The sequence below is a fragment of the Sebastes umbrosus genome, chromosome 1, assembly GCF_015220745.1.
Source record: "Sebastes umbrosus isolate fSebUmb1 chromosome 1, fSebUmb1.pri, whole genome shotgun sequence".
NCBI lineage: Eukaryota > Metazoa > Chordata > Actinopteri > Perciformes > Sebastidae > Sebastes > Sebastes umbrosus.
In genome coordinates this window covers 17,819,264-17,875,606 of record NC_051269.1, presented here as the reverse complement: position 1 = coordinate 17,875,606, position 56,343 = coordinate 17,819,264, and the positions used below count along the sequence as shown (strand labels likewise).

General features: G+C 38.3%; 2 protein-coding genes across 5 annotated transcripts; both read left to right on the top strand.

The window, feature by feature from the left end:
- Window positions 1-14,704: 14,704 nt before the first annotated feature.
- igfn1.1 (immunoglobulin like and fibronectin type III domain containing 1, tandem duplicate 1) lies at window positions 14,705-44,376 on the top strand. 4 transcript variants are annotated; one of them, XM_037787140.1, is made up of 26 exons: window positions 14,706-14,876; window positions 20,288-20,374; window positions 27,406-27,525; window positions 28,196-28,338; window positions 30,042-30,141; window positions 30,296-30,340; window positions 31,372-31,405; window positions 31,571-31,754; window positions 31,910-32,023; window positions 32,113-32,281; window positions 32,526-32,798; window positions 32,986-33,618; window positions 34,143-34,247; window positions 35,740-35,898; window positions 37,030-37,154; window positions 37,323-37,464; window positions 37,671-37,964; window positions 38,129-38,425; window positions 39,291-39,470; window positions 39,596-39,724; window positions 39,811-40,119; window positions 40,725-40,810; window positions 40,912-41,104; window positions 41,199-41,495; window positions 42,341-42,667; window positions 43,299-44,376. In XM_037787140.1, the coding sequence occupies exons 2-26, from the start codon at window positions 20,326-20,328 to the stop codon at window positions 43,304-43,306; spliced, it is 4,515 nt and encodes a 1,504-aa protein (XP_037643068.1). In that variant the 5' UTR covers window positions 14,706-14,876; window positions 20,288-20,325; the 3' UTR covers window positions 43,307-44,376. The 4 variants fall into 4 exon arrangements, with proteins under 4 accessions (XP_037643095.1, XP_037643068.1, XP_037643076.1 ...); XM_037787167.1 differs by lacking the exon at window positions 43,299-44,376 and having other exon boundaries at window positions 14,705-14,876; window positions 41,199-41,494; window positions 42,339-42,519; XM_037787148.1 differs by lacking the exon at window positions 35,740-35,898 and having other exon boundaries at window positions 14,707-14,876.
- A 187-nt stretch (window positions 44,377-44,563) lies between these two features.
- Window positions 44,564-55,789, top strand: LOC119498358 (immunoglobulin-like and fibronectin type III domain-containing protein 1). Its single transcript, XM_037787180.1, has 24 exons — window positions 44,564-44,979; window positions 47,080-47,153; window positions 47,342-47,464; window positions 47,560-47,696; window positions 47,816-47,915; window positions 48,013-48,054; window positions 48,138-48,180; window positions 48,279-48,462; window positions 48,601-48,714; window positions 48,866-49,028; window positions 49,165-49,437; window positions 49,558-50,121; window positions 50,217-50,341; window positions 50,435-50,576; window positions 50,719-51,012; window positions 51,135-51,431; window positions 52,098-52,277; window positions 52,396-52,524; window positions 52,612-52,920; window positions 53,014-53,099; window positions 53,256-53,448; window positions 53,684-53,980; window positions 54,899-55,225; window positions 55,312-55,789. Exons 2-24 carry the CDS (start codon window positions 47,102-47,104, stop codon window positions 55,314-55,316), a joined length of 4,179 nt encoding a protein of 1,392 aa, XP_037643108.1. The 5' UTR covers window positions 44,564-44,979; window positions 47,080-47,101; the 3' UTR covers window positions 55,317-55,789.
- Window positions 55,790-56,343: the final 554 nt, after the last annotated feature.

Sequence of the window (56,343 nt, the reverse complement as noted above, 5' to 3'; positions counted from 1 at the left end):
ATATACTAGGGCTGTCCCGAATACCATTTTTTGGCCTTAGAAGCGTTGATGAGAAATATTCGATGGTATTCAAAGCTTCGAGGTACAGCAGGCTGACACGTTCTTCTGTCTGTCTGTCTCCATCTCCTCCGTTTCAGTGCCGCTGCCGCACTACTGTGCACACACACACACACACACACACACACACACACACACACACACGCACACACACGCAAACAAACAGACACACACACACACACACACACACACACACACACCTCTATATGCAACAAACAAACAAACACATGTATGAAAATTACTAATAATTAATAATGGTGTGGGATTATTCCTTATTTCATGAGCTATTTTGGGATTTATACATTATTATTACATACTTATATATAAAAAAAAAAAATGAAGTATTCGAATACTGATTTGGAGGTCGATTACCATGGCAACGGTCAAAGCTTTGAAGCATTTGGGTCAGCCCTAGTAAACACTTTTTTGCAATACTTACAAATTGAAAATGCTCATAAAAATATGCGGATGGTAATTCACCTATTGGCACTGTATGTACTGTATATATACATAGATCTGATCTACTATCATACATGTAATGACATATTTGCAATGTAAAAAGTGGAGTACACCAATTATTATCCACTTTTAATGCATTACTATTCATTTGCCATATATTCACCGTATGTGAACATGACAGGTCATGATAACGTTGACTACTGGTAGGATATGAGATGTTTCAGGAGCTTTATTCCATCTTAAACAAGTGAAACACACACCATCAGTTGGATTGAGATCATGTGACTGACATGGCCAGTCAAGAAACTCAAGAACATGCCACCAAAACAAAATGGTGGAGCTGTTGCCTTGTAATGCCCTGTCATAATGTTATTAATATTGGCTTCTTCTTTTTTTTTTGGCTTTTTAATACCTTTATTGATAGTGAGAGACCCCTGCGGTAAGGACTCAGCCTTGGTAAATGGGGCGCCTGCTCTAGCAGGTGAGCTACAGCGGCGCCCTAATATTGTCACTTTTTCTAAAATGTACATTTGAACTTGTGGCAATGTTACAATGCACATAGATATACTTGACAAGATTCAACCGATTGCAGAGAAGGTTGGAGAAGTACTTTAGTAAGGAGGTTTAGTAAGGGTTTTATAATATACCACCAATCAGCAAACTGCTGTTTTAGATGAGGAGAAATACATCCCGGCTTTTTCAACATTCGCTTTTAGGAGGAGGCAATTTCGGAGTTCAGTGCTTAAAATCGTTTTCTTAGAAAAGAATAATATGCTAATCTTCTTAAAAGTCTGCTGTAGGGTAATTCATGATGCAGCTATGACTCACCCTATTGTCTGATCACACATTAGGGTGAATGTAGACTACTCTTGAGTAACTTAAAAAAGCATTTTTACTTGTCCCCGGCTGACGCCCTGCTTTGAAGCTTCATGTTTCAAAATGTTGCCTCAAGATTCAAGAAATAAAGGAATAAAATCCTTTCATCTAGCAGTTGTCTAAGCTTACCATGGTTGGAGAAAGTGTTCTTAATGCACAAATCATTAATATATCCGTTTACAAAAGTAAAAACAAAACAAAAACACCTTGCATCATTAATTTATACTTCAGCAATTAAAAGGTTTTGTCCTGTCCAGTCAAGTTTATCTTTTTTCCCGTTATAAAGAAAAATGCTTTGTGGGGGCTCATATTTTCATTTTATACAAACCTAATTCATAAATTGTCATTCAGTGCCTATTCCAGTATATTATCAACATGAGAAATGGTTAACGTGATATAAAAAAAACAAAGCAATTGTGTTGGTTTCTCCTCGATGACGGCTTGGAACAGTAGAAAAAAAATACTTTCCCCTTGGCAATGCAATCCAATTTTACCTCTGCCTTCATCACACTGCTGTATGCCTGCTAAGAAATGGATGGCCATTAAGAAAATGGAGGTCTTTCTGTTTATGAATACACATATTCCAAGACACCACTTATCATCTAAGTGAATTTCATAATGCAATCAATACTTCATGGTCACACCAACTGCATCAACACAATGGGAGCCCAGCCTCAAAACCGCATTGTGCTTCAGGGTCTATAAATTCTGACCGGATGACTCCACAACTTTTTTATTTTTTAATGTATTAAGCTCATCCCCTGCTTTGAGTGCTCCTCAGCGGGCGGTGCAACACAATAAAGTGTGACAATGCCATCTAGTGGCAACACCAGACACAATATAACACAGAGCAGTACATCTCGAAGAATCAAATCAAACCTGTCAGTCTGTACGTTGAGCATTGGAAGAAACAGAAACATATCATCTTGAAATGACTCGGTTTCAACAGCTAATCCACAATGTTGTTTCATTATGCTGACAAGGCCCTTTATGTCTTGTCCTCACTCTAATAGGGAGTAGATATTTGATCTGTGTGGTTTTCTGTGCTGCTCAGCACTGGCGATCAGTTTCCCAGGAACTATTTTAAACCCTGCTGGCCACACACAGGCTACAGACACCAGAGCCCCGCCATGCCTCTGGCCCTCGTCTGCTGCTGATAGATTGTAACTCTGCAGGTTCAAGTGACTGAGTTTGTTCATGGAAAAAAAGCAATAACAGCACGTCTAATGTCTGTTGCTTTGATGAAACATCTATAGATGGATGTAATCAGTGACATACCACACCGATGCTGACGAGTCAAAAGAGGTCATATTCAAATCGCCTGCTGAGCCACATCAACAGACAGATCAGTTCCACCGTCTCTGAGAGACTCTAGTTTGAAAACATGTTCCTAGTTTATCAGTGCTGTTATGTACAATGCAGGAACATCCAATGACAGTACTGTCTCCTTAATGAAGATATGGCTATACAATTGCAGTCAATTGTACACAGCAGAATAAAGAAGAGGATTGTTTACATACAGCATTGATTTTCCTTTTCTTTTCTTCGGGTTCTCTATCTGTATACCTCTCTGTCGACCTATCTATACATTTATCTGTATTTCTGCCTAATTGGGTCTCGAGAAAGAGAAAGGGGAACAAAGAGTGTGCTATGTCCAGTCATGGAGACTCAAGATAAGTAAAGAGAAGAATGTAATATCATGATAATAATAATAACAACAATAAAAATAAGTCACAAAAGCCAAAGTCACATTTTGTGATGAAAAATACAAATACATTAACTGTAAATTGAAGTGTGAAATTAAGGTAAATGTTTTTCATAATATTACTGATGTAAACAAATTAGACAATATTAAACAGCAGCAGAAACCATTAAAAGCCATTTTAGTTGCTACTGTATGTAGCATCAGTGCCTGTACTTAAAGTCCGGATGGAGAGATTCGGTCGGCTCCAATTATGTGATTTGGATGTTTTGTAGTTGGTATTTAAATCATAATCATTTTGTTTACATTTGGACCACAGACTGTGACTGGGGTTGGGAAAAATACGCAATTTTCATTTATAATCTAATAATGTCTAAATACTGTTTCATTTATTGTACAGAGAATTAGATTATGAGAAAAATAAACGCCATCAAAACACCTTTAAGTGGGTCAGGCTTTTGTTAAATTTAATGTTAAAGGGGCTAAATTTGATATCCAGAGCATTAATATAGCAGCAAACAACTATTTGCTATGTAAAGATATAAAAGAGTAATGTCTACCTGAGCAGAGAATGAAGTCCCTCATGTACAATAGTAAAATGTACATGTTGAGCACATGTTGAGGATTATCACTTTAACTCAGGCATTCTGGAAACTCTGTGGCAGCATCTTAAAGAAATACTAGAGCTACAGAAAAATGGAGGCCGTTCATGTGGGAATGTGCTGGCGGCTCAAATGTCGAAAGGCGCCTCTGTTTACTGTTGCAGAGGAGTCAGGTTGAAACGGGTCAGACGCTTTGGATCAGCTCATCATCCATCATCCTCTGGGCAGGGTAGGACAGGGGGAAACTGGTGACACTCGGGCCATTCCAGATGATGATAAAACATCATCATGATGCCAAAAGATTAATCACTCCATAACCGATTGTTAAAAAATTGCAGGTCAGTGGGGAAAAAGCTATTAAAAGCTCAATGATAATCAACAGATGGTGGCTAATTAGTTGCGGTAGAAGAACAACATTTTTTCTAAAGTTGTAGCGCATAACATTTTATTGTTGTTGATCAATACGACTGTTTTGTGCTTGTTGCCAGTATCCTATAAGGTATAGGCCTCAGGCAAAGGTACTCAATCTCCATGAATGAAACTATTAGAGATGGTTATGTTAACGTTAAGGTCCAAAAATGTTTGATAAGATTAAAATGCGTGAAGCGCGTCGGGGCTGATACACAGCATGGGAGTAAAAACTGCCTGAAAAGCAGATTTTTAAGGAAGGAATGTCTGTTACACATGACTGCATTCACAAAGACGCTGGGTTGTTAAAGCATCTATTTGATTATATATGATAACTGTGATTCAGAGCTGGTTCATTTAATGCGGAGAGTGCACTGAATGTTAAGATTTGCAGGCATTCTCAATTTGACCTTCTGGGCGGTAAGCCTTACAATAATTGGACAAAATGGCACTGTTATGCAAATAATGCACACGAAATTGTAGGATTTTAAGTTCCTAGAGGGGGCGATTAAGCTATAAATAAAGAAAGGGGAATGAAGGTCTAATAGCACTACAATGTAGTCTCTGGATATGATGTTGGAAGAAATGTTCCATATCATTTCATTATTGGCTGTGTTTTAGTTTTGTAACTGAAGGTCCACTAACTAGTTTTCTCTACTTCTCAATGTCTTCATGAGTGGATGGAATTTAGTCCCGTTCCCTATGTAGATATAAATGGCTCATTCTAAGATAACAAAACACAACAATTCTTATTTTCAGGTGAAGAAAACATACTTATTAATATTATATTCCAATTTCTGCCAAAAGATCCCCCTAAATGTTACACACTGTTCCGTTAAAGATGAAAATCTCTTTCCCAGCACCTTTAAGGAAGCCAAAACAGGTGTTAATTTAGCAGTTTTATGGGCAGGGTTTAACTGGATTCTCATGGATGTCTTATGAAAGTGGCCATGATTAATTATCAAAGAACGTTTGTGCATTAATAAGCAGTAGGATGTTAGCTTCTCACTGTAAAGGCTTGTGTGACTAACTTTTATGTGTCAGTGGATCCAAGATATATAATTACCACCAAATGTGCTGCAATTATCGTTTAGGCTGGGAGACAGAGCTTACAATTAAGGCCGTGTTGAAGATCTGAAGTTTCACGTGCAATTACACTTTAGTATTTCACATCAAGTGCACTTTGTAAACCTACCAAATGTGACAGAACAAGGGCACACATTGTGAGAGCCATTTCAGATCTCCTTTCATTTGTAAACATATTTTCTACTTAACAAATTACCTAAGATAATTCTAACGACTTCACAACAGCTGTGAAATACAAATCCAACTCACTCCCCCATTGTAAAAAGCTTTTACAAACTAATTTAGCAGAATCTAATCTTGAGTATCTACGTTAAGTTCACTGAGCCTGCTGAGCATTTAAACATTACGGCACTAAATCACAGCAACATCATCAACAGAGCCTCTAAGACAGAGCTGTTTAGATGTATTATGAAGACTGAGCTGACTGATTATTGAGGTCAGAAGCATCTGGGAAGAACTTACTGTGTTTTTTTTAAACAACTATATTTATTTAAGCTGTCAAACTGTTGATCTCCTCTCTGGCCCTCAAGATGTGAAGGTGATTATTTCTGGCACTGACTGATCTTCATTGTCCATTTAATTTGACCCCACTAGCACTAGCTGTTTTATAACAGGAAACATATTTCAGGTTTCTGCAAGAAAACATGACTTTTTCTTATCACTTTTATAATACTTACTCTAACAGTTTAAGACGTCTGGCAGTTTAGTTCAACAAGTACAAATCTTCCGAACTAAATGACAAAATACACCGTTTATCATCGCTTTCCAAAGTGGCACATATGAGTAATTTGGGATCTCACGCCCCTAGCAGCAGAACATCGTTTGTCATCACCTCCCAAAACCGTTACAAATGTTATTCATATAACTGTTTGCTGATCTGCTGCTGTTATGGTAAAGGTTTGGTTAGGTTTAGGCACAAGAACAACTTGGTTATGGTTAAGAAATAGTAGAAATCATAGTTAAAAGAACTACTTGGTTAAGGTTATGGAAGGACCAAGAAATCAACATTGATTGTTCAAACAGGTCTCCTACAAAATTACGTTCCCATTCAACAAAACTGTATTCTCGAGGCAGTTTCAAGGGAAACATATTTTCTCCTGTATCGCACGGTCGCAGTTTTAAACACGTGGTTAACGTAAATTGAAACAAAACAAAAAATGTAACAAAACTACTTCATTAGGTTTAGGCAACAAAAGTACTTGCTTAGGTTTAATTAAGAAAAACATTATGGTTTGGCTTATAATAACTGCATTTGTTACGTTATTGAGTTACGGACATAAATTAAAATAAGTGAATGTTGACTATTTTCACAAAGGACATGAACAACAGTCTACTGGGTGAAAGTCATGTGTTTGTTGATTACAAACATATTTATTATAAGTCAAAAACAAACGTAATCCCCAAAAAAAATATGTTTCTTTCAAAATGTAATTCAAAATGCAGTTTTGTTGTATGGGAACATCATTTTTAGGATATAGAGCTGGACCGTTGGTATCAAACAGGAAACAAACAGTGTTCTTCTATGTTCGAGTCACAGAGTTTGTTGCCCAATCCATCCACCCTGAGCACCTCCCTATGAGGTTTGCCGGTGCTAAAAACAAATATCACGCTGCTTCCGCCTTTGTTCATGCCAGTCAGTCAAGTCATAATTCACACAGCCGCTAGAGGTCCATGTGAGGATTAGGCATTTGAACAAACAACAAATACTGTTATTTATCAGGCAGACTTTAGTAGAAGTAGTAGTAATTTATAGTGGAAAAAAATATGGTGATAAACATTAAGAAAACTACATGTTTTCTATATTGTCTATTAAAATTGCAGAAGAATAGGCAGCCTATTTTAGTAGTGGAATAATGGTGTACAGCAGAGTAAGATGATGCAGTGTGAAAGCCGTGTATATATATTGTTGTTGTCAAGCTTTGAATATAATCTACAGTATAGCCCTAGACTCAACACTGTAGGAGATTCACAAGTAGGACATAAGCTGCGTTGATCCTAAACTTCCTTGCAGTGAGCCACCATCCTCCTGCTTTTCTGAATTATATCTACCTTCTGTTTGCAGTGGACTGAGCAGCATTAATTGGACACATGTCACCAGTAAAAAGATACCCGGTGGGGAGGGAGGGAGTAAATGACCCAGTAGTGCCAAGTTTGCAGTACTCCAAGTGTCCCGGCATGCACCGGCAACAGGTGGTGCCTTTATGAGTGCCCAGAGTGTTGCATGACAGCGACAGCTATGGGTTTATCACCATGGTCAAGGGGAGAGACAGCCGAGGGGAGGGGGAACAGGAGTTGAATGTCAGTGGATGAGACGGTAAAAGTGCGACTTAAAAAAGGTGTGAGAAATAAGGAGAGGGAAAAGGCATCTGGGGAAAAAAAAAAAATCTCCCCTTGATGATGATGAGTGGGAGTTTTAGACTCTACTTTCTCTTTTTCCATTATGGTGTAAAGAAATGAAGCACATCGTCTCTTAGCTGGAAATAGAGACATCTCAGTTATCCCAAAGGCTCTCTCAGCAGTCGAATCACATGATGAACAGAGAATTCCAGGGAGGCCACACTGACCTCGACCCCGCGGCTCTCGCGCAGCTAAAAGAGCCTCTGATCGTGACTCAAGCCAGTCGAGTTACCCTAAAGAATCTCAACCAATCACAACTCTTGTGACCTGCAATGAAATTACCTAATACTTAACATACGTAACTTCCACCAGCCGACACAATTTCAAAGAAGAAGAACATGACTGATGTATCATATCATTCAAACAGTTACTACCCCGTACACCCCTGACCCTGTAGGCCGAGTGGACCCACACTCATATCCATCTTCACTGCTGAATGATCAATGTAGTAATCTGTCAGTAACCAATGCCATCATGTATAATCCTCAAACATCCAAAGACTGGTTAAGTTTATAGCTCTGAAACAATCTCTAGAAGTGCAGCTTCAAGTTGAACATAGCCCCGGCTCTTTTAAGGAATATCTAATTACCATAACCTTGCTTACACGCAGCCACGCAATTAAGACCTAATTTTGTCTACGTTCAACTTCATTTTTCAGCTAATAGCGCCGTGAAAACCAATTTAGCTCAATGTGCTGTGTTGACAGGTTGACACCAGCTCCCACTCCTGTGATGGCGACGTGCCAAGATGTGACCATTTCACATTCCTGCTAAATTGTCAATTAACATGTATGAAGACCGTATCATCTCTCATATCGAGGTGCTACACACGTCTGTTCAGCCATCTGTTAAGTGCGCCATGCCAGAGCTGTGTATGGGCCATACAGCCAGAGAGAATTCAGTTTCTGCTGCACACACTTGTCTCCTCATTAGAGGAAAATGGAGTTGAGTGAATGATACAGAAGTTTACACTTTGACAACGTATAGACAGTTATTTCTTTTAATTGTGCAATATAGTTAGCACCATAGCATCAATGAGAATATACATGCTTTTTACTTGAGTACATTTTCTGCTACTTTATACTTCTACTCCATGATGGACACATTATATTTTTTACTCCACTAATTTGACAGCTGTAGTCACTAGTTATTTTGTAGAAAAAGGGTTTACATACACAACATATGAACGTATTTTATATAGAATATGATTATTCACATATTATATATTGTTGCCTCACAGCAAGAGGGTCGCAGGTTCAAACCCGGCTTGGGGCCCTTCTGTGTGGAGTTTGCATGTTATCCCCGTGTTAGCGTGGGTTTTCTCCGGGGTTCTCTAGCTTCCTCCCACAGTCCAAAGACATGCAGGTTAGGTTATTAATTAATTAATTGATGACTCTAAATTGTCCGTAGGTGTGAATGTGAGTGTGAATGGTTGTCTGTCTCTATGTTTCAGCCCTGTGATAGTCTGGTGACCTGTCCAGGGTGTACCACGCCTTCACCCAATGTCAGCTGGGATACTTTAAGCACATTTTACTGATAATACTTATAACGCACTTTTAATTAAATAAGACTTTTGAATGGAGGACTTTTGTATTACCACAAAAAGTGAAAGACAAAGAAGGACATCTTTAGTTTATTTTGCAATGTTCAGCATATATTTAGATTTAACAAGGCTGGGTCCACTCATGCTTCACATCTCTCTAGGACTGAACAGCATGTTCCTCACTGCTCTATTAATCAGAGTGATAACACACTTTAAGGCTGACTATTTTTAAGAGTTATGCTAAGGTGGCAACCGAAATCTGTCCCAAAACTTTCTGAAAGTGTGTGTCTCACAGACAGCCAGGTGAAGGTAATACCACTTGTATAGCACACTGCTTCCACTTGATTCACATCAGACCACAGGTTTTCTTGGTGTGATAAGCATTTTGCTACGAAGGCGACTCCAGTCAATGTCTCTCAGTACAATTTCAGTAAAGTATTCCTTTGAAAGTATAATTCTGCCAAAATTGAGTTTTCCACGCTGTTGAGTGCATGACGGGGACATGATGAACGCCACTTTAGAGTCAGAGAAGTATGAAAAGTAAGCATTCAATTACTCTGGAAGTAAAGTAAGAAGTTTAGCTGCCTCTTCTACATATGGTGCGTGTGCGCTTTAAGGAGTTGAAAAGGTTTTATTTACTTGAACATCCTGGTTCAGAGGTGAGATAGAGGCCACATCTCAATCTCATAAACAAACTGTAGCCAGAGATAAAACCATTTTTTCCCCGTGTGTGACTGTTCCCATTAAACTTGAAAATAACATATAAATATGTGCCACTTTTTTGACATTTGTGTGTGCCAAAAATAGAGGATACTAGTGAGCTTAGAAAACAGCGAATGCCCTGACAAGCCTGTGCAAAGCTATGAACTCTGAAACATTTTTACAACTACGTTTACAACCAAAGGTATCAAAAATATCTCCTGATTTATATATGCTGCTGTGGGCAGAGTTCTGACCAGGATATATCAGCATAGCAAAGCTAGCAGAGCAGTAAATCAGACACATGGTGTGACCTCATCAGCCACTCACGTCTTACAGGGATTGGGGGCATTACCTTTCCTGATCGCGGTGGTGCACTCCCTGAAGCTCCAAAACATTATCCACGGTTGATAAAAATGTCTCTCTGATTCTGACACTATTAAAATTACCCTGATGAAAGTTGAGCAGCCACAGACACCTGAGGAGGAGAGATGGTGGACTGCACTGTCGCCTGGGAAAATGTAACCTTTGCAGTCCAGCAAATACAAAAAATAAAAACACATGTTATACAGTAATTTCCAAAAAATATTTTTTCAAATTTTAAAGCAGCTTTCATGTCAAATGATGCAACTAAGAAACTCATGGATGCTTCACAGACAAATATCAAATACAGCTACCTACGTCTGGCAATAATGAAGCGGTAAAATGTTACATTGACCGAAACGGATCAAAATGAAAGCGAGCGAGATAAGACATTGCTTAAGGGAGCAGACTCAAAGGAAGGACTGGAATATCAAAGAATAGGTAGATATGGACGGTAAATGAAGTGGAAGTGAGGCAACAGGGAGCCACAGGAGGTGGAGTGTGAATTATGGCAAAGACCATTAGAAACAGATTCAGACACAGTTGTAAGGAGCCTGTAGGCATGTAGTTCAAGGAATTTGGAGAATACTAAGTCATAACTGTTCTTATATCCCTGAAAGCTTTAATCTGGAAAACAGTAAATAGCAGTAAGAGGAAGTGAGAAACGGCACATGAGGGAAGAACAAGCATGTTATCTAGCTGTCTTTTTAGTGCAAATTCCCTCTTTGTGTTACTACGCCTTCAACGCAGTTCAGGAAGGGAACACTGTCTGGGGAAACAAAAACAGGGATTTAGGAAATAAAAGGATTGTACCTTTTGAAGATACCCACTTAATATGTTGAACTCATATTGGCTTAAAGTTATTTCTCTCAGTTTTGCAACATGAATAAAAAAAATGCAGCTACTTTAGAACTGGTGAACCACTCCTTGGTAACATTATGTCATTATTATTGCATTAATACAAAATCTATTGTATATGAATTATCAAAAATGTAAAGGTAGTTAATTAAAACAAAAGTTGAATGGTATTTATTATTTTTTGTATATTTCAGAGGTGTTTATTATTTAGCCTATCCTCATTGACATAAATGGGGAAGACAAAAATAATAGAAACACCTGTCAGTATTATGCAATGACGTTAAACGGCACCACGAGCTGCATCCTCCAAAATGAGATGAATGAACACCTTGTTAATACAGTTTAACGCAAACTGAACATTAAATGTATAATAGGTAACCGTTGTCGGTTACTGTTTGTAAACACACAGCATTCAAAGTGGCCTGCCTTCCCAATGGCTCAACGAGCAAAAAGGAGAGCAGCGAAGAGAGCAGCGAAGAGAGCAGCGATGGTCGAGCGAGCTATGGGGTGAATGAAGAGAGGGAGCAGCATTAGAGAGAACAAAGCACTGAATAAGAAAAATTAAACATTTTTACTGAAGCCCAGTAATGTCTCGAACACCGCAAAATAAGAAGAAAAGAAAATATACGGGCAGAGGGCAGGGTCTCTGCACACCACCACACACTTTTAGTAGGTCTTAAGTGATGATTGAGAGGGATGGTTTTTATTAGAAAATTCCTGCATATTATACGTTTAACCATCATGAAGATAGGATTTGTTTGGAATTGTTGTCTAGCAGCCCGGTCGCACAAAATGGCGTATGAATGCCAAGATAATGTGCAAGGCATTTAGCATGAAATAAATACACCTTTCTTGATTTCCACGTGTCATTTGTACGCTATGTATCCTGCACTGACTGCAATGTAAATGCATCTGCGTATAAATGCTACGGTAAGAGTTAGAGACGTAGTTTAAAAGTGAGAAAGACCAATTATGGTGGGCGAGTTGGGAGGTGGATGGGTCCAGCAAACACACAACTTTAAACCAGGAGACCGATGTTTGAGACAGTTGTTGACTGGTGTTTTGTTTTGTAAGTTAAGTTAATGACGTTTTGTCACGTGTTTTCCGCAGTTGTGTTACGTTGTTTCTGTTTGTATTTTACATAGTTTACATACTTATTTTAAGCCGAACCTTGATGTTATTCCTTAACCTAAACCTGAACCTAAGTTAGTGCTTTTCTTGCCTAAACCGCGGACATTTGCGTGGCATATAGATGACACGCAAAAAGGCTAAAATGTGTACTCATGACACGTGGGATATCAGTGTAATGTCATAGTATTCATACGCCTATCTGTGAGACCTGGTTGTGTCTAGACTGCATTTGATTTAGCTCGGTGTCCCCAATAAACTGACAAATGAACGAATATGTCTTTACTTTTGTTATGTTTGTACATGTGTGTACTGCTAAGTATTGAAGTTTTTTTTAAATCATCAGAGTGTTCGGACAGAAATATTTTTTACAAAACGAATGAAAATTCTCAATTTAACTATATAATACAATGACACACTTGTCATAAGCCTTAATCGCAAAATTATTTTTCATATGCATCTTGGTGTCTTATCATATTAACACCATCATACATTATTTTTGTTTCACGATATCACAATAGCTTAAATATAGCGTGGTTTTTATGCTCTCCGTTAACCCTTGCCCTATCTCGATCTGACCAGATGACATGGCGAGACCTTTGGCGGCCTATGAACCAGAACATGCTTGTGGTGTCAGCTTTCCATGTAAGTGAACCAGTAAGCCAGTTAAGTAGCTTGTGAAAATGTATGTATGCTTAAGCATTAAGCCCTTATGAATGTATGACAATTAGAGACATGTAAGCTACTGATGTGTCACTGTATTAGATCCTGAAATCACATATGATATATTTCCGAGTAGCTAAACGTCATCAACATCAAAGCATAAGAAATAAAGGTTCCCCAGTAAAAAAATAATCTTTTTTAAAATTAGATTTCAAAATAAAATATGAGAGCAGATCAGCACTGATATTTGCAATGATTATTCATACTGTATGACTTAAGTTGTTACATAACCTGCTAGAAAATGATACCTGGAGGCATATTTCTGTAAGTGAGACAGATTTATGGTTGTTGTTTTTTGCTGAAGGCAAAGTTCACATGTTTTACCGTCGGGGCAAGAAAGTTATGCAGTAAAATAACAAACATTTCACCAGGTCTGTCGTGACCTGTCTCTTTAAGATATACATTTGTTTGGTATAAATTAACAATAAATCCATAAAATCTGTGTCCATAAATACACATGTAACATTTATAGGGAAAATGCAAGTGTTTTATCATATGTTGAGAAAAATAAAATCAACACATACTGTAAGCACACAGTACTACTTTATGCAAGGAACTAAGTTTGTCATTATATTTCATACATACATATATGTGGATCACTTTGTATGAGAAAGGGTGCTTTTATTCCCCAGCATCATTTACAGTATGTATATTATCGACGCTCTTGTTCATGTTTCAGATGTTCATCAGCACATAAAGTCGCAGCAGCTGCTCCGTGTTTGGCACGACGCCCGGTGGGAGGGAACAATGTGACACACCTACACATCACTTCTTTATTTAAGCCTCTAAGGACAGTGGCTGGAAACGTTTACGCCGTGTCTTAAAATAATACAACTCGCGACATGACATGCAACTGGAATACCAGAGTCTGTAATAAAAGACGAGAGAGAAAAGCATTCGAGTGCCGCAGCCTTGAGCCTTGATTTAGACGTAGCTGGGTTATCTTTAGGTTTTATTCAAAGTCACATGCAGAATAACATTTTCTGAGATGTTGTTGAGTTGTCATTGTTAAATATTATGTGATAAATAACTATTTCAATTTCTATGTGTCTGCTTTTCAAAAGAGGTCCTGGATATCAAACTTCATCCAGTGAAGATCATTATATATTTCCACTCCAGTTTGTCAAATCAATATTGGCCATTTAGACATTCCTTCTTTTGTTAATTGAAGTTGGCAGGATGGTAATTAATATGTCCCAGAATGTATCACTTCCTCTAAACATAATTACAGGAAATTGGCCTTGGACAGCATTCTGACATCATCCCTTAACACAAACACATGTGGATTTTAGTGAAAATATCCACCTGACTGTTTTGATGGGCTTGATGTTACTTTACTTTTTAGGTTTTATGCAGTGTGTGGTCTGTAATAAAAGTGTGCTGAATGGAGTGAGATCTGTTAACCATATGTTTACTATCTTATAGGCTGCATTTTATGTGCATTCAATATGAATATCATTGAAAAAGAAACAACAGTTTGGCTGCACTCAGTCTTACCTTCTTTATTTCCATAAATAATCATTTAATCAGGCTTTTAAGAGTTAAACAATCACATTAACATTCACTACACGCAGCTGACCTAATCAAGTCTTAAACTTGTGAACTCCGATATATCTTGATTTTCAGGCTCGTAAACAAAGAAACTTCATCTTCATTTGTGTCACGACATCTGGTTTATGGGAACAAATGATTCTTTAAGAGGTATTTAACCTGCTCTCTGACCCACCCTTCACTGTGCCCCCTCTGTGCTTCACCGCCCACCCAACCTCCAATGTCTTTGGAGTCACCACAAATACGAAAAAGCCTAAACAGCTTTTGGCAGTCACCGGGTCTAGTCAGTAGAGGAGCATCAAGCACAGACTCGCTCGCTGCTGGAAGCAGGATCTATTACATTGAAAAAATTAGGAGAAGGCACAGTGTGACCAGACTGCTGCCTGAAAGGGAACAGCGCTGAGAGCATTGAGGACTGTGAGCAGGTAGGTGGCCCTAAAAACAGAGGTTGGATGAGAAAATGTTGTGAGCAGAGAGGAGAAATGGATTACACCTCAACCTATTTCTTGCAAGTCAGCCCCTGCGAACATAATCAGGATAAATAAAATGTGTAGGTTTGCATTAGAAAGACGTCAGCGTTTTGAGAGCAGGTGCACAAATAGGTGCAGTAAAAAAACTAAATTATACGCGGAAGTGTGTCATGAATACATGCTACTATTTTCCTCCACAGAGAGCTGAACTTGATGTGCTGAAAGAGCAATAAAGTGACTTTGAGTACAATTTTATGTGCTATCTAATTCCAGTTGCTCAAATTACAGAGTATGTAACGATGTTCATAATTTTGAAATTCATTAAACACTGTACAGGATTTAGTTACACAGAGGACACACGGATTTGGTGTTGGTGCATGAAATCACTTTAGTAAGGCATGCAGGCTTCTCAGCTTGAATTTCACAGTTTTAAATCTGGGAAGCTGGATCATAGCAGTGAGGTCAGAGCTGGGAGGTTGTTGGTTGATGACTAACTTTAGATGGAGGTATCAAATCGATATGGAGCCTGAGATTCAGAGAGCTGCGTGAAGGGTGTGGGCTGTACTTTGGCGGAAAATAGGATTTCTCTTCACTTTAAAAGAAATACAGAGGACTGCTGTTGATGGTGTTCACACTGTAGTCATTATCTCTATGCTTGTGCCTCACATTGTGCACATGCAGAATGTTCTTTTTGTGAAAAGCAATTATCTTCAATGCAGTTACGCTCCATAGATCTAAAAAGAATGCGATCAATTTAAAAGATAAGACCAAAAAAGTTAATGAGGATAAACGCAGACTGATCAAAACATGTTGCCACACAGCATGCTACACCGTGTTTTGAACAACATATATGTGTCAACTTGTCAGCCCTCTCGAAGAGCAAATCCACTGGGAAGCTCAAATAGCTTCATTAGTGCTCATTTGACACCAAAAGGCCTTGTTGTCAGGCGCTGTTTTGTGTGAGCTACACAGCCGAAGGTACTTTCTGTCTCCTATACTTTGCTGCAGTCGGTGACGTGTGGTGAAATGCAGTGAGGGACATTTGAGACGATGCCAGATGCCATTTCAAGAGTATGTGGTCAGTGGTGCAGTCATCTGCAGTGGGTGACTGAATCCCTGAGACATGTCACGTACTACTGAGACATTAAACATTATGTGTTTGTGTGCTGTGCAGCTACTCAAGTGTCTTTTTTCAATTTTCTTTTTTTCAAACTTCAAAGAACTCCGCTTACATCTTCTGAAGCCTGTCACTGTATTTCATGTCGTTAATTCGAGAAGGTGTCAGCTTTAAGTAATGTCAAGGGATGTGGTGTTTTACACATGCAAATATGAAATTACAGGCAAACATCACAGGGTTTGACCATGCATGGACGGCTAAGGAAGCACGCACAAACTCAAGGATCATCCTGTTAATGTCAGCGACGAATCCAGCGGCATTAGTTACAAGACAAACCGTCAAAATACTATGAGAGCAAATAATTGCCACAAGGATCTTTTTAATTAGGATACTCACATCATATTTGGTAAACATCTATCATATTTATTCCAACAACACTCTCCTTTATGATTGTGTGTGTAGAACATAACAGAGTGAGGGGATGATAGATGTTTACCAAATATGATGTGAGTATCCTAACAACCGAACAATCCAAACCGTGACTAGCGAACCGAACGGTTCCGATTTTTTTCCTGAACGGTTCTATCCCTAATATATATACAGTGTATATATATATATATATACACACACAAAAAATCGTTCGGTTGTTCGGTTCATTTGAAATAAGTTATGAGGCCGATTGTGTATTTTTTTCATGTAGAGTTAGGCTCCCGTTTATTATCACACTAGAAGTCAAGGCCTATGGAAGGAGGCTGGGACACTGGCGGACATGGGTCTGTAGGTATGGGGTAAAACACATGCTCAGTGTAACTGAAGTTGCGGTCGTGCGTTTCTATTGGCTCAATTTTGGCGAGCGTAGACCAGATTTTACTGCGCATGTGTTTGTGTACCCCAAAGATATGACGCGTTGATGAAGCGTGACCCCAGCCGCCTTCTCAGTTGGCACGGATGAAGTGCTGAGTGCGGCTGTCAGTCAGTTTAGGAAATGGCGAGTGGACACGATAAAGCAGAGGATCCACCAACATCGTTTCGCTCTGCTGTACGGGAGCATTACGGATTTAGTGTTACCTATGAAAATGACGGAGAAAAAGTAGTGAATAAAATGGCGACTGTGTAACACTGTGCAACACGTGTGGCTTATGTGGCCGTCGATAGCGCAAGGAGTAGAGAGTCGGGTAGGAAAGATTTAAACAGCATCTAGATGCATATTCAGAAAAGGCAAAAACACAACTACAGCATTGGGGAGGTTTATAGTGAAAGATATTCATCCTTATGCAGTCGTGGAGGACGCAGCATGGGTTCCTTAGGTTCAGTTTCAGGTTCTAGATTCATATGATGCCAGTATCTTCACGGTAGCTTTCAAACTGAGCCTGCTACAAGCTAAAAATCGCAAGATGTGTTAATACGTTAAAGAAATTAGTGGCATTAAATTGAATTTGCGTTTACAGTTAAGATCACGTTAACTTTAACAGCTCTAATAATATATACATATATATATAATATATATATATATATATTATATATATATATATTATAAAATAAACAGTAAAGAGTGAAAGAGTGAAAGAAAAACAAAAACAAAAAGGAGAGTACAAACTCTGAGGGTGAAAAAGCTAGATGTATTTTCTTTCTGGTACAGTGGTCCAACATTTCAGATAGCCCGTCTCTAATTTTAAGCCCGGTGATTTGTTATGTTGCCTGCAGTGACAGCCAGCCTGCCTACATACTGGTGAGATGTAATGATGTTACAAAGCATGGCTCTTATTTTTTTATTTTACTTTTTCTTTTTTTTTTAAGCAACAGAAGTATTTACTGTCAAAATCTCAGGGACAGTGACTGGGAAAAAAGCTCCGGATCTATTGACAGTTATTTTGTGTACAACGTCCCCTCCCCCACAAGTCAGACTCCATTTAATTGGATGAGCGCCTCTGCCAAACATTAAACTATAAATGTAATGAGCTAAAACGGCAAAACTATTCAGTGGGAGGGAAGATGAGTGTCTTTCCTTTAATGCAAAGGGCCTCCTGCCAAACTGTCTCCTGTTGCAGGCTGTTTTGCTTTTACCATATGTGTTGTGTAGTTCATTTTCAAGATCCACCAACAGCCAAGATCGCTGCTGGAGCCCAGGCCCTTTCTGAACACATGCTGGAGCACGAGCACAACTAAAAATAAAACGATTACTCTCCAAGATACTGTAGCAGGTTTTATTTTCAGTGGGACCTCAGGACAGACTGTAAACATTTGACATTTGAGGTGAAATATTTGAGATTCAGTATTTAGTGAAATGATGGTGCAAGTCGAAAAGCGAAGTCCTTACTTTAACTAAGCCAGACTCACTTTTCAAACACTTCAACTTTTAGGCAATTTTCTATTTGTTTAAAGCCCCTGAACATTTCTCAAACAGCTTCTCATTATGAGCAGTTGGGTCTTACATGATCACAGATTATCTGAGTTTTTGAGTGTCACAAATACTTAATGTAAAATTTGAAACCAAGTTTTCAGTGGCTTTAAAGGTTTAGAGGATTTGGAGTAGGTTGAGTGCACATACTGTTGTTAAATGTAAAACCCTTTGATAAACCAGGCGACATACAACAGGAGGTTTGTATCTTTTACAGTAGACGCACATGCCTATGAGATTTAAAAAATCATGCAATCAATAGTTACCAGGCTATTTCCATGCACAGTCAGCAGTGCAAAATAGCAAGCATTCAACAAAATCCTAATGATAGATAGTTCAAGGTACCGGAGGTCAACCAAGTAAATACAAAAGCGAGCACTAAAACACTGAGCACTAAAAGCAGGATTCAAACAGGACTCACCTCTTCATGTCAACAACATTTTCTGAAAATCTTCGTTAAGCTGCAAAGTAGTAATGACAATAGTAATAATTGACCGTACATAACCACACCTACTTTACGTTCCTGTCCAATGAGAAGGTTAAGACCTCTTAACTTGAGAGTCCTTAAGTCAAATTTTACAAGAACAAAAAATAGTAATGGCATTAAGTGATGTGCATGTGACCTTTCATAACAGAGAGGACACATGACTCATGTAACAGTTCAACAAATGTCATGTGAGTCAGCTGTGATCCTCATAAATGTAATGATAAATTTACACCGGTTTTCTTTTTTTTAATATATATATATATAAAACCCTTCTGGTATCTTATATAACTCTTCTGGTATAAATATATCATGAAAAACTCACTTTTCCAGTGCTTGTGCACATACATTTGGGGATCTGGAGTGTCTACCAACCCACAAACTGGGAAATAACAACAACCCAGTCAGTTTTTTGTGCGCTGTCAAGATCAGAAAACATGTCATTCAGATTTGGCTCCCCTTCCTATGTCACATTCAGGCTCATTAGAATAAATCGCCCACAGCTTGAGAACTACCCGCACCATATATTTCTCACAAGCCAATCAGAGCAGACTGGGCTTTTTCAGGAGGGGGTCTTAAAGAGACAGGCACTAAAACGGAGCGTTTCACACAGAGGGTGAATACAGGTTTATTCAGTATGAGAAAAACAAAGTGTTTTTGGAACATTAAAGCATTTAAACATGTTTTAGTTGAAACCCAAAATACAAGTATGAACCTGAAAATGAGCATGATATGTCCCCTTTAATCTTGAGAAGGTAGAACTGCAAGTGTGAGGAAAACTGTGGTGGAACGTGGCATGCTGCATCTTTTAGCAGTTTTTTTCTAAAGCCTGTGAAGAGGCAATCTAAAACATGGTATTTCATATTAGTACTCACATTTTTTTTTAACAGAAAAATAAATCAACTAATATTAATCAGGAGTGGGAGGCTATAGCAGTGGCAGTGTGTGAGTATTTAGAAACTAAGCCAAACACTTCACCCTGCTTATTTAGGGCTTCAACAAGTTCCCTGCTTAATTAGCACACGGCTCCACATGGATACCTGAGATAGGCATTTATCCCATGTTAAGGCCAACAGTTACTGTAAATGACACTGGTTGCTGCCTCTTACTGACTGGTTAGAGTAACTGCAGTGAACTTTAGAAAATACCATTTGAGCAGTTCAGAGCAGCTGATTTCCCTCCAAAAGATTTTAAATAAATCCATGACATCCTTTCAAAAAGAGAAACTGAGAGCAAACCAAACCCAAAGTCTGACACCTCAAACTTTGAGGAGAATGTCAGTCAAATCAAAACTGATTTGTGTTCAAGCCATGCATTTATTCAGTGCTAAATATTTCCTCTTGTATCTTCTGTCTTTTTTGCTACAGGGCCTTTTGAATAAGCAGAGCTCAAGAGGAAAGCCAAGATGTGGAAGAAGTCAAAGGTGACTGATCAAACTGCCGCTGGGCAGGCGGGTAAGTACAATGTGATGGACGGCCTAACTGGTTGGGTCAGTCAAGGGTTTGTATAGCAGCTGTCTCCATCTGTATTTCCTCTTAACCGAGGAATGATGATGAACAGGATCTATTTGAGTCACACAAATAATCTTTATAGAAAATAAAGATTCTTGTGAAATTGCATTCAAGAAAAAAAAAACACAGCAAGACAAGAAAACACCTTGGAGGCTTAGCACGTCACATAAGGTCCGTGTCTACAAAATACATCCTTTTATGAAGACGTGGAATACCCAAGACATCTGAAAACTGCTGTATTATGTTGAGGGCTGACCATTTCCACCGAGAGAAAATGAAGACAAGCACCTCTGCCTTTTCTTTTATCAAGCGGAAGCAGTCCAAATATTATTCATGGTTTTTCAAGAAAACTCAACGGCAAAGAACATTATTTGTCAGCGGGGACACAGATGCTACGATTCAATGGAAGCTTTTTGCTACCCGGAAAAACAAGCAGCAACAAGTTTGAATGTGGCGCTGGCCATATCATTCATCAACATCTCTCATCCCAAGGATGTGTATCTGTATCTGTCAAATAAATGAATGCAGGCGTCACAAATGCCAGAAGCTGAGATGCAAATGGGCTGTGTAATCACTTAAAGAGAGTGAAAAAATTACAAAAAGTAGTTTGATAAAGAACCTTCACTCGGGGTTACTCTGAATCTATCTGAAGAACAATGCAACAGGCACTAACCGCTCCCAAAACTGGAGAGAAAATCAAAAATGAAATGGTGTCCTTGTTTGATGGAAGACAAAATGAAGGCGTCTTTTAAATGAATTTCCAAGTTGCTTTTCCACAAGGTATTTGCACATAATTTCTCTCAAGCACTGCGCAGGTTTCATCCTGAGATGCGTGAGAAAATGCCTGAGCGAGCTTGAAGTTAAGTCTTCAAGACTATTAACATGCTGCTTAAACAACATATTGCTAACACACTGTATTATACTTTGTCTCTGACTAACCATGGTTTGTTGTGTTATGTGTCTCTGAATATTATGTTCTGCCCAAGTTGTGTCTGTCTCTGTGCTTCCCACATCTGGGTTATACTGTATATTGTGGTGTTTCATGTTTACTGTCTCCATAATCCTGTCGAAGTTCCAACCTGCCATGGTGCTTTTGTCAGGATTAATATTTACCTGTGCTGTTCCTTCTCCTGCTGTCACGTTGCGTGTTTTAGTCGACGGTTCAGCCGGAGTTCAACCCGACGACAAAGGTATGCGAGCAAAAAAGAAATCAAATTACACAAACGACTCACCTTCTGTAAGTGCATGACGTTGGGTGAGTTGCATGTATGATGTGGTCTTCATCACGCCTTGAAAGGTGTCATCCGAAATGGATGATTCAACTTTCAGTGTCGCAACGGATTCATTTCATTGTGACATTTTAATCAGCCTCCATATGAATACTAAGGCTGTTGCTAGAGGGCACTGCGGTTGATTTCCATGTGTCTACTTCATCTTGTAATTTAAAGGAAAAATGCCACTTTGTATGTCCACATGCTCATTAGTCTTGAGCAGTGAGGTTGGCACAGTTCAGTCTCAATAAGTGAACTTGCTCTACAGGGACATCTCTGAAGGAGTAGCATGATCTCTCCTAAAAATCTAGCTAATCTCACTGGCCACCCAAATACCCCCTAGAAAAATAAATAAGCGTATAAATCGTCAAGCTTAAACTTAATTAACTTGTAACCTTAGATCAATATTGATCAACTGCAAACAGGATGAATTTGGGGTCAGTAAAAAGACTACGAGTAAAACATATTTCAGGCTATATTTCCATACGATGAGCACTGAGGCAAACGGAGTCACCCCTTTGAGTCACCCTTTCTGTATTCCCTTGAGAATTTCGGCCATTCATGCCTGACCCTCGTGCTCTCCTTGGCTTCACTGTGACGACCAGGACTGTCACAGATACAAAATTGCAATTTCTATGATCCTAGCAGTTCAAAGCTGGTCTAAGAGAACCATGTGCTGTCAAGTTAACACAGAACATTGAGGTCTCGAGGTAATCAGCTGGAACTTCACCCGTGACCTCCGGCAGCCCTTAGGCCTCATCCAACTCTCTATTCCTTTGACAACTACTCTGAGGGAATTTGAGGCAACACAAGTATACAATGCTCTTAGGTATCAAATCATGGATGGCACTTGTCTTTCTCATGGCCATGAATTAAAATATGTCAAGAATGCTGTGATTAATGTAGTCCACGACAATTTAGACCAGTGAACCTAATTGCATTGGGAAATAAACAAATAAGACAGTTGAACGGCAAAAACTGCAAAGTTACTGCAAAGTCCTAACAGCCAACAGTGGTTACGAATAAACACAGCATCAAACAACAACAGTGGGAACATGTTGGTGAGTCAGCAGCTTTTGAAAAGCTTATTATTCATTTATTTGATCATTTATTTATATGGCAAGACATGCTAGGTGTATTTATAAAGCACCTTTCGTACACAAAGGCATTTCAAAGTGGTTTATAAGCCATAAAAGACGTGGAATAAGAAAAACACATTTAAAAAGATGAAGAAAGCTAAGAAATTAAAAAGATGAAAGGGCACAGAGTCATAAATAGAGCAAAGTACAGCACTAAAGTGTAAGAAAACACCTCAGAAAACTGTAATATCACCTGTAAGTTTGTTCCAGCTCTGTGGGGCTTTGTGGTCGACATACAGTACATATGGTTCATTCAAGTATCAGTCAGTGACACGTGACCATAGCTGCATTTAGTGCAGAATAAAAATGACTGTACAGCACAAATAAAAAAATAAAAAAATGAATGAATGAATAACAAGGATTGGGTAACACTTTAAACAACTTTCTATATACTGCTTTCATTTCAGTGGTTGAAACTTCAAAGTTTGAACCATTCCTTTTTAAGGAGCTCCTATCCCAGTAACAATTCATCCTAATGAAGTCCAGCTACAAAAAAAGGAGTCCATTAAATACGATGCACAAGCAAAACAAACAAACAAAAGAAAACACATTTTGGAAAATTACTTAATACAAAAGTAAAGCAAGAACATGATAAGAGCAGTTATTTTCAATTAGGTTGTTTTCAGCCATAGGCATTTCAGATGAGGAACAAATGTATAAAACTTTCAGCTTTTTATTGAGTTCAGCTAAAGTACATGCTCGTCCACCTGACAGCCAGATCTCCTGAAATACAAGACATCAAGAGTTTGGTGATATTTGCGAATGTGGATCTAATATGACTCGTATAACATATACAAATGTTTAATGTTGAATCTGCTCAGGGATGACAGTATTCTTGTGAATCTTTCTGTACCAAAGTTAAGCCAATTACACTCCGTAATACTTTTTGACCATGAAATCAATGCCCGGCTTAAACATGCAGCTTTAATTACTGTTCTACATTAAGAGCCTGATCACATTCCATGCAAACAAATTGCTTTTAATGATGTCCACGTCATCCTGGCGATTCCACAGAGTGAACGTCCAGCTTGTTAACAGCAGCAGTAGTAATGTTACCAGCGCTCTGCCACATACAGTATACTGTTCTGAAGCTCCTGCCGCAAGCAATTTACCTCCAAAGCGCTTAAGACTGCAAAATGCTGGGGCACCCTGCTCATTTAATAATAATTTGCCTATTACAGGTATTTCATGCCAAGAGAAAATAATGAAAGATCCCTGGACCAGCTGAAACCCCGTGATCAGCATTCAGTGATGCCGCCCTCGAGATTGCTATGGGTTAGTCCATATTGGTACTCCCAGGTGTTCTGGGACTTCTGCAAAGCACTTAAACCTGCTTCAATGCCAAATCCTAGGGGTTTAAATAGTAATACAACTTGGACTCATACTTTGGACACAGTGGACCACTAGAGAGTGCAGAGGGCAGCGCTTTTTTTACTCCACATGGAAAACTTTTGGCCAACTTTCCCCGTTTTGAGTGCTCACAATTTAGACTGAACTGTGCTAGAAATAAGAATAATATGTAGTAGTAGTAGTACTGTAGTTGAAATATGGACACAGGGGGTTTAATTAATTATAGATGTCCACCTTCATGACTGTAAATTGCCTTGTTTTAATTACATCCTACAGTTGACATGAATGTGAAGTTCAAATGAAAATCTAAATGTCTCAATATCTAAACGTTACCGGGAAACTACATTTCTATCATAATCTATTCAACCTCCTGCCAAACAACTCTGGCATGACCATGATCTGATTCTTTAGGCTTATAAAAAGAGTAAAATCATTATTAAATGTATTTATTCAGCCTCATCCAAATGTTATAAAGTTAAACAACTGCACTTCCTACATTAACACTAACATTTAGCACAAGGCTTTTTTAAACTTGATCCATTTACAACATTTAAGGTGTGCACAGAATGTATGAAAATGTAGAAATAATACAACTTTTTTAATGTAGAGTAGACCATATACTTGTATATCATATACTAAATGAACAAGTAATTCAAATGAAAAGAGAATTAGTGGATAAACGTTTTATCTTTGGGAGACTTTTGTCTTATAATGCTTAAATTTGCAAGCTAAAAATGAGAGCTGAAAAACAACTTAATGGTTGAGCTACATGTAATCTAAACTAGAAAAACAAAGTTCGGAAACTTGTGTTTGGTGGATTATTTCTCTGTTGTTACAATGCTAATGGTCATTGTATTTTATATTTTTGGAAAGCCTGTTTATTTACCTTCGCAATGATGTCCAACTTGTAAGGATCATGCATTTGTGGGATGAGCAACACAGCTGATTATGTGGGTAGCGCCCAAGAAAAATTTGCCAAAATGCTCCGTCAATGGTAAACAGTGTATTCTCCTGCTGGTGTTGACTCTTGTTTTGAGTTGTTTGGTGGATTGGATGATTGAACTCTCTATCAGTAACAAGGAACAAACAAGACATATTGGCTATTTTACACTTTATTCATTTAATACACCGTCAGGAGCCTCAGTAGCGGTGGAAGATCCATACGCAGCTACAACAGCCTGGCACCTCCTCCTCATGCTGGTCACCAACCGGGTCACACGTTGCTGTGGGATGGCGTTCCATTCCTCAAACAGGATTCGTTGCAGGTCGGCCAACGAGGTTGTGTTGGTCACTGTAACACGTACAGCACGCCCAAGCTGATCCCACAAGTGTTGAATTGGGTTGAGGTGTGGACTCTTGGCAGGCCGTTCCATTCTCTCTACTCCCACATTGTGGAGGTAGTCTGTGATAACCCTGGCTCTGTGGGGGCGAGCGTTGTTTCTTGGAGGATGAAGTTAGGTCCCAGATTGTGGAGATATGGGATCGCCACTGGTTGCAGAATCTCATCCCGATATCTCCCTGCATTGAGATGGCCTTCAATGATGACAAGCCTTGTTTTGCCAGTGAGGGAGATGCCCCCCCACACCATGACACTGCCCCCACCAAAAGCTGTTACTCCATCGGTGCAACAATCAGCATAGCGTTCTCCACGTCGTCTCCATACTTTGACCCTGCCATCCAACTTTGGCAGACAGAACCTGGACTCATCACTGAACATGACATTCCCCCACATGTTCAGGTTCCATTGTCTGTGTTGTCGACACCAGCGCAAATGGGCCTGACGGTGAAGGGCAGTCATTGCAGGCTTCCTGGTAGCCTTATGAGAATACACTGTTTACCATTGGCAGAGCATTTTGGCAAATTTTTCTTGGGAGCTCCCCACATAATCAGCTGTGCTGCTCATCCCACAAATGCATGATCCTTACAAGTTGGACATCATTGCGAAGGTCAATAAACAGGCTTTCCAACAATGTAAAATACAATGACCATTAGCATTGTAACAACAGAGAAATAATCCACCAAACACAAGTTTCCGAACTTTGTTTTTCCAGTATATAAACAGAAAATCTATAAAGTAATCTATATAGAGCTGTGTGCACAGTCAGTTAATGAGAAACATTTTATCAACTGTCTTCAAGAACTTAAATATGAATTGTTCTATGTTCTAATTAACATCAGCTCGAAGTTTCCACTCACGTTTTCAACATGACATAAACATTCATGTTTATGGCAAGAGTCTTGAATTTATTACAACACCCACAATGAGTTTATCACGCCTGCTACTCATACAAATAAAGTCACTTGTGGGTGCATGTTTCTATGAAGAATAAACACTCTCTACTAATGTTAAGAGGCCCATGAGGTGGGAGTCTAAAGTACATTATTAAAGAAAACTTGGATACATTTTCTCTTACAACGTTGCTTAAAAATGTGGTTTTACACATTGATAAATTGCCTTGATGCATAAATTAGACAGTCACATTCCCTTTGGAAGTGTTTCTGACCTTTGATCATACTGTCGGGTTGTACAGTATGTACTGCTCCTTATGAGCACTCTCTGTTTTGAGGGTAAAGGGCTCAGAGCAAAGCCAACACACAAGAGTTAGAGTTAGAGTAGGAGGGGATATAAATTAACTCACTTGCATTATCTTCTTGCAAAAAGAGCAGAACAATAATTCGAGAACAAGTTGGCTATAACAAATGTTGACAGGGTCAGATTTAGGGTGGCAGAGAGGGTCATGCTAATTTAGTTGAGAACTTTTGTATTTGCTTAAGTCATCCCTAAATACTGGTCACTCGGCTTATTCGGAAAATGCTAGATAATCTTGAAATATTTTGAGAGAGATAAATAAAGACGATTAAGCTGATGTAAATTATCACACCAACTACTGGATTGAGTCATTTTTTTCTTTTTTTTAGCAATACAAGTCTTTAGAAATTTGAACCATTACTGTGGCATATTTTTTTTATCCCAAAATATGATGCTTTCTTCAGATATATACTTGTTTAAATGTGTGTGACGTTGACACAACTGGGTAATTTGTCTGGGTTTTAGATTTGTATTCAAGTTCCCTGATTTACAGAGGTGGCTCCTCAAAATAAGTCATTAACATCTTCATGCTTCGCAAATGTTTTGCATATACTGTATCTTATATAACTTGTCCCCTCTATATATTAGACTCAGTTGTTAATATATCTTTTTTCATTTGATCAGGCATCAAGATAAAGTCGAAGGTGCCCGGTGTCATGATAACGCAGTTCAAGGAGGAACTTCCAGAGGGAATGACAACTCCAGATTTCACCCGCAAACCCATTGCTCTGACTATTCAAGAGGGTAAGTCTTCATGTCTCTGAGAGATCGACTCAAAACCATCTTAAATAATAAAAAATATGTATATATTTTTTACTCTCACATTAAAAAACTTGAATAAACGTGTGCTGGACAGTAAAAAAGTACCTTGTCCAAAATCACAAATGGTAATAAGCAACATGTAGACTTCAGGAGTGATGGGCATCCTGACTAAATATATGTTGAGAATATTTGATTCATATTATTTGAGAAGAATTAACAGAATTCGCAGACTTTGACAAAGACAATGAGTAATGTGGTGTGTGGTGAAGCCTTAAAGGCTCATTTCACCTTCTCAACTTCTGCAATGTTGTGCACTTTCACATATCATTTGGGCAAAAAATCTTCCTAAACACATATCAGTTGCTTATTTGGCCATGTCAATTTTTTTGTGAGGAGACAACACTCCTTGATTAAAACTGAATCATATGCAGTTACATGTAAAAACAAACTACAAATTATGAAACATATTAAACAGCATCTTGCTCTAATGTACCAAACAGAACAATCCAAAAAGAAATGTTTGTTCAATTATTTGCATGTGAGTAAAGTTTAAAAAATGTGCCATGTATCTGCAACATACATATCTTTACTGAAAATATAGCAATGAATGATTTGTTACTAGTAAGGAAATCTTCATCTTATCCCATTCCAGGTAAATTTGCAGTCTTTAAGGCCAAAATAGTGGGCACCCCAACACCTACTGTAACATGGAGCAGAGCAAACGGAGAAATACATTTTCATCCCGACGTGTGCCAGCAAAAGTATGATGAAGTATCTGAAGAACATACCATTGAGGTAAGCTATACATGTAGCCATCGAGGTATAAATGATGACAATCTTCAAGAAACCCTAAAGGCACGGTCACATTATGTTTCCAATCAACGAGTAGTACCCGCACTCGCCCCGAAAAATGAAGTGATTTCGTGTTTCCGATTTTAGATAACGAATGAACATTGATCATCGATCACAGACTGTAAACAGTGTTTGAGAACGATACTACAATTTGTAGTCTGATAATGTGATAATGTACTAGTGAAAAAATGCAAGACGGCAGCGAAACAGGAATCACATGCTTGATATATCTAAACAATGTTACAAAGTGCTTCACAAAATACATGAGAAAAAAAGCAACCAATATAAAATATACAAAATATAGTTCTAATGGTAAAAACAATGAAAAGAATTAAAGAAATAATGTGCAGAAAGGCAAAACAGAACAAAAGAAAAACAAAGCAACAAAAGTTACAAATCAGGCATCTCAAAAAACGTCCCTATAAAAATATGCTTAAAGCAATGCTTTAACAACAGGTGTCGTGGGAAGCCATCTCCTCAGGCAGAGAATTCCAGAGCCAAATGGCCGTGACCTCAAATGTCTGACCACCTTTAGTCACCAGCCTTGACCTAGGGACAACTAGCAAGTGTAGGCCTGAGGATCGCAGGTTACAACTTGGAGCATAAGGAGTCAAAAGCTCAGGAATATAACTGGAGGCCAGATAGTGTTGAGCCGTAAAAAGAACCATAAAATCAATCCTGAATTCAACTGGCAACCAGTGAAGGGAGGCAAGAATCGGGGTAATATGGGGCCTACGAGTGGTCTTAGTTAAAATTCGAGCAGCAGCATTCTGAACTAGCTGAAGCCGAGCCACTGAGGATTGACTGAGGCAGGTATATAGTGCATTGCAATAGTCCAGACCCATAAGACAAAGGCATGAATAAGCCTTTCTAAGTCAGGAAAAGACAAAGCTGATTTAATTTTGGTAATATTTCTCAGCTGGAAGTAGCAGGATTTAATGAGATTGTTGACATGTGGTTCGAAGTTCAGCTGAGAATCAAATGTGATACCTAGATTTCTGGCTGTAGATTTTATATTGGTTACCAGTGGACCAATAAACGGTTGTAATTTTCTTGCTACTGTAGATGATCAGGGCCAAAGATTATTATCTGGTCTGAATTTAGCTGCAGAAAGTCATCCATTTCTCAATAGCAGTTAAAGGGATAGTTGGGGGTTTTTGAAGTGGGGTTTATATGAGGTACTTACCCATAGTGCATTCGATTTTCACCACTTCATCTTGCCGTCAGACGGCCTTTTCCGACGCATAACTGAACTGAAAGTGAAACTTATCTATGCTTTCTTCAAAGTCACCAGACTCCAAAAAACAGTACATAAGTTTCACTTTCAGTTCAGTTCCCCTTCAGAAAATATTCTGAATATTGCGTACACTTAAACGGATATTGATTTTCTTTAGGTGAGCCTTTCTTTTAGGTGGATAAAACACAGTTTGCTGCTGGCCCCGTCCACAGCATTATATTGCTTTGCACCCAAACTATCCCTTTAAGCATTGCATTAAACTGCTAACATTACACCATAGAAGTAAATGGGAGACATTTTTTGGGGCGAATTTCCGTGCACTCATATTATATACAGTATATATATATATATACATATATATATATATATATATAAAGATGTGCTTAACTCTGTGTTTGAATTTCATTAGTTTCCTAAGGTCACTCCAGAGGATGCTGACACCTACAAGTGTTTTGCAACAAATGAACATGGAAAGGCAGTTTGCACTGTCGTCTTGAATGTTATTGAGGGTAGGATCCTTATTATTATTATCTTTGAATCACTGTATATTTCCAGTATAATATATAATAATTGAATTATATATCCTCTTGATGAGTTTGCACATTTGTATTGAATTGTGACAAATGGAATGAAAATTAAATTAAATCAACTGTTTGTTCATAGTTGGATTCTCTAAGACCAAGGAACTTCAGAAGAAACAAGGAGAAGGTGAGGTTTCAAACACATGACCCTCAAAGTTTTATCTGAAGAGGTTTTCAAATCTTACTTCTTTTTTACTTTTTTGTAGCAAGGTAGTTTGTGTTTGTTGGCTGTCAGGTCAAGGCTGACCATTTTAAGGTCAAAGCCATCAAAAACAGAGAGTACACCGTCCTTGCCCCCGTCATACACAAATAGCAGTCAATATGAGACAAACTAGCACTGCAATTAAAAACACATTAATCATTTTTTTTTTTTAAGAGAATTGGGCAACCAGCTGAGTACAAAGATGAATAGAGGTTGATGGTTTTCATCTATGCTATCAATACTTGGAATGATGCAGCAGCTCAATTCCTCTGTGCTACAACTTAGCCCATATATTTTCATAGCAACATGACATTTTATTCACTAATTGGAATTATTTGGAAAAATCTTCCTGTCATGGTGCTTCTGTCGTATCAGCACAGTACCACTGTGCGCTGTCACTTGACACATTAATGGCTAAGAAATTGACTGAGAAAGTGAAGATCAGCAGCATCAGGGGGTGTGAGGCAGGAGTTGCTCACTACTTGGAGTTGCTTACTGATTAGAAGACGTTAAAATTATTTTTTTATATAAATTTCATGACGTAGATTAGACCTAAATGGTCAACTATCTCAGCATTAGCCTTGCAAGGTTTAGGGCTGATTTAAAAAGTACATCTACTGTTTTAAATCGTTGTTGATTGCGTATTGAGCCATTGTCAACTCATGAAATGCTCATGAAATATCAATATATCAATATATCAATATATCAACTCCAGCATTGATGTGTTTCATCAAAGTACAGTCAGGTTTTCTAAAAAAAAAAAAGATTTAAGATTTAAGTGTGCAGTACCCCTTTAAGCTAAAAATATAGTTTTATTTTATTAAAAGAAAAAAAATTGTATTGCACTTTAATCAAACTATTATATGTACACTGTCAATAAAGGTAAATGGGACCTGCTCTTTTAGAATACTATTGTATAAGACAAAGGACTGATGTTTTTCATTATGGCTCCCCAGATGTTGCGGACATCAAAAAAAAGCTTAAAAAACGGTGAGTGAAATATAGTAAATATAGCTGTTTGTCTCCTAAAATACACTGTAATAGTATTTTCTTTATGATGGTGAATAGTTTTCCATCTATGACAGTATGAGAGTAATTATTTCCATTAAAAACACGTTGGTGTGTTGGGCTTAATGAAAATTTCTCTCTCTACAGTAATCCTGATGGAACACGTGAGGAAAAGCCGATGGAGTCCGAGGAAAAGGTCTGGGAAATTCTCCTTAGTGCAGAAAAAAAAGATTACGAGCGCATCTGTGCTGATTACGGTATCACAGACTTCCGTCGCATGCTGAAGAAACTCACTGAAATGAAGAAAGAGAGAGAGGAGGAGATTGCAGAGGTATTTAGCCTTTTGATTCTCCTTTAATTCTATCATAATCATGTCAAACCAAACATCCGTTTATGCCACTTGTTGTTTAAGCAGCATTTTTCTTACACTGTATGAGCAGAGCCATTTAAAAATGTTGATAGTTTTGTTTTTTATTTCTGCTGTAGTTTGTTACACACATCAGTACACTGAAACATATTGAAGTCAATGATGACGACTGTGCAACATTTGAGCTGGACATGGACCTCAAGGACCCTACCAGCAAACTTTTCCTGTACAAGGTAAGGAACGTTAACTACCAACTTCAGTAATATCTTACTGCATTTTATTATCTATTATCAATATGGTAACATGCCCATCAATTCTGCAGAATGGCGTCATGGTTCCATTCACCCAAGAAGAAAGCGATTCGAAGAAGCATAATTTAAAACAAGTTGGCAAGAAATATATATTCACAATTAAAAATCTAGGTAAAGAAGATGCTGGACTCTACTCAGTGGATGTTGGGGGCGTCAATGTATTCTCCACTGATTTTAAAGGTATGTCTTCAATCATGTGATTACAGTTAGAATAGGTTTAAGTAAATTCAGTTCAAGGATTACTGAAATATTGATGCGGTCTACAGATATTTTATAACTGTAATTAAATTAACCCAATGACACCACCAGTAACCCTGTACAGAATAAGTAGTTTATGAAATGGATGGGATAGATTGATGAAATTAAAAATAGTTTCTCTAACTGCTTCTTTTTTTCCATTTTGTATCTTTCCGTAACCCTGCAGTGCCTGAATGTGATTTTGCTGTCAAAATACAAGAGGTTAAGGCAGAAGAACGACAAGACGCCCTCTTTCAATGTGTCTTGACTGCACCTATGAATGAGCTCAGATGGTTGGGTAAAAACACTCCGCTGACAAATGATGAGAAACATGAAATCACTGTTTCTGAAGATAAGCTCATCCACAAGTTGCTGGTGCGGGACTGTTTGCCTTTGGACGCCGGTATCTATGTTGCTGTAGCAGGAATAAAATCCTGCAATGCCTGGCTTGTAGTTGACGGTAAGAAATTATTCTCCTCCTACTTTTTTATCCTTGGGGATTCTCTTCATGCAGTACAAATTCCAGTAGCATGCATACATATGGAACACCTTCAAGATACTTTTCCCTGACACCAAATCATTGTTAAATCCTGAATTTAATATTCAGCTAAAAACTATAAATGCATTTGCCATGTTATCTTTTATAGTTGACAAGGATCCCGCCAACAAGGGCAAGAAGGCAACTCGCAAAACTACTATGGCTGGAGGTGGAAATGATGAAGATCTGCTGAAAATAGCTAAGGAACAGCAGGAAAAATATCAGAAAGAATTGGAAGAAAAACTGGAAATGGCCAAGAAAGCTCAAGCAGAGAGAGAAGTAGCAGAAGCAGCTGCCCGAGTAGAGGCTGAAGCAGCTAAAAAGACAGCGGCTGAAGAAAAAGCTGCAGCCTTAGCTGCAGCTAAGGCTGCTGCAAAGGCAAAGAAGGAAGCGGCCGCGAAGGATAGAGCTGCCGATGAAGCTGCCGATGCAGCTGCAAGGAAAAATAAGAAAAAACAAGCTGGTGCTGCCGATGGTAGCGGAGGCACTGGTGGTGCTGGTGGTGTTGGTGATGCAGGTGGTGAAGATGGAGGAGTAGATGGAACTGGAGCTGGAGCTAAAGGCAGAGCTGGGGGTGGAGCCGGAGGTGGTGAAGGTGAAGATGATTCATTTGGAGATTCTGATGGAGGAGAAGGAGTGGGAGAAGGAGATGGAGGAGAGGGAGGAGAGGGAGGAGAAGGAGGTGGAAAAGGAGGGAGACGCAAAAAACGAGATGGTCCACTTGTTCCAGATACAGTGATAGGTAAGAATATAACTCATACTGCAATTTACTTTGAGAGACTTGACAAAAAAATTACTTCCAAAATGTGGCCGTTATTCTCTTCTATGCTAATCAAAATGCAATTTCAACATCTTTATAGAGAAGCTTCTGTCATTATTAATGTTGAGGTATTTGTATTTTGTTGTTGTTGTTGATGTTTTTATAGTATGTTGATATTGTCTCTGTATTTCCTTGTCTGCATTTTACAATTCTCTTGATGTTTATTATGTTAACCTCTTTTCAATTAACTTTCCGATTCATTGCAAGTCCATTAATCTTTAATTCATATGTTTTTAAAAAATCGTTAATCAACAATACTTTCATGAAGAACCTTAGAATACAATTTTTCAAAAAAGGAACTGATGATGATCATGCTCAGATCATGCACAATGAATACCAGTGTGTACAGTATATCACATTTATGCTAGTCAGAGTTTGATGGTAAATGGTCATATTTAGATATGTGTGACATTCTCAATGAAGTTGCTACTTATCATCATTAATAGGAGATAATAGTGATGAGGAAACCACAGATCAACAAGGTGGAAAATCTGGGAAAAAAGGAAAACGTCCCAAAAAGACAAATGTGGAGGTTGAAGAAGCTGTTGTTGGTAAGAGTTGTCAAAGGTTGCATGCTGCAGACAATTTACTGACAATTAAAGTCATTTGGGAATGAAAATGACTTTGACATTGCAGCTGTAGGAAATTCTAAACATTTCCTAACTTTGATGCAGCTGCTTTAACAATAAATGTATATAACACTGACCAAATTAAACCGCTGATGCTTTACAAAGCTCAACGCTGCTCCGCTTTTCCAATTGTACAATTAAGCTCCACAAGGCCAGGATGAATTTCAAAACAAAGTTCAGAAAGGTCTTGTCAAGCCTCAGTGGTAGAATTTACTTTATCTAGGATGTGAAAGATTGTAGCATGGGTTCAGAGTTATGTTAATCAATTCTTTAAAAGCCTTGTAGTTCTAGAGCCTACATCAAAAAATGCAGTACAGTTAGTTACTGTATTATGTGTCCCAGGAAACATAATTGCTCACATGGTTTTCAGTCCAAAACCAATTGAAAATCCTGGGCTTTAGGTATAAAGCTTATTAACTATCTGCTAAATTTAGCAATCATTAATTTATCAATAATTTAGCCAACATTGATTAATGAAACAGAAAGTTATATGTCTCTATCTTTATGTGTGTGCGTGTGTTTTTGTGCCTCTTCTGAGAAACAGACATTAGTATATCATGTATGTGCTATGCTAAATTCTGCTTCCTTCTTCATCTAATTCTTTACTTAAATGAATATAGAAATGTTCTATATTTATGTTTTGTGTGTATTATGTGTGCTTTCATGTTTGTAGACATGTTTGTCTTTTTGTTGTTATAAATCGCTTGTTCAATTCATGTTGTGTTAAAGGATGGAAAATGGAAAAGGTGACTTGACTACAGCTGTATTCAAGTTGAGAACATAAAAGGTGCCTCTTCATAACAGATTTTTAGGTTTGTAACATATTTGATAGAACAGAAACACTAACTTTTACACAATTAATCATATCATAGACTATCGTCCATTTAGTTGAATACTAATAAAATTAAGTATCAGCACTTTTGTCACTGGTATTAATCCTTGTAGTAAAATATTTTATTCATGATACCATGTATGAATGCAACAAGTGACACTTAATAGCAAAACAGTCTTAACTGCAAAAATAATAACAATCCACAAGGCCCTTAGGTTAAAGGCAGGTTTGACGATGTTATCCAGTATACACTATTTGTTATATTGGTTGAAATGGTCTTTATACCCCGACAGCGATCCATTACTTATGACCCTATCTTTAATTAAGTCACTTCACAATAGCACCATTATGGGACCCATCTTGAATATCATCTTTTCCACCACCCTCTTCTTCTGTATTGGAGTTAATGTTTGCTTTTTTTGTTGTTGCTGCTGATTTTGTTTTCATGCTCCATGTTGATATTTGAATTGTTACTGTTTTCATTAATGTTATTTGTAAAGCATATCCAACAGCAAATGAGAAACATTGGGTTGATGGTAATTACGATGATATCCCCTAAAACTGAAAAACCAAAAAACACAGAAGCGAGTGGTGCCAGTGGTGGTAATGGCACTGGGCCAGCAGCAGGCTGTGATGAAGTTGCTGAAAACGGTGAGGGTGCAGACGGCGGCGAGCCAGCAGCAGCTGGCAAGCGTTCAGGTCGTGCACGGCAAGGCCCATTGATCGTGGAGACAGTTAGTGGTAAGATTACTGGCTCTGCATTAACTGCTGCATGGGAAGCACTGTCACTGAATAAAGTCATTTGATGAGCAGATGACTTTCCCAGTGGTTTGAGGGTTAACAGAAAGTGTGTGGCCACTGAGCAGAATGCTATATTTGATCTCTAACTGGTTAAATGGCCTTTTAGAAGGATCACAGTTCAGTAAGAGTGGATTTGACATTGAGAGTGCCTTTAAGAAATGCTCATCAAATGTCATGCAAATTTGCACATTTATTTCTATGACCTACAGGTTTCTATCTATATCAGCAGGCAATATTTATGCATCCACATCCATCTCTTATATATTGTTTTCAGACTGTGTGTTTGTGTGTGTGTGTGTGTGTGTATGTGCGTGAGTATTGTTTAAATGCACCTGTGCTCTGTGTTAACGAACTTGCTTGCCTTTTTAAATGTTAATTCAGGATGAGTCGGTGCATTGAGGTTAATTATTTATATGAGCAAACACATCATGTTCTTCAACAACTGCAACACTTGTGTGTAGACACGCTCTTGCATAACTTGAAGATGGAAGACAACCCAAGCTCACTTTGGAGGATGACCATGCTCTGAAATCAATTCCTGCACATTGAAGATTGTATTCAGATCAACCATACAAAATGCTCATCTCTTCCACTGACCAAGGAAATGTCCGTCTTAAGTGGGATCTTTCATATTTTGAGAGTGCATATTTCTTGAACAGAGGCAAATGAAAGCCTCGGTGATTATATTCTTATGAGTTTCAACTCCGCAATCTTTCAAGTTGAAGAAGGACATTCCCAAACAAGACTACAAGCTACACACTAACCACCAAGACATCTTCATCAAGTTTCAAATAAATGCCTTGGATTACATCAAGTCGTCGCTTCAAGTATATTTTCTGACATCGCATCTGCATTTTATGATGTATTTTATAATCAAATGCCATTATAAAAGACATGATAAACAAGAATGCAGAAAGAAAATGTGTGAAGCTTGACTGTGAGGTAAGTGTGTACACATCCATACATGGATGCATTGCAAAAACTTTAAACAACTAGACAACAAAATGTATGCAGAAGAGGTCAGCTGTTGGCCGTGTGCATTCACTAACTTACTGGTTAATAAATCCTCAGATCCAGGAGTTCATTTTCATGCTGGGCTTTCTGACTGCAAAGCCATTGTTGGAGAAGCAGCAGAGCTGGAGTGTAAAGTGAGCAGTGAAGACTGTGTGGGAATCTGGTACAAAGATGGAGAAGAGGTAAGCCCAGGGTCTAAATGTGGTCTAAATGTGTAGCTTATAGGCTTTGGTGTTATTGCAGCAATGTGGCCAAATAGGAATTATCATGTATTCATATATACGTGAGAGCTTCAGATGAGACTTGATTCACATATGTTGTGTTGCAGTAATATCTTAGTTTTTTTCCAGATTACTTCATCTGACGGTATAACCATTACGAAAGACGGAACTTTCCACAGGCTGAAAATTCACAAAGTCACAGAGGATTTCGCTGGAAAATATAAATTTGAAGCAGATGGACGGAAGACAGAGTCCATGATTGTTGTTGAAGGTAAAAAAATGTATTTCCTTACAGAAATTACTCATTTGCATTAAGGGGTTGCATCACTCATTAGAGAGTGCCCGCAGGTCGTGGTCGTGATGAGCATGGATTTTTAAGAATGCTGCAGATTACTCTAAAGTTTGTCTTAAGTACATAACTAGAAAGCATAAGACGACTTTAAATATATGTCTGTATTGTTTTACCAATCATTGTAGATCCGCCAAGATTTTGTGCTGAGGAACTGGAAGCTTTTAAAAAACCTGTAATAGTGAAAAAAGGACACAAAGCTACCTTCAAACTACCTTATGTCGGACGGGATCCAATAAAAATCCAGTGGTACCTTGACGGTGAAGAGCTTTCGGATGAATCAAACATTAAGTTGGAACACACGGAAGGTTCCACCCGTCTGCTTCTAAGCAAGCTGCAGCGCAAGGACAGTGGTGAAGTCAAGATAAAACTCAAAAATGAGTTTGGCAGTATTGAGGCCTACAGCCAGCTTGTTGTAACGGGTATGTATACAAACATTATTTTACAGTATTTTGTATGCACTTATACAGTAAGTGGCCTACAAATGACCTGTCTAACTTGTAAAAGCCTGTGCAGTTTCTGTCACGCTTTATGTAACTTGTTCAGCATAGGTTAATATTCTATATGCTACTTTGTTTTCTGGCAGATAAACCCACTCCTCCAATGGGACCTCTGGAGATTGTTGAAGCCACCGCCTCTGCAATTGATTTCAAGTGGAGGCCCCCAAAGGACAGCGGTGGCTGCAAGATAGACAACTACATCCTCGAACGACAACAAGTTGGCCGCAACACCTGGAAGAAGGTGGGGCCAATTGGTCCGGAGGCCACATACAGGGACACTGATGTAGACCACGGCAGGAGGTACTGCTTTCGCATCAGAGTGGAGACTGAAATGGGCACCAGTGAGCTGATGGAAACAGAGGACATTCAAGCCGGAACAAAAGGTAAACTCAGACCAACATTATGAAACTGTGTTATCTTAAAAATACCACTTTTTAGTAACGGCCAGTCACACCACACACAATTTCAGAGCAAAATCAATTTCAATCGCAACGATTGGCAGATTCACTTGCAGGAGCGAGGAAAATACGCACAAATCAGTTCAGTTTTGGTGAGCCCACAAATTTGCACCGTTGACCAACAACAAATCGTCTTGATAGTGTCGACCTTTGAAAGTAACGGAGAACTGGAGAATCCAAAAGGGAGGAGGCTATTGTAGCTTTTCAGTTGTTTTACCTCATCCAGTTTAGAGTATATACTGCTCCACAAAAGAGGCATGATTTTCAAACAGTTATGAGACAGAAGTCAATGCTACAAACACATCTCTTTAATAAACTATGTGAACTTAATATCCTGTTAGCTACTCTCTATTAACTGTTTATTGAATAAAATGATGCACAATCCTCAGAACGAAATCCCAGGGGGAAGTAAATGCCACAATATAGAGAAAATCGAAAGAAGCTATTGTGACCGTATAGCGCTAGCACATTCACGGCTTGCTAGCATGTTAGCCTTTATCTCACCAGCAACTGTAGTTCACCAGCTAGCAAAGTGAGTAGTCATCACCAAGCCTCTACCATCACCATTCATGAAATCACACAGATGAATTTTGCTGTGCCACTTTCACTTGTGACCAGGTCTAGACTGAAGAGTCTAGACCTGGTGCAATCTCAATAAAATGTATTATTATTATTCAGAACAAACCTTTGCTATTCCAACATCACAGTCAATTATCCCACAGTACACAAACAATTCTACATTTTTGACTAAGAAATGATTTACAGATCCCAATCTTTTGTGTGTATACAGCATACCCTGCTGCTCCATCAGCACCAAAGGTTGTAAGTGCCTTCAAGAACTGCATCACACTCTCTTGGACTCCTCCATCTGACACTGGAGGAACCAATATTCTGGGATACAACATCGAGAAACGCAAGAAGGGCAGCAACCTGTGGGGGCAAGTCAATCCACCTGATGAGATGATCAAAGGTTACTGATTATTCATACATTATTTCTGGGTGATCACACTATGACAATCTGTTACAACACAAAAGTGAATGTCTTATGATCTATTGCTGTAATTCCTATGTTATGTATGTATTTTTCCTATACAGGTAAGGAATATGGAGTTAAAGATGTGGTCGAGGGCATGCAATATGAATTCCGTGTGTCAGCAATCAACAACTCTGGAGCGGGTGAATCCAGCACACCATCTGAGTTCGTGTTTGCCAGAGATCCTAAAAGTAGGTGGACATTTAGAACCATTATCACAGTCATTATTTCATCAACACTTCAAACTGCAGCACTGAATATGAATCATGTGTTACAGAGCCTCCTGGTAAAGTCATAGACTTTAAAGTGACAGATTCCACCTACACAACCCTGTGCCTGGCTTGGACCAAACCCAAGGACATTGAGAAGGTTGAGGATGAAGCCAAAGGATATTTTATTGAGATCAGGCCCGCGGAAAACACAGAATGGGATCGCTGCAATCCAAATGCAATAACCATGAATACCTATACAGTGAAAGGCTTGAAGTCAATGGGCATGTACTGGGTGAGAGCCATTGCTACTAATGATGGAGGAGAGGGAAAACCACAGGAGCTGGATAATTACATCCTCGCTACGCCCCCTCCTGGTGAGAAAATCCCTTCAAAGTTACTTATGTTAAACTGTTACATAAAATATTGTGATAACAGGGACTCCACTTCATAGTTAAAGACCAAATAGTTGCACAATCATTGATTTTAACTAACTGAACTTACTGAAATCTGAATTCTTAAACTGCTCTAAATCAATTATGTAGATGTGGGGAAAATCCAGACTTTAGTTAACCTAAAGAGATTAATAGATCCATGCACAAACCCAACTAAGAGTTACCTGGATAAGGATGAAGCCTGGTTTGAACAATCAAGACAAACGTCATGATGACCTGGGTTTCTGTCTACTTTCATCAATAATCAATTCAGTTGGTTGGTGTCAATTTGGTTTAATTATGGAGGTATAATGGAGGTTATATGGAGGTTTAATTTGGATCAGTAATAAATCCTATTCCATGTCAAGTTAATAACACAGATGGATGCAGCATATTGTGCTATAACATAAAAGATAACCAATATTTGCGTAGTTTTGCAGTGGAATCGTGTGATTTTTTTCTGTTTCCCATTATCCTTAGAAAAGTAATTGTCAACATCAAAATAAATGACAATTAATGACCAACTTTTCACCCTGCTGTCCACCCAGTGAGGCCACGATTCACAGATGCCAAAATCAAGAGTTTCATGGTTGTGAGAGCAGGAAATTCTGCACGATTCAACATTAACTTTGAGGTAATTTAGGAAGTAATTAAGATTACTTATATCCATGAAAATGAACATATAGTGATCTCATTTTGTCTTCTGACAAAAATATATTTTCACATTCTTTGTAGGCCTCTCCTTGGCCTGAGGTCGTCTGGCTGAAAGATGGCTCGCCACTGCCTAAAAAGGTAACCATCAGCAATGCAGAGGGAACATCCCAGCTTCTGATTCCTTCCGCTGAGCGCGGAGATACTGGAATCTACAATATCATTGTCAAGAACTTTGTTGGCCAAGAATCATACAGCATTGAAATTAGAGTCACTGGTAAGTTTTGTAAAAAACTGTACCTTCTTACTGTATAAATGATTTCCTCCTATTCCATATACTGTAACTAAAGTACAAACTTTTGTATCTCCAGATGAGCCGAAGCCACCAGGTCCAGTGGACACTGACGAAAATGTGCCCGGCACAGTGACCGTTTCGTGGACCCCATCTCCAGATGAGAAACGTGACGACAGGCTGCACTACATGGTGACTAAGCGTGATTCAAGTAAAAGAACGTGGATGACCGTTGCAGATCACATCTTCAACAATAAATTCACAGCCTGCAACATAATGCCGGGCCGAGAATACCAGTTCAGAGTCTATGCAAAGAATGACATGGGCTCCTCCAAACCGTCTGAATCACCGAAGTGGCTGATTTCATGCAAAAAAGGTATGAAAATGCTTCACTACCCGGTTTGTCTAGAAAAAGACCAGTTTCTGTATTTGAAGAAACATTGCATTTTTCACCAAGACATAGGCTTCAGCAGATATAGTACTTATACATTAAGCATATCTTGCCTCTACAAAGCACTAACGCTACAAGCAAAATTGAATTGTCTGTGTACTGTCTTTCGTTTGCATCTTTCATATACAAAGACTAAAATGCCAAATTTACTATCAAATTTGAAAAGATTGATGCTATTATATATGTATATGTACTGTGCCAGTGTATAGCTTTTATGACTTTATTGTTTAGCAATGTTTACATTGAAGCCCACAAAAACAACTAGTTAAAAGTTTTTTTTTACATTTTGGGGCCAATACAACCATTTAAGCCTCAGTCTAAAGATCAACCATTGTTTGGGCCTAAAGATTTCTTTTCTCAGTATGTCAAGAGTTAAGAACAATAGTCTGTCAACATTCAGGCAATTAATCCAGCCGATATGATGGCTTTTGACTTGATTTGATCTGATCATCACACCAAATTAGGTATCTTTGAGATGTCTTTTTTATGGTTATCCATCCATATCTATAGAATTTAAATTCCAAACTATTTGGCCGTTGCATTCTCTATTAGCACAGACACAGAAACAGGAATTGAACATTATTTCTATGTTGTTTTGCTGCATCATCATGACGAACTCCACTATAGAAATAGGGCCAGAATGTACTGTACCTGTACATTTCCAATCATACTGTACCTCTAGAATCAGACTCAGGTCAATGTTGAAACATGTTCACCTGTTAGATTATTACAATTCTAACTTGATGCAATGCATATCTACTTTCTTCCAGAAAAGTTCACTGTGACCGTGCCTGCAACAAAGCCCTGTGATCTACAGTGTCCTCCCAAATTCCTTGTCCCATTGAAATTGCACACTGCTCCTAATGGGTATGAATGCTACATGAGCTGTGCCATAAAAGGGGATCCAACACCTCATGTGACATGGCTCCGCAACAATATCAGTCTGAATACCAACACTAACTACTTCATCTCCAACACCTGTGGAGTCTGTTCTCTGCTCATATTGACGGTTGGACCTAAAGACTGCGGGGAGTACAAGATTGTTGTAGAAAACGCTATCGGGAGGGCAGAGTGCTCCACTAAACTGACAGTCAGAGGTAAATCTTTATCAGAGTGCAACTGTATTTTAGCCCATTTGTGCCCAAAGACTATATTTAGTATGATAAGGAGAAATGCCACAACATTTGTTCTGATTGGTCAAAAGTCTTGAAATTTGGGTGTGTTTTAGTATCTAACATTACAACTCGATTTTTTTAAAAACAAGGAAAAATGCTAACATTGTGTTTATTAAATGTTTTCCATATGAAACATTTTTCACCTCATATCTTTGATATTCAACTTATTATGAGTTCATAGACACCAAATACTTGATTGTGCTCCTTGTAGTTTATGAGATACAGCCATTTTCTTATCATACTATAGTTAGTATTTGGACACATGGGACTACTGTTTTTTCCTAAAATATAATGGAGTCCCATGTGCCCAAATACTAAATATAGTATGATAAGAAAAACTCACTCACTCCAAACGGTTGACAATTTTGAAAATTTCTTCACATTTGTACTTAGGCAAGCCCAGAGAACATTTCCACTAAAGGAAATTAAAATTTTCAGTTGCGTGCACAAATGGGTTAAAGATGCTGTCACTAGGTTCTGCATGGATATGCATCTTATACAGTGGTGATCTTTGAAATCTAAAACTAATAATTGCCTTTGTCTTTTTTTCCAGAATTCTGAACACACTGAAGATGGTAGAATTGCTCTAAAACGCTTACAGAAACCAAGTTGTTGGTAATTCACATACTGCATCTTTAGAGTTTAAGCAAACCCTGTAAAACGTAGAATGAATGATTATCTAATATTGCCTGTGATTAGTTAGCTAAACTCACAATAAAGTCTTAGGCATAGAAATTTTGATGAAATAAAAGCCACAAACATGTTTTGTTTGTTTCGATTTAAATTGTGCAATCTCAATAAAATTGAAGCTTGAAATACGAGTGTACAATCTGGCATATTTTAAATGTGGTAATATGCATGTCAAACAGCAGAAGTACAGGACACTATGTTGCAGTTATTTACTGATTTTAAAAGTGTCATTTTAAGGTGTTTGTCTAAAGCTTATAGAACTATCTGCTTGAGCCTTTAAATTATTTTTTAGATGTATAGTGAATGTTTGGTTCCAATTACTTTTCCATAATTGTGGATTTACAGTCTTCCCCTAAACTGAAACTGAGATGACAAAAAATATGGACATGACAAATGCGTATGATACTGACAATAATAGTCTGTTATACATATAAAACAATGTGTGGGGTTTAGTGTAAATAAATATTTCATACTGCTATTGTGACGTGGAATTTTGAATCTGACCTGCATGTCACTTTGAAAAACAGTTAACACTTAAAAGAAAATGCATTTTTATGTAAAAATGTTTTTTAAATTTGTTTACAAAAAAGTATATGTATGATGATAGACTTGAGCATATATTGTGGCCATGGGTCAGACCTTGGCCACAGCAAATACCAGTTGTTCACCCCTATAAAGGTTTATGTGAATAATTTATGCCCAGTCTTCTAATATTACCTCTCAGAGCACATTTTGTGTCAGGGCAGACATAAGTCCAAGTTTAGCACTGAAGAAGAGAGGGTCAACAGTTGCACCCTGTGCTAAAACATGTTTGACCAGTGCATCATGACACCTCTCAGTTTCAAAGTGAAGTGTTTATTACAATGTTAAAATATATGCTACTGTGTATTTCTGTTCTATTTCAGTCTAACAAGACATTAAACAATAAGTGTGGCTCATTAGTATTAGAATATGGTTTCTGCTTTTTTTGCTTTTTGTCTGATATGTCCGCAGAATACAGTGTCAATAAGTTAATAAAACATTCATGCAAATTGTCATTTTTTTTGCATTAGACTTTCGGCATGAAATTATGGTTCATTAATTTTAAATACAAACTAATGCAAATAGATAGAACAATCTGAATTGAATTAACACTTACCCCTCGTTAAATGTTGGGATGAAGATCAGGCAGTCTACATGTACAATTAAGCTAATGGAGAGGCAGCTCAGCCCATGGCCCTTCTATGTCACTTCTCATGAGACTTCCGTTTTTAATAAGAGCAGCAAAAAGCACCCTGCTGCTGAAATTCCAGTTTTGAGGGAGGGATTAGGAGCTTCACTCCTGCATTTCCTCTGGTGCCCCCCTTTTCAAGAACCTATAGCACTTTAGGGCCAAAGTGCATGTCAGTAAACCTATCCCCAGGAGCCACAGTGAAAAAGCAGAGGGCTCTGAGTGTCTCTGAAAGACTTTATTGCCTCTCAAAACGAAGAGCCCACACAAGAATCAGCTGGAACCTGGCCAGCAACAGACAGCAGAGAACAGCAGTTCACTTGAAAAAGATATAGTAAGTACATTTACCAAATACTGGGAAAAGTCCTAATATGGTTGGATATTTCATCAAAATCTTTATTCTGTAAGCCAATTAGTGTAAATGTGTGTATGTTGTGCTAATGAAACTAGTTTGCGTATTACTGTATATTAACCCTTTGTATCAATGTTAATGAGATCCCCTTAATTAGCCTAAGTCAGATTTCTTATTGAATGCGGACAGCAGTTTAAATGATTTCTCTAAAGTTTAACCAATATGATGAGCTCTAATAATATTGTTTATGATACATGTCTTTTAGGCAAGCAGAATTGTCTGAGCTTGATGGGAAATAATACAAACAGAAAAATGTTAAATAAAAGATCATGATCACACTAATGATGGTGTAGGTGCAAGAGATCAGCAAAACTATAGAAACATATAAACTTGTTTGTTTATTCCAACTAAAGTCGATCCTACACTTTCCTTCAGAAACAATTTAAGGGTTACAGTATGTTGCCAAGCTTTAATGTGATATTATATTTAGTATATTATCAAAAAAAAAAGACAAAGTAAAAGTATATGCTCACCTCTCCTATTAATTGCATTTCTGAGATTTAGGACAGAGACCTGACAGGTTATTCATAAATCAGTTCTTACCCTTGGCAAAGCTATTTTCTCTCTCGGACAAATATAGATTAACAGCAGTGCCTCAAGTGTGAGAAACTGCTAAATATGCAGACACTTCATTAACTGACAGAACTCGGCAGAATTTATTTTAATTAGATTTAATACTAATAGTTTAAGTGACTATAAAATGTAATCCAAGAAAAAAATGCTCCTGTCATTTGACTAATGAGATCATACAAATGAAGGAAGATTAGCAGAAGAATGGTGAAGACAGAGTGCTAACATTAGTTCATACTTAACAAGAAAAAATATGTTTACATCACATATATAAAGAAGTGATATTTAGACATCTGGTATTTTATCTAATTTAGATTATTGCTTTCAAATAAAATCTTTATTAAAAAAAATACTTTAAGTATAAATACATGCTTTTCTGAATGAAATATTTTGTTATTCTTATAAATTATGCTTTATTTTAAGATGTCATAGATCACTATAACAACCCTTTCAGTCTTTGAGATTAAATATTGTGTAATATAATAATAATCAAATTACTAATTACTGTCGTAATTACTAATACACTGTTTTGACAATTAGGAATTGATTAAAGTGATTAAGGTGAGATAGTTTCAGAGCAACGTTGATTTAATGACATAACTATTTTTAAAAAAAAAAGTGAAAAGAGGTTATTTCTTAACCACCCAAATTTATGCCTGTGGTGGTCCCTTTTCTATTTTATCTTTTTATCATAAGATAATTCAGGGCTAAGAAGAAAGCAAAACCTAAATACAAAGATGGTTATGACTAATGTTCCATTTGCAGTCGGCCACTTGCGGCCCCTCCAGAGTAATGATGGATGTTTTATGAGGTATGTGACCTACTGTCTTCAAAATTAGGCCAGCCACTTGCAAGAATCTACAAAGGGAATGTTAAGTATTTTGTGATCCCAGGAATCCTTTCATTTATAGCACAGATAGAGTTACTAACTAAGGTATCCTCACACCATTTGCAATATATAGATCTTACTTTCATGGTTTAACACTGACATCCCACAATGCAGCACATGCCACAATATTACCCAGTCCAATTTTTGTAATTGGAGGGAGGAATGAATTGTGTCCGGTTACATCTTAACTGTCTCTCAAAGGATAGGCTTTACTTAAAAATGTGTTGTGTTGTAAAAGCATACTGCCTCAAGCCACTAGTTAGAACAATGATAAGTGATACCCATTACAGATTCAGACCATCTGGGAGAGATTAACTGCATGTCAGACAGATGGGGATTCTCATGGTTACTAACAGTGGTCAAATAATGCTAACAGCTCCAAACGGCATTGATATTCTAGGATATGTTGGGCTTTGACATGAGGAAAACAACCTTATTATACAATTCAAACAACCATCAAAGTGAAGACCAATTAAAATGGTATATAGGCAAACTTAACAGCGTTGCCTTGTTAAGTATTAACAGTTGAAAAAGTGCATTGTAATGTTTTTTTGCATTGACAGAGAAGCTGTTGCCTAAATCAAGATGTTTAAAATACGTAAAGCAAAGGATGAGGAGCCAACTGCTCCAGGGCAGGGTAAGTAACTAGAATTTGAACACCCGCCTTCAACTGCAAATTACTGACACACATGAAATATGTGATGAAAGCTAAATGCAAACAGTACAGCCTTTTCTGAGATGATATGAACTTAAATCAAAGCTGTCAAACATTGCCAAATTCTTCATAAATTTGTCAATAATGCAATTAATCTCTTTTAATGACAGTGAAAATTAAAATAAAGTCAAAGGTGCCTGGAGTTATGATCACCCAGTGTGTGGAAGAACTACCTGAAGGAATGACCACCCCAGATTTCACTCGGAAACCCATTGCTCTAACTATTCAAGAAGGTAATGTGAAATGCAACCTCTAAACAAATGCACAACCTAATTTTTATTTTCTAAGATAATTACATAATGGTACATTGGTGTTGCCATTTCTGTAGGAAAAACGGTTATCTTCAGATCAGTCATTACTGGCAACCCAACACCGACTGTGACCTGGGAGAGAAACAATGGGGCAATTGATGAAGAAAGGTGCCAAATGATCCATGATAAAAGTTCTGGTGAATACCAACTACAGGTGAGATCACTGACAATGTGTCATAAGGATTGCTTATTCAAATAACTTAAAATCTAAAGATGACTGGTGGATCAATACATACATCGGAATGATCAGTCTTGCACTGCATTGATTGATAGATGCCTGGTGTAACGGTGGATCAAGCTGACACCTACAAGTGTTTCGCCAGAAATGAATATGGAAAAGCGGTTGTAACTGCTTCGCTTCATGTTATTGAGGGTCAGTAACTTACTTTTTATTCCACTATAAATTAAATCAAAACTAAATTAAGATAAATTACATCTGTCTCACTTCACTCCATTTTCTTCCATTTCAGTTGGCTTTAAAAAGAGCAGAGCCATGCAAGAATCAAGAACAGGTACACAGCAAACATTTAATCTATAATAACGCAACGTCATTCATCAAATGAAAGTTGTAAACATGCTATTGGTTTTGTTGTAGCTATCCGAGAGATACCCGAGGACTTCAAAAAGGCCTTAAATAAGTAAGTAGTATATTTACGAATGGGCAAAAGCACATGACTGTGCCATGTATGATTATTACCTAATAGTACATACTAATATTCTTTTTTTTATTTTGTAGGGTCGAGTTTGAGGCAAAAGAAGAGAAAAAGCCAGAAATCGATGAAAAGTTTTGGGAACTGTTGATGAGTGCAGACAAGAAAGATTATGAGGCCATCTGTGCTAAGTATGGTGTCACTGATTTTCGGCGGATGCTGAATAAACTAAGTGAGAAGAAGATTGAAAGGCAACAAGAGCAAGAAAAGGTATGTTTCAGCTTCATCTAAATGTAAATATAAAGCACCTACACAACCTAACATATAGAAGAATATGAATGGATGCCACACTGTAGTACAAGTACAAACTCTAAAACCTTGTTCCCCCCCCGATTCTAATTACTACAGGTTGTTGAAAGGCTATGCAACCTAAAGCCTATTGCAATGAAGGATGATGGAGATGCAGAGTTTGAACTTGAAATGTCCCTTAAAGACCCTACCAGCAAAATCTTCATATTCAAGGTGAGATGTTTTATTTTAAGTGTTTACTTTTTTCTAAATGTTGAAATAAATGAAACAAAAGCACTGATATTCATATTACATACAGTATTCTGCAACAGACAAATTCACAGGCACGCTACATATTGCTTTATGACTGCTTATGTTTAAACAGGATGGAGTTATGATTCCTTTTGATATGGACACAGAGGTCAAACATGGACTGAAGCAAGTAGGAAAGAAGTTTATTTTTAGCATCAATGGTGTTGACCCAGATGATGCAGGATTATACCAAGTGGAGGTTGATGGGGTTAAGATCTTCTCGACTGACTTCAAACGTAAGATGATGCACCTTACTGTAACGTGTACGCAATGCCATACAACAGTCGAAAAGAGCTACGAGTGTTAAATGAGTTGTTCTGAGACAGGAAATTCAAAATACCATGTTATGCTAACCATTTGTGCTTTGTCTAGTTCCACCTGTGGACTTCTTGGTCAAGATTCAAGATGTGAAACCAGAGGAAAGAGAGGACGCTGTGTTTGAGTGTGTCATCTCGCAACCCATGAAAAAGATAAACTGGATGGGAAAGAATATCCCACTAGAGCAAGGGGATAAATATGACATCATTGTGTCGGAGGACATGCTGATTCACACATTGGTGGTGAAGGACTGCATGCCATTGGACAAAGGAATTTATGCGGCTGTGACTGGGCATGTATCCTGCAGTGCCTGGCTTATAGTGGAAGGTACGATTTATATAATTTAAATTGTATCTTTTCAAACTGTTCAACATTAGTTTATCAGATATTGAAATTGTCCCATAAACCATTAAAAAATGTCCTGGTACTGTTTATTTTCTTTATCAGCTGACAATGATCCAAACTCGCATGGAAAGAAGAAAGCCCGCAAAACAACCAGAGCAGGTGGTGGTGGAGACGACCTTTTGAAGATTGCTGAGGAGCAAAATGCTAAGGTACAGAAAGAGAGAGGGGAGTTGATGGCAAAGGCAAAGGCAGAGGCAGAAGCTGCAGCTGCAGCAGCCGCCGCGGCTGCAGCTGAGAAAGCGGCAGCCAAAGCCGAAGCCGAAGCTAAGGCTAAAGCAGAAAGAGAAGCCAAAGCTAAGGCTAAAGCTGAAGCTAAAGCTAAAGCTAAAGCCGAAGCTAAAGCCAAGCCAAAGGCAAAGACAGAGAAAAAGACAAAGGCAAAGGTGAAGACAGAGGCAAAGGCAGAAGCAACCGATGATGTGGAGGAAGAGGATGAAGAAGAAGAGGAAGAAGAGGAGGAAGAGGATGAAGAGGATGTACAGCAGGAAGAAAAAAAGGAGGAGGGAGAGGCTCCTGCTGAAGTTGCTGATGATGAAGAAGGAGAGCATGTTCAAGAGAAAAGAAAGAGAGTGAGAGAAGGCCCACTTGTCCCTGAAACAGTCATTGGTATGCATTAGAACATAGTAATTAAATTCCAAGTACTGCTCTGTTGTTCATATAATCCTGTTCCCAATTCACAATGAAGTTGTATTTCCATTTAGACCCAGGAGTATACTTCACCGGCGGACTGTCAGATGTAACCGCAATTATTGGTACTGATGCAGAACTGGTCTGCAAGCTGAGCAGTGAGGACTGTGACGGAGTCTGGTACAAAGATGGGAAAGAGGTGAGGAAGAGTTGATAGACGTATAGCTTTCATATTTAACCTTCTGAGATATAAGTGTGTTTACATGTGTGTGTGTGTGTGCGTGCATTTCAGATAACAGCTACAGACGATATCTGTATTGTTAAAGATGGGACTTATCGCAAACTAATTATCAAAAACTGCAAAGAAGATGATACTGGAAAGTACCGCTGTGAAGCTGACGGGCGTAAAACCGAGGCTGCACTTAGTGTTGAAGGTATTGTAATTAGAATCAATTTGAGGTACTCCAACTAAAGCAAAACAAAAACAGCAGCCACTGTGAAAATGCTTAAAACAATATTATTTTCAGCTCAGCAATAAAAGTCTCAGTTTGAAAAGATGTGTGTTTTTTCTGCTAGATCCTCCAAGGATAAACCCTGATGACCTCGCTGAGTTCAGAAAACCTGTCATAATCAAAACTGGGAAAGACGCAGTCTTCAAGCTGCCCTTCCTTGGCCGGGAACCCATGAAGATACAGTGGTACAATGAGGGCGAAGAGCTGCTGGAGGACACCCATATCAAAATCGAGAAGTCTTCCACACACAGCCGCCTGCTGCTTACCAAGTGCAAACGCAAAATCTCAGGAGAAATTAAGATAAAGATTAAAAATGAATGTGGAACAATTGAGGCCATCACACAGCTTGTTATATTAGGTAAGGTTTGTACAGGTTTGCATGTTGAGAACTGCATGTTATTCATTTGTACGAATGACATATACATAATATAAGACGTGGAAATGAGTGTGTTTGTTCTCTATTCTTTTGTGTTACTACAGACAAACCAACACCACCCCTTGGCCCTGTGGATATCATTGAAAGTTCGTCAACTTGCATTGACTTCAAATGGAGGATTCCCAAAGACAATGGAGGTTCCCCTATCACGGACTACATCATGGAGCGCCAGCAAATTGGCCGAAACAGCCGGAAGAAATTAGGCAAGATTGGCCCAGAGCCTAAGTACAGGGACACTGATGTGGATCATGGCAGAAAGTACTGCTACCATATCAGGGCGGAAACTGATCAAGGCATCAGTGAAAAGATGGAGACCGATGATATTCAGGCAGGGACAAAGGGTAAGCCTTTTTTTACAAGCGCACTTACATGTATTAACAGTGTCTCAAATCTCAAATAGAGTGATACAGGAATGAGTCCTAAAACCTGGGTTGTGAAAATGAGTTAGCATTTCAGCACTTCCGGTTCCCTCGTCTGTAAGTCAATGGATTTTTTAAATGGGTTTTTAGTTTGATGTCTGAAATAAGGTATGTGGTTAATACAAGTTTTAAGGATTTTAATGTTTTGTTCTATGACATAAAATGCATCAATAAATATCCCACTCGTGAATTTTGAAACCTTTATGCATCTTAAAAAAGGCAGTTGCTAACAAGTGGTTAAATCAGACTACTAAACGCCATCACGGGGTGTAGTTAATTTATAACCTAACGTTAGCTTTTTACTTCTAGCGACTGCATTCACACTTCAAAAATCATAAAAGTGGTGTTCATTTGTGAAGGATATCTTGCTGAACAAAATTTGTAAGTATCATAAACGTGTGTTTGCCACAGAGCTTATTTTCTGCAATAATCCAAAACCCAACGAAAAAATCCCATTGGCTTTTTGTCGAGGTAACCAGGGCGATGCTAACTTCCTGGTTGGCCAACAAAATGTGTCTTCCCTGGAGCACTCTATACTAGAACCAGTTAAAAAGTGACAGTTTTTTTTCCATTTCATCACTCTTTCAGCATACCCTGGTGCTCCTTCTAAACCAACAATTGTTAGTGCTTTCAAAGACTGTATCAATCTTGCTTGGTCTGCACCCACTAATACTGGAGGAACGAACATTTTGGGATACAACGTGGAGAAACGCAAGAATGGCAGTAATCTGTGGGGCCTTGTCAACCCACCCGAAGAGCTCATCAGAGGTACAGTGTTGTTAACAGTTTGAATACAGATGTGGCATTGTCAAGTACAAATGTGCAAAAGTAAAGAATTATATTCTACATTTTATAGTCTTAACTATACTTTTTGACACGCTAACAGAGAAAAAGTATGCAGTGAAGGATGTTGTTGAAGGCCTCGAATATGAGTTCCGTGTATCAGCTATCAACATTTCTGGTGCTGGAGAGCCAAGTACGCCTTCTGAATTTGTGTTTGCAAGAGATCCAAAGAGTGAGTAACAAGCCGATAAATGCTATATTGTTAGTATCTTAGTGCTTAATTGCTCAAATATCAATGCTTAAATATTTACACTTCCAGAACCCCCTGGTAAAGTTATTGACCTGAAGGTGACAGAATCCACATACTCTACCTTATCGCTGAGTTGGACCAAACCCACAGAGGAGGAAGGGGTCCAAGATGAGGCCAAAGGATACTTTGTGGAGCTCAGACCAGCAGAAGACCCAGAATGGGGTCGCTGTAACTCCAATGCTATCATTATGACCTCCTATACTATCATGGGTCTGAAGTCTATGGCCATGTACTGGGTAAGAGTTGTAGCCACCAATGAAGGCGGAGACGGTGAGCCTCAAGAGTTGAACAACTACATCATCGCAATGCCTCCTCCAGGTGAGTCAGTGGAAATTGTGAACTGTCTGCAGTCAGAATTTGATACATTTCATCTTCATTTAATCACTTAAACTCTTCCCCACATTGTCACAGTGAGACCTCAGTTCACTGACAAAAAAATGAAGACCTTTATAGTGATGAAAGCTGGGAACTCCGCTCGAATCAACTTCAACTTTCAGGTGCAGTATAATATTCATACAAAACCATCCAGGCATAAAAACACCAAGTCGCTCTGTTCAATGTCCTATTTAAAGTGGCAGATTGGACACTTTTCTGCTGCTCTACACAAAAAGTATAAACCCACATATTAGCCCTGTATCTCCTGTTGTCGGCAGGCTTCTCCAATGCCAGCTATCAAATGGCTCAAGGACGGCCTCCCTGTCGGCAAGCATGTGAGAGTGATCAACACGGACACGTCATCACAGTTAATGATCCCCTCATCAGAGCGCCATGACACTGGGATCTACACAATCATTCTCAAGAACCTTGTTGGTCAGGAGACTTCTAGTGTTGAGATAAGAATCACAGGTACGGTGAAAAAAAAGAACTTGCACATGTGCGCATAAGAGAGAAAATACAGCTCTACTCAAGAAATGTAACAGCCAACTCACTGATGGTTTGAACTATAAACCAGCACAGAAATCACAATTACCAACATAAGCCACCATGTTCTGAACAGACCCATTACATTACAAACACTAACAAAAGTGTGTGAAGATATTAAAGATAAAGATATTAGTAATCCTTTGCCACCTGTTTCCAGATGAGCCCAAGCCTCCAGGCCCCGTGGAGCTGGAGGAGAATGTGTCGGGAACAGTGACGGTCTCCTGGACGGCCTCTCCGGATGAGAAGAAAGACGACAGGCTGCACTACATGATCACCAAGCGTGATTCTGTGAAGCGTACTTGGCAAACCGTTGCAGACCACCTCTTCAATAACAAGTACACCATCATCAATATCATGCCGGGAAGGCAGTATAAGTTCCGGATCTACACCAGGAATGACATGGGGCTTTCCAAACCCTCTGAGTCTGCGACCTGGGAAGTGAAGAAAAGAAAAGGCAGGTTTAACAAAAGTGATGCAAATATGTGTACAGAGCTGAAACAATTAGTTTGTTATTCAATTAGTTGATCAACTGAAAATTAAGTGGCAACAATTTTGATAACTGATTAATCGTTTCAGACATTCAAAAAGCAAAAATGCCAAAAGTTTGCTGGTATAGCTTCTCAAATGTGAGGATTTGCTGTTTTTCTATATCATTTCAGATTAAATGTGTTTGGGTTTTGGACTGTCAGTCTGACAAAACAAGACATGTAAAGATGTCACCCTGGGCTCTCACAACTTGATGGATATTTTCCCCTACTTTGTTCAGTTTTCATAGAATAAATATTTAATTGATTAACTGCAAAAATAATTAACAGAGTAATCGGCAATGAAAATAATTGTTAGCTGCAGTCCTATTGCGTTTTTTCTTGTCTTATAATAGTGAATGATATTTCTTTGGGGTTTTAGACAGTTGGTCCGCCAATCAAGAATTGAAAACACATCACAGCCCTAAATGTGTTATGTGTAGAAATCTATTAGGAAACAAGTGATTAGATGTATGTAATAGGAGCATAACAGGAGTGACCAATTAAAAAAAAATAAATCATAAAAATCCCTCCCTTCCGAAAGGCAATTAAAGAATATCAACCCGACCACTGTTAAGTGTCACCGTAATTTATTTTTTGTGCATATGGGTAGAGCATACTGTACAGCAAAGTTGGTTATCTTTGCTAATGAATGTTTTGTATGCCTAATGCACATGAAATATACTATGAAAGACAGAGCATTATATTGCTACATGCTCCGCTATAGACACTGAAGGAAGATAAATTAATCAAAAAAACAGACGACTAAAGAGAATATAGCAATGGAAAGTGTATCCATCATTATGTATTACACCCTGTTAACTTTTCTTTCTCTTGTATCCTTCCAGAAATATTTTCTTTGAACCTTCCTGAATCTAAAAACTGCAGCTTTGAGGCGCCTCCCTCGTTCTCTGTTCCGCTAAAAATGCACAACAGTCCAGAGAGCTACGAGTGCTACATGAGTTGTGCAGTGACAGGAAACCCCAAACCCTATGTTACCTGGTATAGAAATAGCATCAGCCTCAACACCAACACTAACTACTACATCACTAACACATGCGGCGTCTGCTCCATGGTGATACTCAAAGTTGGGCCCAAGGACTGCGGGGATTACACAGTCATTGCAGAAAACCCTCTGGGCAGAGAGGAGTGTTCCACTAAACTTGTTGTTAAAGGTAAAATATTCACATGTATTAGTTCAATCTTAGATTTGACTCCTCTGGCGATATGTTTGAACAATTCTCTACTCTTCCTCCTTCAGATTAGGACGACGCAGTGGGCCTGAACTCCTGAAGATGCCATGTTCCATTTCAAATGAAAGGAACATAAAGGATTTGCCAATTTTGAAACCTGTTTTTTTTTTGTGAATTACTATATTCATGTGTTTCAATAAACTGTAAAGAAAGAAAGTAAGAAAGAAAGCAAGACAGAAATGTTTGTTGTATTTGAGTGCAAATTTTACTCAATTCATCTACTGGATGCAAAGAGCACTTTGACAAGAGACATCCAAGATTCAGTAGTAATTATATGCTAATCTTGGACTCAAACATGTTTATTCATTGACCTCTTTTTCCTCTGCTGTTTTCTGAATAAGACAGAAAGTCTGCTGGATTCTACGACCTCATAGAAAATTGACGATATGACAATATAGCTATAGCTGAGTATGTTTAAGTGTTTGTATGTTTTGTGTCTGAATTATTAATTATACCAAAAATGTAAATAAATCCTTCCTGTTCAACAGTGAACGGTCTTACTTGCCTATATTTAACCTAATTTTAAACTTGAGCTTGTCACTTGATGTATACCAAGGCTAAGAGTCTACAGACACTCTAGCGACTCTGTGAGGCTATACTTAGGCACTGCAGTGCTTTGAGCTAAATGCTAATGCCATGATGCTAACAAGCAAAGTGACAATGGTCCTCACTCACCAATATCTTCATAAGTTTGCTCTTAAATTTGTTCTTGACAAAGATCCTAAGAAAAGTCTACATCAGATTCATGATGAGCTCTTAAACCACAGGATTGTTCGCAACTGTGTTCTTATAATTATGAATCCCATTGTCCTTATAAATTGAAAGTAGTGCCAGTTGATCCTATTAGCATAAAGTAGGTAAACGCCCCGTCAATCCCCATAAAATGATATGAGACTGCAGGGCCATGCAGAGACAGAAATTGAAAAGAAAAGTTAAGAGAATTAATTCAAGAATGCCCAAAAGACAAAAAAATCTGAATTAGGACCAAGCATGAGCACCGGACTCCAAACGTGAAATAAATTTCAATAGTTCTGAAGTAC

What these genes read in the sequence shown, in the direction of transcription:
- igfn1.1 (XM_037787140.1), top strand. Translation starts at nt 20,326, where the DNA reads ATGTGGAAGAAGTCAAAGGTGACTGATCAAACTGCCGCTGGGCAGGCG. An exon ending in TGCCTGGCTTGTAGTTGACG is followed by an intron (nt 32,799 to 32,985) that starts GTAAGAAATTAT and finishes TATCTTTTATAG; the next exon opens with TTGACAAGGATCCCGCCAAC. An exon ending in ACCTGATGAGATGATCAAAG is followed by an intron (nt 39,471 to 39,595) that starts GTTACTGATTAT and finishes TTTCCTATACAG; the next exon opens with GTAAGGAATATGGAGTTAAA.
- LOC119498358 (XM_037787180.1), top strand. Translation starts at nt 47,102, where the DNA reads ATGTTTAAAATACGTAAAGCAAAGGATGAGGAGCCAACTGCTCCAGGG. An exon ending in CACACAGCTTGTTATATTAG is followed by an intron (nt 51,013 to 51,134) that starts GTAAGGTTTGTA and finishes GTGTTACTACAG; the next exon opens with ACAAACCAACACCACCCCTT. An exon ending in GGAAGTGAAGAAAAGAAAAG is followed by an intron (nt 53,981 to 54,898) that starts GCAGGTTTAACA and finishes GTATCCTTCCAG; the next exon opens with AAATATTTTCTTTGAACCTT.